The sequence below is a fragment of the Lissotriton helveticus genome, chromosome 12, assembly GCF_964261635.1.
Source record: "Lissotriton helveticus chromosome 12, aLisHel1.1, whole genome shotgun sequence".
Lineage (NCBI taxonomy): Eukaryota > Metazoa > Chordata > Amphibia > Caudata > Salamandridae > Lissotriton > Lissotriton helveticus.
In genome coordinates this window covers 792,919,298-792,991,386 of record NC_136073.1, presented here as the reverse complement: position 1 = coordinate 792,991,386, position 72,089 = coordinate 792,919,298, and the positions used below count along the sequence as shown (strand labels likewise).

The following is a 72,089-nucleotide window of genomic DNA, read 5'->3' as shown; positions in this document are numbered from 1 at the left end:
ATATATATATATATGTATATATATATATATATATATATATATATATATATATATATATATATATATATATATATATATATATATATATATATCCTTATACGTTTCCCACCAGTTCCTCCGAACTCACAACTGGTGCCTCCAATTAGCGGGGGTGTGACCCATTTAATTCAACAACCAAAAAAGCAACTGGAACACTGCCGGGGCTTTCAACATAACTTTATTGGCCACATACGCGTTTCAGCAATCAGCCTTCATCAGTGTGGCAAAAGTAAATGTTCGACATAGGCAGAACATGAGAATGTAAGCAATTTAATGTCACAATTGACTATTTTCTATCCAATCGGGAGACAGTAGTTGAGCCAGTAGGCAGATGGTGAACCGACATCTCCGTTTGTTATTTTAACGACTGTGTGACTTGTATGCCCAATGGAAAATTTGAGATGTCATCAGTGATGTCACTGAGCATGTCATGAGTGATGTAATATGTGACGTCATCAGCAGTGCATTGCATGGGCACGAGTTAAAGTTAGGTCTACTGACTATTTCTATGGTTTTGTACGAGTGAAATCTCCAACTAACTATAACGTCCCTGAAACCTATGTTTTTTTCAGTGTGGGGTCCAACTAGCCCACTTGGTACATCCAGTAAGTGCCACAGTGGAGCTTGCCTCTGATTGGCTGCCAACACTTGTAACCAGGAAGTGTTGACAGCCATCTTGTCACTTGGTATGAGGAGAAAGAAAAACTATTAAAAAAGAAGAAAAGATGGCAGGGTAAAAGCACCCTGAGCGCATAGGCCTGATCAGAGGGTCCCACAGGGCCAAAAGAGAATTTTTTGGGGGGGCTGAATTTTCACACCCAGCGTGACTCCGGCCGAAAATATTTTAAAAAATGAAACGCGGGAGCCTCATGTATGTGGCGCTCCAGAAGGTGGCAGACCGAAGGGTCCATTAAGGGAATGTAAAGGAGAGGAGATAAAGGGCAGCCTTACCTAGTCCCCCTCAATATAGGAAACAAATCCATGAGGGAGCCATTGACTCCCATGCGTGCCACAGGATTAGGATATAAGAGCATGACCAAGGAGATGAGCGCGGTGGGGATTCCCAGTTTGATCAGAGCTTCTTTCAAGAAGGGCCACTCCAAGGGGTCAAACATCTTTTCGGCATCCAATAGGGTAACTACAGCAGGTGTTTGGCAGGAGATCCTGTTGACCACTGCAAAGAGATGTGGGTGACTTGTTGTTTGAAAGCTTTATAGAAAGCTCTCATAAGGACATCAAGGCCAGGGCAATTGGACCTGTCTAAAGAGTCGATCACCTGCGTGACCTCCTCGCAAAAAATCATCTTGCTAAAAAATTGTCATTGGCCATCAGTGGGCCAGACCTATGGCGATCTCCACCAAGTATGATGGGATCTCTGGTGCATTGTCAGGCATGCAGGATGTATAAAGGAGTTCATAATAGCATTGGGACTCTGCCAGAACATCTTCGCCAACAAAAACAGAGGACTCAGAGACGGTGCGCAATTCATCGACATAACTACCTAGGCAATTAGGGTGGATTATCCGCACAAGAGTGCGGTCGGGTGCGCCCCCTCACCATAGCACGGAGCCCTAGTGTGTTTCCCTAGATATGCGATTTCCCTATCAGCCAGATCGCGAAATTCAGTCAACAATACTAAACGTCAATAGAGTTGGAGGCCGCCGCCTTAGGAGGCACTTAAGTCTATACCTTGGAGGTTTAAAAGCATTGCGGTTGGGAGTGGATATCTCATAGGATACTCAGATGCTTGGATATGCACACCCCATGGATATATGCTTTAAAGGCCTTCCAGAGGGTTGCCTGTGTGGAGACCATGCCCGAGTTCATTGCGAAGTAGTGGACGATGGAATGAAGGAGTTCGCTACAGAAGACAGGATCATGTAGAGCCTAGTGATGGATACTCAAGGTGCGCTCTGACCTACATCCATAGGGGACCTGTAGGGTTAAGAGAACAGGGCTATGATCTGTTAGAGTTTGTGGTAGAAGTTTTACCTTTGTAGTCCAGAGTGAAACATTAGCAGACAAGAACCAATAATTTAGCCATGTCAAAATATCATGTGGGGCAGAGTAAAAGGTATAACCAGGTGTGGATGGCTGTTGAGCACATCAGATATCCTGTAGAGCATAAGCGTCTTCAATATAAGGCGGAGTGCTTCCCATGATTGGGATAACCACTCAGCTGGGTACTAGAGTCAATGCTAGAGTATGTACCATGTTGAAATCCCCACCAAGAAGAGCAAAGTTGGCATCTGCATGTCCCATATGGGCATAAAACTCCTGAAAGAATTGTGGATACTCAGTGTTCGGGCGTATATGTTGACTAATAGAACTCATTTGTCAGTGAGGCTGCCTTGTAGGATTAAATAGCATCCGTTTGGGTCCGAGTGACATTTATGGAGGGAATAGGGGCTGCTTTTATGCATGAGGGGGCAAAATCCACAGGAATAGGAGCCGTGACAGGAGAAATAGCGGGTGGGGCCCAAGTAGTCACATATGATTGGGTGCCATTGGTTAGGAGACGTGTTTCCTGAAGGAAGGCTATGTCGCGACAGATATGAGAGGACTTGTTTGCCTTTACGTGGATTATTGATGCCACTTATCTTTCATGTAAGGGAAGTAATGTCTATCACCTCTCCAGGCCCTTTCTGAGATGGCATAGAGTAAACAGGTGTGAAAAGAACAGCGCCATGTCATAAGCTGGCATATAGTGTACCTGTTGTGCAAAGGGTAACAAACAAATACAAAACTGAAGAGAAAGCAGAAAGGGCCCACACCTATCCCCCCCCACCCCCACTATATAGGAAAACATCCAATAAAGCCCCGAAAAAGAGAAACAAAGAACTAAACAATCCCAATGAGGCTTCTCCATGGGGGAGAGTTGACGTGTTTGCTTGGTGTGGCCCGTTCCTAGAGGAATAGCTGAAACAGAAAGGAAGAATCAACCACATATAAACAGCATTTGTATGGAAAAAGTAATAAGAAGGCAATGATGAGCAAAGCATACTGTCTGAGGCAGTCCACAGGTGTTATGCAGAAGTAGTCCCTATTTTGAGGGAGAATCCAAATACTGCAGGCCATATCAGCTCTAAGGGGACTAAGGAGCAGGAGTCGCTGATCCAGTACTTTGTAGCGTGTTCTGTCTAGAAGAGGAAGACTTGAAAGCAAAGTGTTTGCAAAAGTCATTTGCCTCTGCTGGGTTGTCAAAGGAGCGAGGCTTCCCATTGACCTCAACTCATAGACAGGCAGGGTAGAGCATATCATATTTAAAGCCCAACTTGCAGAGAGAGTTTTTAACATCGCTGAATTTCCACCAGTTTCAAAACCTTCAAGGTGGGGAGTCATACCTAACCCTGGGCGTCCGAATCGGCTACGCCCACGGAGTAGGCGTAGTGTTGCCTTCTACGCATTTTGCGTAGACAGCGTAGCCGGCAACACTACGCCCACTCCGTGTGCGTAGCCGAGTCGGCCGCCACCCGCCTCCCTCCCGCCCTCCCCTAGATACATTATTTAAGCAATTACCCTGAATAAAACAACTTTAAAGCACTTACCTTGTCCGGGGCTCGTCCGGGGCTCGTCCGGGGCTCCCTCTTTGAATAGCGTCCTTTCCTGGATACCAATGCGCATGCGCGGTCGCCCGCGCATGCGCATTTCTCGGGAGAAATGCGCATGCGCGGCCGCCCGCGCATGCGCATTGGTATCCAGGAAAGGACGCTATTCAAAGAGGGAGCCCCGGACGAGCCCCGGACAAGGTAAGTGCTTTAAAGTTGTTTTATTCAGGGTAATTGCTTAAATAATGCATGTAGGGGAGAGCGGGAGGGAGGTGCGTAGTGGGGCTACGCGGAGTGCGGGAGTGGGCGTAGCTTCTCGCCCTCTCCGCGTAGCTCCGCGGAGCCCCACTACGCCCACTACGCCCACCCTTAGTCATACCCTGGGTAAGGTCCCAGCTTTCTCTTACCTGCTGGTGCTATTTGATGCTAATATGAGTTTTAAACCCCTAGTTGAGGGTAAGACTTGTGATTTGGTCAAGACCACGGGGACTTTAGCTAGCGTTGCACAGAGGTTGGGCTCATGGTGACTGGACCCTCTAGTTAAGTATTTTAAGTCCAAGTGCATCTCCAAGGAGCTATATGACAGTGATGTATGGGGTTACATGACGGTCGATAAAATTGAACTCACAGAAAATACATTTTAAGGTGTATTCTGCGGGTCCACAAAGTACTCAAGCTTTTTTTGTTCGTCAGGAACTTTGTTTTAGATACATTGGTGACCTTGTTGCTCTCAGACCCTTGCTATGCTGGATCAAGATATAGACTGGGGAGGGATGCCAAATAAATAGACTGATTTTGTCTGATTGTCTGACCCTTGACAACATGCATCAAATCCCTTGGATTGCTTATATGAAGGCAGCTTTTACCAGCATGGGTTGGGTGAACATACACTGCAATTATTATTCCCCGTACCCCCTGGAACTCAAAAGAGGGAGAGACGTGTTTCTCAAAAGTCCCTTATTACAACATGAACACATAGAGCTTGTGAAACCCATTGTATAGGGGCATTTATTTTTAAAAACTGTTCAGGGCATGGAGCTTTCCTTTCTCTCCTATCTAATGAAAGGGATAGATTTCTGTTGATACGATTCAAGGTTAACGTGCTACATCATCTTTTGGCCACATCTAGTGGTTAGTCTCTTTCAGGCACTTAGGGCCCTGTGGATGCAACAATATATCTCCACAGGCTACCCTACATTTTGTCTTGCATATATTTGAGCTTGCCTAGGTAGCAGTTCCTTTTCCCGTTACTGAAAGTTCTGAACTTCTCACAAGGATACCTGGCACTTATGTATCTGCAGCTCCTGATGATCAAGCATGATCCTTTTGCTGTTTCATGCTTTCTACATGCTGCTTTGAGATCAAGACAATCTAGACCTGATTAACCTTGATGTGATGCATGAGATCATATAATGTATTGTTACTGTTGACACGTTCGTATTTCTTTAAAAAATGTTAAGCCTACTAGTTTTTACTATTTTATAAACATATGATTTTATGTTCTTGTACGGTTGTGATTATAGCCGAATAAATATTTGTATGCTGACAATATGTATATATAGATGTATGCCATGTTACCTACTGGCGGACGCCAGTAGGTAGTTATAGTTTGGACAATTGGACCATGTTTCCATAGGAAAAGGGTTTTGTAACTTGTTTATATCTTTGGCGTAGTTTGATAAATCTTCACTATAAGTGGGTGTGTGAGTGGCTTTATTGATGAGTAAGTGGTTGTGTGAGTACTTGTATGGGTCTGTGAGTGATTGTGTGGTTGTGTGAGTGGGTGCATGAGAGGCTATATAGGAGTGTGAGATGGTGTGTGAGTAGTTCTGTGGATAATGTCATTAGTGATGTCCTCAGTAATGTCACTGACCATGTCATGAGTGATGTAATATGTGAGGTAATAAACAGTGCATTGCGGGCCCGCAAGTTATAGTTAGATCAGATTTTGTATAAGTGGAATCTGAGCCTAACTATAACGTTCCTGTACCCTTTGTTTTTATAGCGAATAATAGATCTATCTATAGATCTATCCACTCTCCATATTCACTTGAGCAACACAAAATGGTCAGAGACACTGCACGGCTTGAAATCTGAAGAGACAACCATTGCAAGAAGGACTGAGAGTATAGGGATCCTTTGTTTGTTTATTTACATATATTTTTAAATCACCTACTGGCAGTTGCCATTAGGTAGGAGGACCATAAACAACTTTTCCTTGTGTAATTTCCCATAGGAATTTTGAACGTGACTATAGCCCGAACTGCAGAATGGAATTATACCAAATTTGGCAGAAAGCATGCTCTCGTAATTTGGTTTAAATCTGTTCAGTAGTTTTTAAGTAAAACAAATATATATGTATCTATAGAGATGCAGAGGGTCTGCAGATCCGACAGTTCTCATAGTGAGCTCTGATTGGCTGCCAACAGTTCTACTAGAAAGTAGTGGTAGACATCTTGGGGCTCAGGACTTGGCCCGACACAAAAAAAACGGGAAGAAAATGCAATGGGGCGGGGTAGGAATACTCTGCCCCCTAGGACTGGTTGCGGGGGGCCCCAGGTAACCGTGTCTGGGCAAAAATGTTTAGATTTAAATTTTTCTCTGATTATCCAGAGGATCTGTGGCCAAATCAAAAAAAAAATAAACAAGTACAGTCTCCTGTGCTTGTTTTCTTTAATTCCCTGGGCGGGTAAGGTCCCATGTTTTCTTTTTTTTTTTACAGAGTTTTATATAGCGCGAACTTGACCCGAATCGGGTATCAAAGCTCTTTACATAGCACCAGTTGTATTACTTGAGGACACATTAATTTTTGTATATGCATATAGGTCAGGGGCGTATGTGGCCCACTTCCCAAGGACGAGCCAACCCTGATGTCCCCATTTCCCGGGGCCCAACTTTATAAAATATTGAGAGGGCAGCACATAGGCCCCCTACCATTTTCAGCCTCGGACCCCATCTACTGGGGTACAGATATAGGTAAGAAGGGTGAGGGCGGCACGCAGACCCCCTCCCCGGGCTGATTTAAGCCCTGGGGACCCCATTCCCTATGGTCCGGCCCTGTTACTAATGGGGAGTAACTATACCTTGTGCCCTAAGGCAACTTTAACTTGCAAGGTCACCATGCACCTCACATTTTACTTCACTTGTGACATCTTCTGTGACATTATTGATAATAGCAGTGCAACTTTTGCTGTCAAATTGTTGATGAGATAACAGTTCATGGCGGGGTTGAGTTATAATTACCTTAGGCACAAGTTATAGTTACTTGAGATAACTCTAGCTATAACTGCTGAATTTCCATGGTTTTGAGTGTGGAAAATCTGAACCTAACTGTAACCTCCCTATAACCTTTGTTTTTTAATGAATATATATACCCAATCTACCTTTCCCTAAAGCTCTCCCATTTAGTAATAACTATCCCCTGTTTTCCAGCCACTCACTCCCATCCCTCCCACGGGTAGTACAAAATTATATAGTTGTATGTGTGGGGCAAAGACCTCGTAGTAAAGATAAGAGAGGTGGAGGCAGAGGTCTTCAGACAAAGGTTTTGGGATAAGCATTTTGCAGTATGTTGCAGTTTGTGAATAAGTTCCTGATTGACTCTGTTAATCACATGTATGAAATGTACTTTTTCTTCCAGTTAACACTGATGCAGGAACTAGCCATTGTACATTCTATGCATACTACCATCACTCAAAGGGAGGTGACAATGAGCAACATGTTGGTGACTGCTGACACTCTGGATAGCATCTTGACGGACTCGGTAAGTAACAGGTTCTCACCGACAGATGGTGATCGTTCACTCAGTCTTTGAAAACCTCAGAACCTTCAGGGCAAAGCAGAATTACTTCTGATCATTCAGTCAGAACTTTGGTATTCCAGATAGTTCCATCATGGTCTGCAGCCGGTATGGAAACTAGCAGTGTTGCGATTGAATGGTTAACAGGGTTATACAGATGGCTCTCTCGGAGTATCTGAAAAAATTTGCACAGGATGATTAACTTGTCGCCACAATGGATGTGAGTAGAGAGCCTGGCAGAAGTAGTGCATGGGAGACGCAACGGGACACAAAAAAAACCAAGATATTACTGACATGTAAAAGTCTAATCAGTTACCAAAAGCAAGTAGAAGGGATTTTGTTGGATTGGGGATATAATTGGAGCTACAAGAAATATAGCAGCTCTTATAACGAGAACTCTGTCTTAGTTTTACAGTGGGTGGGAATGTAGAAATCAACAGAACTATATATCAGAATATGACATATAGAATATCATTTGACAGAGGCAAGATGGCGGCCGCCAGCTCAGTCATGTGAGCTGGTAGCTCCTGACCTCCTACACCCGTGAGGAAGATGTGCTGTGGATAGTGAGAGGACGAGAGGGTGAAAGTGGGTCTGAGCACTTACCGAGGTGTGCGAAGCTTAATCCTGGTACCATTGGCATGTTCAGGTTTGCTGCGACAGCTATTTTTCATTATCTCAGCAAAATCCGATTTGGATACATTGTAGCCACAAGGGGCCGAGCGTAGACGCCGAGCCGAGAAGCAGCAGCTGTTGCAGGCAAAACTACTGGAGAGTCGAGAACAGGATATCGCAGAACACCGATAATGCCGCCTAAAGGAGCTGGAGGGAAAGCCCAGGCCCTGGCTGATGGTGCTACCGCTGCTGCTACAGTGGCAGCCATTGGTACTGTCTTCGGAACGGTAGGAAAAAATGCGGAGCCGCTGAGCGGTAAAAAGCCTCTAATCTCAATGGTAAAACAAATAAGGGCCAGAGCTGTGCCCGTGGTAACTCTACGGGCATGGTCAGTCCTGCGAAATGCACTATCCCGCAAATGTTCTCACAAGGCAAAGGTGGGAAGAGTGGGAAAATGGGGATCCAGGGTATTCCGAATCCCCAAACAGACAAGCTCCTAGGAACATTGGGTGTTGAAGCTGTTGTTGTTCTCCCCGGTCATCATGAAGGAGTGTTCAGGTGCTCAGCAGATTTCTCTGTATGACGCTGTTGCCGTGGCCAATTTAATATCTGGCAGCAATATGGATCTGGCTAACGGTGCTGGTAAAAAGGATGGGCGCAATCCTGCAGGAGTGAACAACAGTGAGGTGAACCCCTGGAACTGGGTTGCCAAGATACTGAACCAGTTGTACCACAGAAGCTGTGTAATGATAATAACATTGTGGTTAGAAGCGAAAATGTCTCGGTTGGCTTGGCTGGGGCTCTTAATGAGACAGAGTCACTCAGTCTAGATTCACTAATGAAGGAGGCGGAGTTGGTGGATCTTGTGTCATTATCAGATCATTCGGATATATCCAGTGAGGAGATGATGAGAAATGGGAAAACGCCTATGGCTCAACATTGGGATGAGCTGAGTGAGCATAGTACTACACCCCCTGAGGATACGGGAAGGGATTCATCAGAGGGAAGCCCCCAGATAATGCGGAAGAAAAGGGCTATGACAGAGGAGTCTTGCTACTTTGCCAATTCCTCTTTAACGGTGCAAAAGTCAATGGTTAGAACCCCGGATCAATCTGACCCCTCTGTGGTGCGAAGAACACTAGAGCCATCAGAAGAGGTATCCTTGAGTCTTATATATCAAACAGTAATGACTCACAGGGAGGAAATGCGATTAGAAAGCCAAAGGACACAGAATGTCTGTCGTAAATTCCAAAATTCAGTACGGCGCATCGCCAAGACTTGCTCAGAGTTTACTGCAAGAATTACAGAGGCAGAAGCCTGTATTTCGTATTTGGAGGATAAACTAGCTTCACAAAAGACGATGAATGAGACTTTACGTGCAGTGAAGGATGATATGCTATGGAAACTTATTGATTTGGAGAACAGAGCTCGGCGGAACAATCTGCAAGTCTTTCAAATTCCTGAGGGGGTTGAAGGACAGGACCCTCGTAAATGTATTATTGAATTGTTTACTGAGGCGTTTCCAGAATGAACTCAATGGGACTGGCAGACAGAGGATTCAGAGGGCTCACCGTTTTCCCTTTTCTGTCCGGGCCCGGCCAGGTCAGTCGGCAGAAGTGGCTAAACCAAGGGCCATACTGATTTCATTTAACAACTTTTTGGCACAAGAAGCAGTTTCTGATCTGGCCGGCCCCGACAGGAAAAGAGTTGGCAAGGGGGTTAAATTTTTTGTTAGGCCATATTACGGCCATCAGACGGTAGAGAAACGCTGGCAATTACCTCAGCTTATTCTACCATTTCAAACTAAGGGGGCCCAAGCTTTCTTACTACAACCAGCCAAACTTAAAATCATCCATAAAGGGAATACTAGGTTTTGCACCTCTGAAATTTTGGCGAAAGAGTTTCTGCAAACCCTCAAAGTAGGATAAGGAGGGATTAGGCTTATAGAATTATTATCAAATTTGCCGCTTCCTTTTGTGCTCTTATGCTTAATTATTTGAATAACTCTTGTTTATGAAGTTGTATACCCCCCAGCTGTTGCAACAGGTTATGTCATGGGGGAAGAGAATGAGTATGCGTACTGTCTGTGGCCTATTGATCTGTAGGTTAATGTTTTTTTTTGTTAGGTTCAATTGTTGGGGGACCTCACGTGTGTGGGAGGCACTTTTGGGTGGAGGGAGCATGTCACCGCTAGGACTAACAGACTTAAAGCCTCGAGGTAGTGGGCCTGTGGGGTGTGCTATTGGGTTGGTGTTGGGGGGAGGGTGGTGGAGAGGGGAAGGAGGAGGGTGGGGGGTAAAAGTAAAAAAAAAAGGAAGATTCATAGCAGCAAAGAAAAGTACAGAGGATAAAAAAGATTCGCGTATAGGCCTGTAGGAATGGCAACCTTGAATTCATGGAAAATGTAGGCCTTCGAATATGCACACTGAATGTGTACGGGTTAAATAATCATAATAAAAGGCAGAGGGTCTCTAGAGAGCTTCGGGTGATTCAGCCCGATGTGGTGTATCTGCAAGAGACGCATATTCCATGGGTAAGACATAAGGTTTTAGCAGAAATAGGCTACACAGTATTAGTAACCTCAAGGCGGTCAAGCATGATAAGAGGGGTGGTGATTTTAGCAAGACCTTTTATTCAAGCTACTGGTCATATTTTGGCAGATATGTTTGGACGTTGGGCCATTGTGGAATGTAGGACAGGGGGGGTTATATTTACCCTCTGTACAATATACGGCTCTAACCTTGATGAAGCCCCAATATTGGAATATTTGAATGGGGAGCTTACTACATGGCCCATTCTGTTATTCTTGTGTGGGGATCTTAATATAAATTTGACCTCTGAAGATTTTCAAAATTGGGGGCGAAACTATAAAGATAGGAAACCCCGGGTCAGCCAGGCTCTATTTCAATTACTAACTGATCATGGGCTATTGGATGTGTGGAACAGCTTGCATAGGCAAGACCCAGGATATACATTTTATTCACAGCACCACAACAGGCTTGTACGTCTTGATTATTGTTTTGTACCTACATCAGTGTTTACTGGGCTGAAAATCTGTGTATACCCAAGGGTGACCTTAGACCATGCACTTGTGGTAGTTGAAATCCCGGCACTTGCTCGGTGTGTAGCCCCGAGAACGTTTACATTTGACAGGAAGCATTTGATGGATGAAAAATTTATTGAGCACATGAAGGTGTGGATAAAGGATTTTTTGCAAATTAATAGACACTCTGCGTCCTGAGGGACTGTATGGAATACATCCCAAGCTGGATTTAGAGGGGAACACAGAGCCTTGGGTATTTAAAATGTAAATTAGCGAAACACGCATTGCAGGTTTTATATGATTAGCTTAAGATTGTCGAAGAGGAATTAGTTAGGGGTTAGCTGCAGGATATAACACCTCACCACTTCAGAATAATCTAGCGAGTTGTAAGTCCAAAATTCATCTTGAATGGAGCAAGGAGAGCGCCATAAAATATCAAACATATAAAAAAGAGTGTCATGAGTATGGTGAGGCCAGGGGCCGATATTTAGCATAGAAATTGCAAATATAAGAGGAAGAACAAAGAACGGCTGAGGTTATTGTGTCTGATCCCTAGGAAATTATTAAAGTGTTTCATGATTTTTATACAGAATTATATACAGAGAACGATACTGGGGGCCTTTCTCTGACGGATATGGGACTTCCAGCCACTTTATGGGGCAAATTGGCTCAAACGGACGTTGGACCTATTAGGTTGGGGGAATTAGAGCAGGCCATTAATTCTCTTGCAGTAGGGAAAGCTGCGGGACCAGACAGCCCCCCCTTGGAAGTATTTAAGATCTTTTTTCAGGAGATGAAAAATGATATGCTTAAAGTTTATCAAACTTCACAAAAAGGGGAGATTCCACGAACCTGGTCCGAGGCCAATATTTGTGTGTTGAAGAAAAATGGGAAACCATCTGAATTACCGGGGTCTTATCGTCCAATCTCTCTTGTTAATGCCGACGGTAAAATCTATGCAAAAAGTTTGGCCACACGGTTGGCAAAAATTATACCATCAATAGTCTTGTTAAAACAGCACAGCTTTATACCTGGGAGAGGGACCGTAGACCATGTCCGTAGAGTAATTACTCTCCTCGATATCACACAGGTAGAATCTCAAGAACTTGGCCTGATTTTACTCAATGCCGAAAAGGCGTTCAACCGGGTTTCGTGGCATTTCCTCTGATGGGGACTGCAACAAATGGGTTTCGGGCAGGGCTATATACGTGTTTTAAACGCCCTTTATCATCTCCCCTCAGTGAAAATTTGCTCAATGGGATATCACTCAGAGACCATCGCGATTTCTTGAGGCACCCAACGAGGCTGTCCTTGTTCACCACTTTTAATTGCGCTGTATATTATCCCTTTTATTCTTATGCTAGATTTAAGTAGAAAGATTTTGCCTTGTATAGTACAACAAGAACAGTATCCCTGGCGCAGACTTTTGGGGCAGTTTCTGGGTATAAACTTCATACTGCTAAAACCCAAATTTTATGTCCAAGTCAAGCAATGGATGGGGATGCTAGGTGTGTTAAGGAAGCTACCTATCTGTGTATTATGATCCGTACCTCTGTTAAAGAGATCGTTGAGGTTAATTGGGGCGATATTGTTTGGGGAGTAAAACGCTCACTTAAATGGTAGGAGAATCTCAATCTGTCATTAGTGGCAGAGCTAACGTTCTGAAAATGAATGTCTTACCGCGAGTTATGTATTTTTTTAGGGCTGTGCCCCTAGAGGTATCCTATAAACAAATTCAATATTTACATATTTACAATCTCTCTGTACTAAGTTTATGTGGGCCCGTTGGAAACCTCGTAGGGCTGTTTGATATATGACTCCTTCTCGAGAAAGAGGAGGATGGTCTATCCCTGACTTTGCTTTGTATTACTATTCCTGTATTTTGGTTAATGCACGTATTTTACGTACTGGAGAAGAGATTAGTAATCTGGCCAAAGCCCCCTCAATTTATCAGATGATTCTAGGGTCAAAGGTCAAGCATTGCCTAATCAAAAGAGTGGACAGCAGTTATTTTAAAAGAACGCACTTCAAGGTATTAAATACTGTGTTTAAAGTCTGGAAGACTGTACGGAAAAGCTTCGAGATTCCAGTACTTTCCATGTATAGCCCCACTAATGCCACAGGAGTGCTGCCCCTGATCTTCTGGGACCAGGTGGCCTTAGGCTTGAGAAGGAAGGGGATTACCTGACTTGGCGACTTATATCATGATGATGGGTGATTACACTTATTTGCGGAGTTGGCAGATAAATTCCATCTACCCACAACTCAATTTTTAAATACTTACAAGTAAGGGACTTTAGACAGCAGGGAAACATCGAGCTAATTTATAAAACACTGTTAGAGGGCAGAACGGATGATCTAGAAAAATATAATATGAAATGGAGAACTTGGTTAGGGAACCCCGAAAACTCATTGGAAAAATCCATTGATTTGGCAGGGAGGATCTTTCCTGCAGCCAGCCTTAAAAGTCAACATTATAAAATGTTATTCAATTTGTATCATACCCCTCTTAAAATGATGAAGTGGGGGGTCAGCATGGTGGGAAGTGTTGCCGCTGTGGAAAGGATAGTGCAGACATTGTGCACGTGTTTTTTGCATGTGCGGTATTGGACTCTCTGATAGAATCTATAGAGAGGTTTTTGTCAGAAATAACCGGGGACTGTGTTAACATTTCTCAGTCTATGATGTTGCTTGGTATTGGGGAAGATTTCCACCAGGTGCAGCTACTATATGAACACCGTTATCCTATTTTTATGGCCACGGTGGTTGCTCAGTTGGCAATTGCCTCACTTTGGCTACAGCAAGAGGCTCCGCCCTTTAAGATGTGGCGGGCCAAGTTTCTCAATGAGTACCACATGGAATACAGTTTATATGCTGTTAAAGGATATAGAAAAGGGAGATTAGGTTTAATGATTTGGGGGGTGATGAGGGAGTATATGGCGGGGTAATTAAGTCTATTATGTATCATATAGTTTGTACCTCATGTTAACTTTATGTCGAAGGCATTGGTTAGGATTGGGGCTTAAAATGGGCAATGATGGATGTCTTGATGTATGTGTTCAGTTATGTATTATTTATTTTGCTGCTATGGAATTCTAATAAAATTAAAAAATAGTCGATCATTTGACATAAATATCATGTCCTAAATGTGGCAATAACGTTTATGAACCATGTTTAGTAGAGAGTATTATTTCAGTCAATATTCTGACCATGCTATTCAGGTACAACACCTTCAATAGAATTTGACAAAAGATCACAGATTTAATAAAATAAGGGCTGTTAGCAGGAAAATCAGTAGCGCTCAGACAGGCTGATGTACCGTATGAAAATCCAGTATGTATGGTCACATGTTGACCTTGCACTTGGGGCCGTTCATTGAAGGCAGAGCAGAAAAACTCTATGTACAGTACTGCATTGACACCAGCTGCAACTGTGCCATAACATTATGTCAGATGGACCTATATGATAGATTAGGTGCTAGTTCAGCTGTGTCTGCATCAAGAAGTTATATTTGATTTCACAGAGTTTGAAATTCAGCCATAGTATTTCTATTTCAATTAAACTGCAAACACTTAACGTAACAATGTATCCATACATTTTTTGCTTACAATGGCCTTATTAACTAAGTTAGCTCAAGTATGTCAGTTTTATTTGTAAAGTGCATAGTTAATTAAAACCATTGCACAGATAAAAAAGTAGTTAACTATAAAATATGGCACGTTCCAAACAGTTTTGTTATGTACACACCGGTTTCTCATGTATTTCCATTAAGAATTCTTTAGGAAGGAGTAAAATGCAATGTGCTGATCATTTTAACTACCATCTCTGATACTATTGTGGGTGCAATAATTAATTATTCCCTTTTAAAAGTTTTAGTAAGGAGTTCCTCTGCTGTTGGCACTCAAAAGACAACAGTTAATTTTTTGTTATCTAGTGTTTGAATGTTATGTTTTTTATCATTCCAGGTCCTTTAGTTTGGTGTAGTGATACTTTAGAGTTGATAGTGATGAATTATTATATTGATATTAATGAGTGCCCTGAGGAAGAAAGAAATAGTGTGCCTTAAATGGTCTGCCTGTAGAAAATGAGTGTACTGACTTTGGAAAAGGGGGGTGGTGATGGACAGAGTTTCTGAATGATGCAGAATACTCTTACCAAGTCAAGAGATCATGGTTTTAATCCATCACCGTTTTTAGCTCACTGCACCATCCCAGCTCAGAACCTGGCTATATGCAAATTAGTCTGTTCCTGCCCCAGTGCATGATGGGAACAGGGCAAACCAAACTACCAAGCCAATACTTATACTGGGAAGGAAACAAGCTTCCGGGGACCGGTTTCTGGCATCACAGCCTTCTTCGGCCCGGCTTGCTTGAATCCTGATGGTGCAATGAGCAAGGGACTCACGTCTGAGTATACCCTCCCACACATAGTGTGGATAAAACTGACTTTGGAAAAGGGGGGTGGTGATGGACAGAGTTTCTGAATGATGCAGAATACTCTTACCAAGTCAAGAGATCATGGTTTTAATCCATCACCGTTTTTTAGCTCACTGCACCATCCCAGCTCAGAACCTGGCTATATGCAAATTAGTCTGTTCCTGTCCCAGTGCATGATGGGAACAGGGCAAACCAAACTACCAAGCCAATTCTTATACTGGGAAGGAAACAAGCTTCCGGGGACCGGTTTCTGGCATCACAGCCTTCTTCGGCCCGGCTTGCTTGAATCCTGATGGTGCAATGAGCAAGGGACTCACGTCTGAGTATACCCTCCCACACATAGTGTGGGTAAAACTGACTTTGGAAAAGGGGAGTGGTGATGGACAGAGTTTCTGAATGATGCAGAATACTCTTACCAACTCAAGAGATCATGGTTTTAATCCATCACCGTTTTTTAGCTCACTGCACCATCCCAGCTCGGAACGTGGCTATATGCAAATTAGTCTGTTCCTGTCCCAGTGCATGATGGGAACAGGGCAAACCAAACTACCAAGCCAATTCTTATACTGGGAAGGAAACAAGCTTCCGGGGACCGGTTTCTGGCATCACAGCCTTCTTCGGCCCGGCTTGCTTGAATCCTGATGGTGCAATGAGCAAGGGACTCACGTCTGAGTATACCCTCCCACACATAGTGTGGATAAAACTGACTTTGGAAAAGGGGGGTGGTGATGGACAGAGTTTCTGAATGATGCAGAATACTCTTACCAAGTCAAGAGATCATGGTTTTTATCCATCACCGTTTTTTAGCTCACTGCACCATCCCAGCTCAGAACCTGGCTATATGCAAATTAGTCTGTTCCTGTCCCAGTGCATGATGGGAACAGGGCAAACCAAACTACCAAGCCAATTCTTATACTGGGAAGGAAACAAGCTTCCGGGGACCGGTTTCTGGCATCACAGCCTTCTTCGGCCCGGCTTGCTTGAATCATGATGGTGCAATGAGCAAGGGACTCACGTCTGATTATACCCTCCCACACATTGTGTGGATAAAACTGACTTTGGAAAAGGGGGGTGGTGATGGACAGAGTTTCTGAATGATGCAGAATACTCTTACCAAGTCAAGAGATCATGGTTTTAATCCATCACCGTTTTTTTAGCTCACTGCACCATCCCAGCTCAGAACCTGGCTATATGCAAATTAGTCTGTTCCTGTCCCAGTGCATGATGGGAACAGGGCAAACCAAACTACCAAGCCAATTCTTATACTGGGAAGGAAACAAGCTTCCGGGGACCGGTTTCTGGCAGCACAGCCTGCTTCGGCCCGGCTTGCTTGAATCCTGATGGTGCAATGGGCAAGGGACTCACGTCTGAGTATACCCTCCCACACATAGTGTGGATAAAACTGACTTTGGAAAAGGGGGGTGGTGATGGACAGAGTTTCTGAATGATGCAGAATACTCTTACCAAGTCAAGAGATCATGGTTTTAATCCATCACCGTTTTTTAGCTCACTGCACCATCCCAGCTCAGAACCTGGCTATATGCAAATTAGTCTGTTCGTGTCCCAGTGCATGATGGGAACAGGGCAAACCAAACTACCAAGCCAATTCTTATACTGGGAAGAAAACAAGCTTCCGGGGACCGGTTTCTGGCATCACAGCCTTCTTCGGCCCGGCTTGCTTGAATCCTGATGGTGCAATGAGCAAGGGACTCACGTCTGAGTATACCCTCCCACACATAGTGTGGATAAAACTGACTTTGGAAAAGGGGGGTGGTGATGGACAGAGTTTCTGAATGATGCAGAATACTCTTACCAAGTCAAGAGATCATGGTTTTAATCCATCACCGTTTTTTAGCTCACTGCACCATCCCAGCTCAGAACCTGGCTATATGCAAATTAGTCTGTTCCTGTCCCAGTGCATGATGGGAACAGGGCAAACCAAACTACCAAGCCAATTCTTATACTGGGAAGGAAACAAGCTTCCGGGGACCGGTTTCTGGCATCACAGCCTTCTACGGCCCGGCTTGCTTAAATCCTGATGGTGCAATGAGCAAGGGACTCACGTCTGAGTATACCCTCCCACACATAGTGTGGATAAAACTGACTTTGGAAAAGGGGGGTGGTGATGGACAGAGTTTCTGAATGATGCAGAATACTCTTACCAAGTCAAGAGATCATGGTTTTAATCCATCACCGTTTTTTAGCTCACTGCACCATCCCAGCTCAGAACCTGGCTATATGCAAATTAGTCTGTTCCTGTCCCAGTGCATGATGGGAACAGGGCAAACCAAACTACCAAGCCAATTCTTATACTGGGAAGGAAACAAGCTTCCGGGGACCGGTTTCTGGCATCACAGCCTTCTTCGGCCCGGCTTGCTTGAATCCTGATGGTGCAATGAGCAAGGGACTCACGTCTGAGTATACCCTCCCACACATAGTGTGGACAAAACTGACTTTGGAAAAGGGTGGTGGTGATGGACAGAGTTTCTGAATGATGCAGAATACTCTTACCAAGTCAAGAGATCATGGTTTTAATCCATCACCGTTTTTTAGCTCACTGCACCATCCCAGCTCAGAACCTGGCTATATGCAAATTAGTCTGTTCCTGTCCCAGTGCATGATGGGAACAGGGCAAACCAAACTACCAAGCCAATTCTTATACTGGGAAGGAAACAAGCTTCCGGGGACCGGTTTCTGGCATCACAGCCTTCTTCGGCCCGGCTTGCTTGAATCCTGATGGTGCAATGAGCAAGGGACTCACGTCTGAGTATACCCTCCCACACATAGTGTGAATAAAACTGACTTTGGAAAAGGGGGGTGGTGATGGATAGAGTTTCTGAATGATGCAGAATACTCTTACCAAGTCAAGAGATCATGGTTTTAATCCATCACCGTTTTTTAGCTCACTGCACCATCCCAGCTCAGAACCTGGCTATATGCAAATTAGTCTGTTCCTGTCCCAGTGCATGATGGGAACAGGGCAAACCAAACCACCAAGCCAATTCTTATACTGGGAAGGAAACAAGCTTCCGGGGACCGGTTTCTGGCATCACAGCCTTCTTCGGCCCGGCTTGCTTGAATCCTGATGGTGCAATGAGCAAGGGACTCACGTCTGAATATACCCTCCCACACATATTGTGGATAAAACTGACTTTGGAAAAGGGGGGTGGTGAACATCATTATGCAATGCACATTAGGGTAAGCATAACACTCTCATACTTTTGTAGGGATATCTGACACCACGAGCTAAACTATAACCTGCATCTACACTGCACTTCCATGCCACACCTTCACTACCTACATCGTACATGAAACCTACATCCCAATGTTTGCTGTTCTTCACTCCTGCATCACAAAATACATCAATTACAACTAGCTAGCATATACTTCCTTCCCCATCACATGCAGCCTAGAGTTCAATTAGCACTCTTTAAATCCGGAGTCTCAAACCTTTACTGAGCTACTGTCCAATATCGGAATTTGATAAATGCACACAGAGGCCAAATAACTTAAACACTGCCCCTAGAGTACCCTTAAGTTCTTCATTCCAGATACAGGGAGCATAAAGTATTAATAGAACAGGAGCTGTAACGCAAAGGTTTACAATTGGGGTTACTGAGGATCAGTGTTGTCCCTTTGCTCTTGAAACATCTAAAGAGAGAGAAAGAGAGACGAGCAAAAGAGAGGAAGATAAATAAAACAAAAAGAAAGAATGACAGAATAAAGAAAGAAATCAGGAAAGAAAAACAGAAAGAAAGGAAGAAAGAAAGAAAGAAAGAAAGAAAGAAAGAAAGAAAGAAAGAGGTAGAGAAATATAGGAAAATAAATAACAAAATAAAGGAAAAAAAACAACGAGGACAAAATACCCAGAGAAAAGAGTCAAATGCAAGAAATGAAGGAAGAAAGCAATTAAGAAGACATGAAAGACGAAGAAACAAACTACGAAAGGAATGAATGAAAAGACAGGGAGAAAGAAGGCATGGTAAAAAAGAAGTAGGCGAAAGAATGAAGAGCACAAAAGAGAAAGAATAGAGGAAGAAGGTGAGAGAAAGAAAAAGACAACGAGAAAACATTGGAAGGAAAGAAAGAAAAAAAATTAAGAGAAAGAAAGTAGAAGAAAAAAGAAGGGAGTCGATCAGGTCAGAGGTGGAATTAAGAAAAGATCCTTGTGGATGAAGAAAGGAGAAAAAGAAAGAAAACAAACAAAAAGTAATAACACCAAAAGGAGAAATACAGAAAAAAATAACAGAGGAGGGAAGATGAAGGCAGAGAAAACAGATAAGACTGAACAAAAGAAGTGAGAGAAGGAAACAATCAGAGAAAACAGCAGAGAAAGAAAGACATTGAGAAAGATCGAGATAGGACAAAAGAAAAGAAGGAGAGAAGGAGGGAAATTAAGTAAGAGTAGAAGAAAGAATAATAAACGAAGAAAAGAGAAAAGCAGAAATTGGAGAAAAAAGAAAAAATGAAAGAACAAAGGAAAGAATTACTGAGAGACACAAGATTGAAAAAGAGAAGACAGAAATAGTAAGAAAAAAACAAAGAACCGGAAAATGGAGGAAAAATTAAAAAAAGAGGTTGAAATGTGAAGAAAGAAAGAAAATTATCAAGAAGAATATTAATCCAATAAGAAAAAAAGAAAGAGAACTGAAAAAGAATGCACAACAACGGAGGGAAGGAAAGAGATAGTGTAAACAAATAGGGGGAAGCGAGAAAGAGGGAAAAATAAAGAAAGAGGACAGCAAGAAAGAGAGAATAAAATACATTGAGAAATGAACGAGAGACATAAAAGCAAGGAAAACAGAAAGACATGTAAAAAGAGGCTAGAAAGAAGTAGAAAAAGAAGAAATTATTTTTAGAAAAGGGTAGTCTGCATCCTCAAGCACTGTCAGCGTTTGAGTAAATCAAAGGAACGGGAACTGTGTTTTAAATAGCTGTGTTATCAGGTGGGCACCTGTATATTCTCAAGCTTGTTGACAGGCAATTATCATATGCGAGCTACTCAATGGCAGTCTGCGAGCTACTAGTAACATGTGATTGATTAGTTGGAGACCATTGCTTTTAATCCACCAATAGGAAACACGCCACTGCTTACTCTTTAAGTCTCTTACTTCTGAACCTACATTCCCCCTCCTTCGGTGCCCTACATTAACATCTGAACCAGACATCCTATAATTTATACCTACATACTGACCAACAACTCCTGCACCACCACTGTCACTATCAATACCCGCCAAATCATAAGTCTCACAAACTTTAATCTATACAGCTAATCTCAAACATAAACACAACATCCCACACCGATACCCATACAAAATGCAACAATAAAACTGGTCTGCTTCATTTCTGATTCTATTGCAAAATAATGGTATACTTGGTTGTGATTTTTGTAACTATTAAATACATTTTTTGCATATTGTGTTCAGAGGATTTGAATTATGAATACATCTAACACACCTTATACATTAGAAAAACATTAATCTGGTCAAACGGAAAAAAGTCATAAAATCTCAAATGTTATCCACTCTATTTTTTCTGCACATTGACAGTAAAAGAAAGAGAGGTTTATTTCACAACTAACGGCAAAAGAAAACTGTAAATACATAGATTAATTAAAAAGTAAATGAGCATTCCTCAAAGTAAATATTTCTCTGTAACAATATGATGCTTAATATATATCTAGGAGAGAAACTGTTGGATTTCAACGCAGGTCTATGATTGTTTCACCTCTTTATATATTTTGCAGAGCCTTTAATAAGACTATAACAAACATTAAGCCCCTGATTTAGAGGTTGGCGTACAGGTTATACCGTTGCAAATATGACGGAGTACCCTGCCCTCCAAGCTTTTGTCTACCTGCCTTATTTACAGGTGGGTTGACTACAACTTTTAAATCAGTGGATTTCTTGATGGCTCAGTCGACCAAAGCCTAGAATGATTTTCTTTTGTCCATCACTGCAAAAAAACTTGCCTGTGAGGGTCAGGAAAAAACAATAATGATCTCCACACCTTGGGAGAAAACTCCCAGAGTGTGGAGGTCATGAATCTTTTGGTTTTCAGAAACTGCCGCTTCAGGGGTTTCTGAAAAAAGTTAAATAGTTGGTGAACGGCTGTCAAACCGAGGATGGCCATCCACCAAACCTTTTGTACCTTGATGGAAACCGCTGTGACAGTGGTTCCTTTCTTTTTTTTTTTTTTTTTTTTAAACTGTTTTTTATTGAAGTTGTGCACAGAGCATACAATCACAAATCACAGTCCCACCAATTCGTATCCCATATGGTTATGACACTTCTAATACCCAAACGCTACCTTCCCGATCCTAACAATCCCACCACCCTCTCTACCCCCACCCCCCCCTTGTCAGTGTGCCTCCGCGTTCCTGGGTCAACTTGGCAATTCCAACCATGTACCAGTAGACGATACTCCTCTTCTGCTCATGTGCCTGGTGAAGTCCGGGAGAATTACCCATTGCAACAGAAACCCTCCACTCCTGGACAAAGTTCCAGACACCTACGCGATCAATACCTATCATGCATCTGGGCTCCCCCTCTAACCCTCCCCTCCCGCTGCGTCGGCCCTCACCTCCCCCTGCCCCGCATCCCCCTCCCGATTCGCCATCCCTCCAGTCGCTTCACTATCATCTCCCTCCAAGAGTGATTGCAAATCTGTTACTAGCGCGTTCCACGCCCTGGCAGTATCTAGCGCCTTATCGTTAGCCATACGCCTAGCTAGCTGCAGCCGGAGAGATCCTTCGCAAGCAGCCCATTGCGCAAAGCACCTCCGCCACCTTTGGATGTTAGGGCCCCCTCTTGCTTTCCAATGTAGAGTAAGTTCCCTCTTGGCCATAATGAACCCCAAGTCATAAAACTTACTAGTGATTTTAGTGGCAGGAGTATGGGGAAACCAAAGTAGCAAGCAAGCACCTGCGTCTACATCCACCTGGCGACCCGTAACTGTGTTCAGGCAAGCGAAAACCTCAGGCCAATAGGTGCCAAGTCCCGGGCACGCCCAGAACATATGCGCAAAGTGAGCGTCCTCCGCGGCGCAGCGCGGACATAACGACTGCGTACCGCCGAAGATCCGACGAATTGTGGCAGGTGTCCAGTACGCCCTATGAAGTGTGTAATATTGAACCATCTGGAATCGAACGTTACGGGTGCCTTTCCAGGCCCTGCGTACAAGCTGAGGCCAGGTTGTCTCCGGTATTTGTCGACCAAGGTCGACCTCCCAGCACTCCCGCAGCCTATCCAGGGGGGGAGGATCAGCCAGCGCCAGCCTCCGGTACAGACATGTAACGGCCTTATATGTGCCAGCCGCCATACTGGCAGCCGAGCGATGTGGGGGGTTCCACCAATCCCATCTTCCAGCGCTTCCGGATCCCCGCTACTAAAGCCGCGTGTAACAAAAAGTCGTCCCGCGGCAGACCGAAGGCCTCCTGCAGATCGCCGAACGACATCAAGGTGCCGTCCCGGTATAGATCCCCCAACATGTGAACACCGAGGTCCTCCCAGCCGGCGAGCGCCGACCAATCTCCGCCATGCGGGAGGGCAGTACACATGCCCAAAGGAATCTCCGGCGCATACGGGACGCGACATCCCACCCGCCGGTGGCTACGCAGCCAGCACCTTCGTAGGGTGCGCTCCTCAAGAGTCAGCCGCTCCAAGCGAAGCTCCTGTTGGAGCACAATAAAGGATAAGACATGGCGCTGTACAATCCGCCCCTGCGGTCCATCTGGTCCTCTAAACTCCCGCGCCACCGCCTGCGTGAGCCATTGTAGCTGGGCAGCCAAGTAATACCATTCGAAGTCTGGCACTGCCAGGCCACCCTCCTCCCGGGATCGAAGCAAAGTGTTCAAAGCTATGCGTCGCCTACCAGTGCCCCATATAAAGCCTATCACCTCAGACCTCAAAGTTCGGAAAAAAGAGGGCGGAATCCACACCGGCAACGTGCAGAAAAAATATAGGAGGCGCGGCAGGACCACCATTTTCAACAACGCAATTCGCCCCGCCACTGACAGAGGGAGGACGCGCCAAAACCGCATGCTACCTCTAATGCCCCTCATGGCCTTACCCACATTCCCCTCATAAAGGAGCGAATGGGTGTGGTATACGTGCACTCCAAGATACTGCAGGCAGTCCGGTTCCCATCGCAGGCCGTCCAGCACCACCGGTGGGGCACAACGGGAATTCAAGGGGAAGAGGCAAGTCTTAGACCAATTAACCCGGAGGCCCGACAAGGTCCCAAATTCCTGGAGCAAGGCTCGTGCTCCCGTCAACGACGCGTCGACATCGGCCAGGTATAACAAAAGGTCGTCAGCGTACAAGGAGATATGATGTAAGTCACCGCCCGACGGCACCCCCTCAAAGTACCTTCCCTGCCGAGCCCGCGCCGCCAGTGGCTCAATCGCCAAGGCGAACAAGAGCGGGGACAACGAGCAACCCTGTCTGGTGCCCCGTCCCACCGAGCAGGCCGCGGATACAGTGCGCCCCGTCCGGACCCTAACAGTAGCCGACTCATACAGCAGCCTCGTCCAACGGACGAAGCCCTCCCCCAACCCTAACCGAAGGAGCACGCAAAACGAATAAGGCCACTCCACACTGTCAAACGCCTTCTCAATGTCCACCGATAGCACGGCCGCCCCCGCAGAGCCCTCCCCTTCAACATCCATGACCCTTATCAGGCGTCGTATGCATGTCGAGGTGTTCCTAGTAGGAATAAAACCCGACTGGTCCGGGTGCACCAAAGAGCACATATGGGCAGTCAGCCGCGTCGCCAGGATCCTGCTGAGCACCTTGTAGTCCACCGTTAGCATTGACAGCGGGCGATAGGCAGTCCTAGCCGTGGGAAGGCCACCCCTTTTCAACAGGGGGACTACAATTGCCTCTCGCGCCGACGCCGGCAACCTACCCTCCTCCCAAGCCTCCCCATAGACCTGGTGCAATCGAGGGGCCAGGAGATCTACATACGCAGCATAAAACTCCACCGGGAGGCCATCCCCACCTGGGGTTTTCTTCTTAGCCATATGCTTAATAGCCGCCCTGATCTCCCCCATCGTAATGGCGGACCCTAACGCGGCTCCCAGCTCCGGATCCAGTCGTTGCAACTGTCTTCAAGAAAGGCATCCAGCATCGCCGGGCAAGTAGTCATCCTGCTCCGATACAGGTCTGCATAATAATCCCGGAATTGAGTGTTTATCTCCTGCTGCGAATGGACCAGGCCCCCTGTCAGGGTGGTCAGCGATAAAATCGGCGTACCCCTGGTATCAGGGGCGGCCAACCACGCCAGGAGCGAGCCGGCCCGATCCCGTTCCGCATGTGCCCGGACCATATATTCCCGGTAGTCATGGCAGCGGAGCCTCTCCACCTGAGCTGCTACCCTCTCGCGAGCCGCCAGCACCGCTTCCCTATTACCGCCCGCCCCGTGTTCATGTCTCTCCGCCTGACGCAGCGCGGTCTCCTCCCGCGCAACATCAGCCAGCAGTGTCCGGCGAACCCCCGACGAGGACGAGAGGCATGCACCGCGCACCACCACCTTGAAGGCGTCCCACTCCATCGCTCGGGAGGACGCTGTGCCCGAGTTCTCAAGAAAATAACTTTCAATGCAGTCCCGCACTTCAGCGTGGAAGACCGGGTCCTCCAACGCTAGCGGATTCAGCCGCCAAGTAGGAACCGGCTGTCGCTGCCTGGTCCAGTGGACTGTGAGCAGACAAGGGTTATGGTCCGAAATGGTCCGCGCGAGGTACTCGCAGTCGCTCGCGAGCTCCTGGGCCCCGCCCGAGCAGAGAAAGGTGTCGAGGCGCACGTGCAAATCATGCGGTGCCGAATAAAACGAATAATCCCTATCCGTAGGGTGGCACGTCCGCCACGCATCCTGGAGTCCCCACCGATCCTGCCAATCCCTCCGAGCCTTGGCCACTCTGCGCACCACCGACTGGGCGAGCGGAGGATGGGAACGATCCATTTCAACATCGGCTACAGAATTAAAATCCCCTCCCATATATATCGTGCCCACCAGCATATCCGACAACCGATTGGATAACACAGAGAAGAACGCAGCCTGATCGAAGTTAGGGGCGTAAACACAGCAGAGCGCAACATCTCGGCCATCCAGCCTCCCCAGCACTGCCACAAACCTCCCCTCCAGATCCACCCTAGTGCTCAATGCCTGAAAGGGGACACCCGCCCGTATCCAAAGTAGCACCCCCCTGGCATGCGCAGAGTACGTGGTATAGAAGAGTTGCCCCCTCCAACGCCGCTGCAGCGCCTGCCCTTCCGCTAATGTTAAATGCGTCTTCTGCAGAAAGGCCACCTGGACCCCCCTCCGGACCAAATACGCATGCACTTTGTATCTTTTCCTCATAGAGTTGAGCCCCCGCACATTCCAGGTGATGCACTTCAAGTCTAACCTAGCCGCCATCATCTAACATATAGTAAAGGCCAATCCCCCACAGTCCCTCCGGCACACTGACAATTCCCAGGAAATCAGAACCCCCAAAACAACCCCCACCAACTACCACCCCACCCACCCCCAGAACAGGCATCAAACAGCTGTCACCCATCCAAACTCTACCCCCGAGTACGGGGGAAACTCTGGGAATACCAGAGACTCACAAGTTATGTGAGATCGAGGGGGTGACTCCTCGCCAGCCGGTCGGTGAGCCCAAACCCGTCACACCAGATGAGGTCGATCCCGAGTAAGAGTAGACCCCCACCGCCCCTCTCCCAGCAGCACCGCCACCCAACAAGAAGGTCAGAAACCAGGCACTACCCACACTGACCAGAATGCAGCCGCGGCCCCCTCCGTTCAAAAAACAAGTCCCAATCCGCCCACCATAAGCCCCCCCACAGGTCCAGCACACCCCCTTACTGTCCAGAACGCAGCTGCCCGCAGTCACTCATCCAGCAGGCCATCAGCTGTTTGCGGGGTGATCGGAGGCAAATCCCTAGTTTCCTTGTCCGAAGCCTCATCCGATCCACCCGGCTCCGCCTCATCCGAACCCAACCTGGAGCCCGAGTCCGCCATCTGAGTCTCGGGCACTGCTCCGGAGATGTCCGACACCGCTTGTAGGGCAGCCCTCCTCTCCTGGTCCGTCTGTGAAGCCGAGGGCGACCTCCTGTTCTGCCCTCTCCTCCTATTACGCCTGCTCCTACGCGGCTGCGGTCGGGTCTCCGCATTCCCAGTCCAATCTCCGGTGCCATCCTTGCCCGCTCGGTACCGCTCCAGCCACTGCCAGGCATCCTCCGGGGAGTCACAGAAGGTCGCCACTCCGTCCACCAGCACTTTCAAGCGAGCCGGGAACAGCAAAGAATACTGCACCCCCTCATCACGGAGAGCTCTTTTTACTGCAATGAAGGAGAAACGGCTGCGTTGGACCTCCTGGGAGTAATCAGGGAATATCGATACAGAGGCATTATCCACCTTGTAGGGGCCAGCCAGCCGGGCCTGCCGTAAGATAATATCCCGGTCCCTGAAGTGGAGCAGCCGAGCAATCACAGGTCGAGGAGGACGTCCCGGGGCAAGGGGACGAGCCGGCACCCTATGAGCTCTTTTCAGGGTGTAGAAGCGTGATAAGCCCTCCGGGACCACCGCAGCTCGTAACCAGGTCTCCAAATACGCGACCATGTCGTCTCCCTCAATATTTTCGGGCAAACCCACCACGCGGATATTGTTGCGCCGGTTGCGCCCTTCCGCATCCGCCGCTCTCCTCTCCAACTGCTGCACCCTACGGGTTAAGTCCTCCAACGTGGCATCTGACGCCTTCTGGGCCGGTTCCAACGTGCCAATTACCAGCTCCGCCGCCTTGACACGATCAGCCAACTTGTGATGGTCCGCTTTCAAAAGGCCAAGGCCTGTGGAGACCTGGGCGATGTCTTGACGCAGTGCCTCTCTTGTGTCCCCTATGGCCTTAAGAATTTGGTCCAGTTGTTGTTGTTGCAGCCCAGTCGCCCGGTCGCCCGTCTGGTGCAGATCCTGAGCGTCGAGAGAATCCTCCGCCTGGTCCGGCGGCGCCGCGCCCGCCCCCTTCCGTGGCTTCCCCATGGAGGCCAGCCGTTGATTGCGCCGACGCCAATCCCAGTAGGGCAGATCTAACGTGTCCAGCAAAGAAGGCCACAGCCGTTACCAACAGGTCCGGCGAGAAGGCGGGGCCACACTCGGTGAAAAAGAGGGAGGGGGGAGGAGGGGGGAGGAAGCCAGCAGGCCTCGCCGGACCGCGGCCCCCGGCACCCCAACAAGGCTATATCAGGCCAGTGTTCCAGTAGAAATCAGCTCGAACCACCAGCAACTCCAGATAGTGCAACAGGCCGCCCTCGGCAGGGCCCAAGGCAAAGGTCCAAAGAGCAGCAGAGAGGGCCCAAATCCCCACCGAGGTCCAGAAGGGGGGGCCAGCAGCGCCGTCAGTACTCCGCGGCTCACACTCCGCGAGTGGCCTCGAGATCACCGGTGCCAAAGTCAACTGTAGACCTAAGCGGGCTCCCCAGCGAGTCTCGGGCCCCCACAAGCACCGCAGGCCCCAGGCTGCCCGATCTACCTCCACCGCTCAGTCAATCCGTGGTTGTGCCAGCACCCCGGGGACCAGGTGGACGTTCGCCCCCGAGGACGTCACAGGAGCCGAGCGCCGGTGATCCGCCGCGCCTCTCACCGCCGATGGTTGCCACCGCTCCCGGGCTCCCCGTCAAACCGCTCCGTGGCAGCAGCGGTCCTGAACTCTCCTGTCCGGCGTCCGGCCCACAGCAGTCCGTCCGCCAGGCGCCCTGTGGGGGATCTCCCGTAGTCGGGGCCGGGGCGCTCTCTAGCTCCGTGGCCCGGGCGCCTGCAGCGGCACTGCCCCTGGCGTCCTCGCAGAAATCGAGGCCGGGGATCAGCCGCGAGACCCAGGCCCAATCATGATGGCCGGCGGTTGGCACCGCAGCGTCCCCCAAAGATCACAGGCGTCCGCGATCGCGGGACCCAGCGCACTCCAGAACAGCGCCGAGGCGTCCCGCGACGGTCAGGAAGCAATCCCGGGTGGCGGCGCCGCCAGGGAGGCCAGTTATCAGGATAAGCGCCGAAACCGACCCGGAGCTCTAGGCTCAGGCGTCCATACTCGGCGGCTTCGTAGCCACGCCTTACAGTGGTTCCTTTCAAAGTACAGAGATGATCGCTGGGCAAGAGGTCAGCTTGAAACATAACAACTCAAATACCATTGGGGTGGCGGACGCAATGTCCTCTGACACCCTGGAGGACACTGCTTTGTCTGTCAAATACAAAATTAGGCCCCAAATTCCATATTTCTTCTGAAATATCTTAACAAAGGTAGCAATATTGAAACACAGAGAATCAGATTCTTCTTTATATTCCACATGTAGGTAAGGGCAAGGGCTGACAACACAAAATAGAGTCAATCTGTATATAACAAACTAATTGATTCAAAGGTAAAGCTCTCTCATAAATCTTGATTTGTATTTTGTAGAATGAGTTGCCTATTTTAGTACCTGATTTGCACACAGAAATGTGTGTGCATGTCTGTACTGGTTTGTGTGTGTAGTTGTTTATGTGTGTGATAAACTGAGAGAAGAGAGAGTAAGAAAGGGGATGAGAGTTCGGGGCTGACTCATTTAAATTCATGGACTAGATTGGCAAAGACCACAGGAGGTAGGTGGTGTTTGTTTTGCAGCAGATTCTGCAAAGGCATGTGCTGGGCCTTTTGTAACAAGCATTGTACTTGCACCCATTTCACCCCCACATTGTGTCAAGATGCATTACACCATTTGCTAGGAGGCTAGAGCCCATACAAATGAGGGAACACTTTTGTCCAGGTGTTTCTGTCAGATTACTAAGCACTGGCAAAGGCAAACTGGATCGCAGAAGATGTCTAAGGGAAGCGGTGCAAAGGTAGCACACCTACAGAGGCACACTTTGGGAGGTGCTACGGAGAGTCTCAGAAACCCAGTCATCCCCATGAAGATGAAGTTGAGTAATATACCCACCTCCAAATGTGTTCCGATATGCTGGAAGTACAAAACAGAACAGCAGCTTGGAAGTGCCACACATCTTTCACTGTTGCACCCTCTATGGCCTCTGAGACTTCAGGACTTCACTAGCAAGGTCATGTTTTTATCAAGATATACAAGGAGACGAAACAACTGTAGACCTATTTCGTAACACACCACATTTTTATTAGCATGTAGTTCATGTATTATACCATTACAGTACTGTTGATTTATTGACATTGTGCTTTATCATGTATTTCCATGTATTTTTATCTAAGACAGTCCATCCTAATTAGAGTGTTTAAAATACATTTGTGTTAGACTTAAAATAGGTAAAATATTTGTAAATATAATCATTCAGTGTTTTTAAAGCCAGTTTACCTTTTGTTCCCCTCAAAAAGATATTGCAGTCTCTAAGGCCAGTATTGTGTTGAAAAGCGGTTAAATATTTCACAAACTCATACCCCTAGTACAGATATTTTATAAGTATAAAACACTAAGGTAATCCAGGTCTAGAGAATAGCCAAATAGAATTAATTATTTCGGATGATATATGCCCCATGCCAATACAGAAAGCGACTAGGTCGAATAGCTCGCACCTCTCAGCCTGTACCAAGCAATACATTTGGTGCACATCCTAAATGGTATCAGTCACTTTTGGATACCTCTGCAGTGCAGAAAGACATTCATTTATAAAAAAAGAAAAGCCTTTTTGATGTGAAATTAAGAAAAGACAAGAATGTCTGATATTTTGATGGACTTATTTATTCATTCATTGGGGGGCACCAATATATTTAAAATTTTATTATGACCCTTTTTTATCCTGTAAACTTTCTTGCTGCTAGGGGTCAAGAAATCTCAGACTACAGCCTTATTTTCAATCTGTTTTGGCAACTGCTGGTTCTACTTGGTCTATTTCAAGGAGTGATTACATTGTTGTTATTTGCTCCGCTTCTATCTTATTGATAATTGAGTCTTAGGGCCTGATTAGGAGTTTGGAGGACAGGTTTACTCCATAACAAACGTGAGGGATATCCCGACCTCCGCATTACAATTCCATTATATCCTATAGTTGGAACATGTAATATGGCGGACGGGATATCCGTCAAGTTTGTGACGGCGTATCCCATCCGCAAAACTCATAATCAAGCCGTTATTGATTTGTTCAAGCATCTCCTGTTTCACAATATTCCCTCTATACCTGATCCATGGTACTTAATACTTGTTTTGGATTTGTTTTTCTCCTCTTGTTTGTCACTAAGGTTTCAAATTACCAATATTTCCTATTTCTGCATTTTTAGGAGAATTCGCCTGAAGTTGAAAGGATGGCTTTAATGTGTCAAATTTCTCTTACCAAGTGGATACCAGAGTCAATATCTTCTAAGATTGTAAATCTGTTTACGGTGCCTTCTATTCCAGAGGAGATTGTTTTTTGGGCCATTCATCAAATGACAATTCAATACGGTAATTTGAAAAAATGCTATGTTGTTGTCAAACACTGTGCTCTGTGGCAGTCTACCGGATTCTACATTCATTTTAGGTCTGTCTGCAAATAGTTTTATCTGTCTATGGCTCATGTCATCACAACACTCAAATACACAGAGTGGGCTCTGAAGCATGTGGCAACATGTTCTTTCAGTTCCCTTACTCCATTGTTCTTTCAGTTCCCTTACTACATTGCTTGTTTAAAGTATTTCTACATTTTGTACAAAACCCATAGCAGTATGGTGAATTTATGCATTTTACAGTGGTGATTGAGAATGGATCAATCACTAGCATTGCATATACAATGCAAATTGAAAGTGGAAAGAAGCCACAGGGTATATTTAAGTTATTTTCGACATATATTTCAAACTGATTGTGGCATTCAGAATAGAGTCCCATGCCCATGCCTTTGCCATTTCAGCCCGCATAGTTAAAACAATTAATTTTTTAAGGAAGTGACAATTAATTGGAAGGAAATACAACAGCACCACTATGTGTTGCAACCCCATGTCATAATGGTAATTCAAATAAGCTCCAAAACGATTACTTTCTGTACAGTGCTAATTAAAGAAACAAGCATCTCCGTGCTTATGCCATCAGAAGGCTTCAAAATATGGAACTCCAGCAAGAGGCCTTAGAAGTGAATGGTTGCATTTTAAATACAGGTCCACTGACAGCCACTTTTGAAAGATGCAAATGTATTGCTGCTATTTTGGTTATTATGTTCAAATGATACATATTGTTTTAGATTTGTTGAAATTTAGTAATTTCACATTTTAGATTCACATTTTAGCACCACATACCAGTACCAGATGTCCCTTACAGGTTTTGTTTCATTATGTCTCTTGAGGAAAAACTGTTAAAAACTGAAACAGCTCTACACCAACCAGCTACTTAACTATTAAGCCTTTATTTGTACAAGGATTTAGAATTTCTGTAAATGCAGCAACTCTGCTATAATGCCGAACTCCTTCATCACCGTCATAAAAAGGTGCAAATGAATCCTGGGAAAAGACAATTTGAAACGTTCTTTTCCGCTTATTGCATTACGTTTTATGTTCTGCTGGGTGGAAAATATACAAAGCCATGCATCAAGATTTTTTTACAATATGTTTCATGACCAACACCACCTTTGCAGCACACTCATCATCTTAAGTTGGTATTAGTGTTTAGTTTAATTAATATTGTTTATCCTATTTTCTCTTACAGGACCGAAAATGGAACCATATCTAGATCTGATTCTCAGAACGCTCTTTCCTGTAATGAAGACTGCTTCTACAATCAACCAGAAATATTGGTTTAGTCTTGGTGTGCACCTGCGCTGGTGGAGCGGTCGGGTTCGGTTTGATGGTTGGGAGAGTGTTGGGAGAGGACACCTTTATTAAGTTCACTTTTGTAACATTTCCTGAGAGCACCCTTCATGCAAAGAGATGCAATTTCTTATGTCTGATTGGTGCAGAGAATAACAGTCTCTATTCATCCCATTGTTTTCAACAACTGATTACTTATCTGCACTAAACTTTCATTTGTGGCACAAATCAGAACTCAACTGCAACAATGGTCTGCATAATGTGTAACTCCACTACTTTCTAGTACATTTGCCAATTGAACTGGCATGCTGAGCTGCTGTGTCAAGTTTGCCATGTAATGACTGGAACACATCTCTAGTCTGTATAGTGCACCTCCGGGAAAAACCCTATTCTTTTCAGTAATAAAAAACGAAGGGCTTGATTTAGAGTTTGGTGGACAAGTTGTATCCTATTGTATGTGTAATAAGAGGGACGGGCTATCCCATCACGTTTGTGATGGGATACCCATCTGCCACAGCCTGAATCAGGCCTTATGTTGTGAACTTACCTCCCTAGGAAGTGAAGCATTAAAACCTGTAGAAATTGTACATCATTTCCCAGAGGTAATTGTTCACTTCAATGGCACAGACATCTTGTTGCAACCTAGAGCTCGCACAATTGCAAACTAGTCACCGTGTTAAGTAAAGATTTAGACTGGTGCAAATCATGGAGTAAACATATTTTTACCATTTTTGCCTCTTGAAAAATAAAGAATGCAGGAAGAAAGATTTGCTCCCAACTAAACATTTTCAATATTAGGACAGAAAAAGGGGCAATGTGATTTCACACGTTTTGCTATGCTTAATATAGGAAATTGAATGAATCACTGTTTATTTAGATGTGAGATTAAACCCAGTGTAGTGTCTTCCTGCCTGATTAGCAGAAGAGTGCAAAATCATTACACCACTTTTTTACTCTGGTGATATCTGAACCAGCACTTCTTTGTTAACCACATAAAATGATTTACAAATTACTGATAAGGAATGCTCTGATGCATCATCATTTAGATTTTTACATATTTTTTTTTATTTTGCCAAGAGGGCAAATATCTTCATACAGTAATAACTTGTGCAAAATCTGATTTCTCCACTCTTATTTCATAAACAACAAAACTGTACAAACTAAATTGCTTTGTTGCTAATTGAATGTAAAAATTACTCTGGTGACACATATTCTGCCTTTCCTTCATTTTAGTTCTATACAATGAGTTGCAGTAATGTGGAATTATTACGATATATAGTCTAGAATGCTTCAAAAGTACAATAGGATGCATGATCGAAATGGATACCATTACAGTATCTATGAGAGTCAGAGAATTCCTATGTGAATTGAGTCTAATACCTGCTAAAAATCATTTCCTATCAGCAGACGCATTGCACTGTTTTTGCTCAGTATGTCCAATGCACTACCAGACAAGGTGGTACATGTGTAGATTAATGCAACACTTAAGCCTTTGAACTTAACTGTAATTATTTTATTTTTGTGCAGTCATTGAGATGTTATCAGGCCAGTTTGCTTCCAGTGTAGACACTCCTCTAGTCACACTTTTCTTTGAAGCCTACTCAACCTGTAAGGTATTTCTTCTTGAAACCATCCCCAGTCTCCAGGAGGTGAGTTGGTAAAGTGGGAAAAGAACAGAGTGCAGTGGATGAAGGTTTAGAGCTGTTACGTTTTGTGAGATAACTGATGCATACACATTGACTGCCCCTTCCTGTGCCTTTGCATATATACTTTATTTGATGAAATACAAAAAAATATGAAATTCATTCTCTTGACCCAGACTTGTGATCTCTATTTATGTAGCTGAATAAAATGTGTAAAAACCTTTATTGTACCCGACCAATTATCAAATTCCTATCAGGTCAGATATATGAAAAAAAATCAAAGCTAAACCATGCTATAATACTTAAGTATTAGGGAACAGTAAGTGTAATAAGTATTTTTGGAAAAGAAAGTGACAGAATTAGATTCTAGGGCAATTTAATAAAATCGCAGCTGCAGTAGTGTATTTTCTATGTCTACCACAACCTGTCCATGAATAGGAGGCAGGGGAAATATATTTTTTAAAAAGAGCTTGGGAGAGGGAGAAAATAGAGAGAGTGGGTGGGGAACCCTCATCCAAATAAGACAAGAGCGAAACAAATTCATGGATAACATTTCTATTTTAGAGAATCAGTTTTGTCTATTGGAATATTCTGCCAGTGAAACAAACCACTGCCTTTGCATGACAGAATCACTTCCTAGTGAACAGATGTCAAGTGCAGCTGCCTCTCCAGGGAACCCTCTACTTCCACATGTGGCTCATCTTTTCCTAGTAGTTAATGTCTAGTGTGTGGAACTGAAAACCTGGTGTAATTTATCTTAACAGGTCTGGGGGCAAGTCATCACAACCCTGGGACATTTGGCCTCCGTTCTGCCAGAGGAGCAACTAGATAAGGAGCTTCCTTGGTTGGTCAATGAAGTTGAAAGGCTCCAGCCCCAGCTGCCTGCTGATATGGTATTTCGTTTGCTCACGGTGAGTGTGACCTTTATTTGCTGTCCATGCTTGCCTCTTCAACCAATCCCAAATGATCCACTCATAATGAACACTGTATCCCATAATGAGAGATTAGCTGCAATGAAACACTACATTATTGAGAAATGAGGGGTGAATACAGAACTACAGGATTCCATTGGTGAGTTAGTTACACCACAGTGGAGTTGTGAGATGGTTCAGGCCTCCATCATGTGTACATTGGGCCAACATATTGGCATTCCGCTCCCAACAGTACCAATGTTGTGGGTATCAGAAATGTTGGGATGTAGGAAAAATGTATGATTCCAAGTTTGCCCCTTAGGTACCCCTGAGAAAGAGAACCACCACACCAATTTGGACAGTAATTCCCCACTATTTGACACATTCACGCCTGGTAATTATTTCAGTTTTGAGCTGGTGTATTGTTTTGGGAGATGAAGGGATTACAGGGAATATAGTTTTCCAACATTAATTCCAAATACTGAACCAGCTCAATTGTGATTAGTACACAATCCATGAAGGCAGCCAGAGAAGCAAAATGCACATTTGTATTTGTTACATATGAAATCGGGATTAATAAAGGAGAAATGTGTACCGAAGCAATTGTGCTAGAATTTAAATAAACATCAACAGTGCTGAAATTTGCTTCACCTGTTGTTGTGATACTGGGTAAGTAAAATTGGTTATAGAAGTGAAATTGAGCATACTGATGCTCCATCTTGATGCGTTAATCATAGCAAAACAGCAGATCTTCAGTCACTAGAGCCCTGACATAGGTCCCAAGCAGTAATTGGGCTTACTAAAGCCCTGGTGACCTCTTATAACAAACAGTGTGCCATTGCATTTTCTCTAGTCTGAGAGGCTGCTTACAACCTGTGAAATACAAGTAAATTTACAAATGACCTTCACTTAGGAGCCCCATGACTTTGCATTGCACTCCTGGTGACCGAACATACAGGTAAAACAGTGAAGTCTTAAGAGGAGCACTGGAAATGTATCATGTTGGCAATCAATAATGTGTTGGAATTATAGAATACTACTTTTAGTTGCTATAAAAACAAATATTAGCAAAGGAAAGAGTCCGTAGTTAGAGACGTGCGAACTATATTAGCTGAAAAAGCAAGAGTGACGTAGACCTTGGTGGACACACTATTAGAATCATTACGTCTCCAATCTGCCAATTTTCATTTCCACAGAACTATTGTTTTTGAGGCTTGAGAATTGTAGATTAATGTTGAGGATCTAAGTGGAACAGTTTCTGCTAGGTCTGAGCTCTTACAGTTAAAAGGACAGGATGTTCAAATTTCCTTACAAGTCCTTCTTTTGACAGTCTCCACTTGTAATAAAAATTTGAATACCAGCTACAAACATAAAAACCTGACAGAATTTTGTTGAATGGCATATTGACCATATACATGGCGGCCTTTGACACCGTCCCCCATCGCGGTCTACTCTCCAGACTCAATGAGATCGGCCTGCGGGGGAGGTGTTCAGCTGGTTTTAGTCCTTTCTAGCGGACCGCCGTCAAACGATCTGGGCAACCCATTCTCCGCCGCGGTGCCGCCATTGGAGGTAGGAGTTCCTCAAGGCTCAATTTTGAGCCCTACTCTTTTTAACATCTATATGGCCCCTTTGGCGGCACTGGCGGAGTCTCACGGTGCCCAGATTGTCTCGTATGCTGACGACACCCAGCTCCTCTTCTCATGCGAGAAGGGCTCAGACTTCAATGGTGAGAGTATTAGAGGTTGCCTTGGGGCTGTGTTTGAATGGTTCCAGCGGAACAGCCTTAAGTGCAACTCGAACAAATCAGAGGTTTTGGCTGTCCTTCTGAACCCAGGTGGCAGTCTTGGTGGCCTGCGGCTATGTTTCCTCCCTCCGCTGCTTCGGACACGGCCAAGAATTTGGGAGTGAAGTTCGCCACAGCCTTACTTTGAAGCCCCAGATTCTAGGCCTAGTTGGTAAATGCTTCGGCCTCCTCAAAATGTTAAGAACATTTCTTCCTCTGCTTTCTCAGGCCCAGAGGAAAGTCACTGTGCAGGCATTTATTGGCTCTCGTCTGGACTATGCCAACGTGCTCTATCTCGGACTCCCTGAGTATCTTCTATCACGTTTGCAAATAGTCCAAAATTCGGCCGCGCGAGCCATTTTTGGCTTTCATCGGAGAGCCAGTGCAAGAGCCCTTTTGAGAACTCTTCACTGGCTTCCAATTCGAAAACGTATTGTTTTCAAGGCGCTCACCTTGGCCTTTAAGGCTCTCCATGACACTGGCGCCAAATATATCAGACGGCTGGCTTTCTACCAGCCATCGAGATCGCTCAGGTCAGCTTCGCAGGTCTTGGCTTCTGTTCCTGGTATAAGGCGCACCCGCATTGGAGGCCGCTCTTTTAGACGCTTGGCGCCTCAGTTGTGGAATGCTTTACCGGTCTCTCTGAGAAAGATTGTCAACCTGTTAGCCTTTAGAAAAGATCTCAAGTCCTGGCTTTTTGTTCAGTAGTGTGTGGCATCTTTAGCAGTGCTTAATTTGTAAAATATGAAGTGCAGGTGCTGAAATTTTTGTCAGAAGCCACACCTACATTTCTCTGACTCCACCCACTTCCTCAACTGGCTCCACCCACATCCTCAACTGGCACTGCGAAAAGTCCGATGAATTTCAGCAACGGTCAGAATGATGACACTTTGAAAAGGCTACTGACATAGAAAAGGGACGTTAAAATAACTATAACGCTCAAGAACTGTTACAAACATTTCGTGGTCTTTGGTATTTAGTCTATTACCATCCAGGCGGCTGGGGGACAGGAATCATAACGTTTAAATCAGTTTTAAATCACACATCCCTCCCACTCACTCAAAAATGTCAACTTTGGGGGATTCTAGAAAACAGCGCAAACTCTGGCTGTGGGACGAGGGACACAATTGAGGAAGGGAAGTGACAGGCTCTGCCCTGAACACACAGGAGGCACACAGAGGCCCATGGCAGAGAGAGGGCACATATGAGCTTTGTGTGAGTGAGGACATGTAAGGAGAGCCGAATTCATCAGACACCCTGTCTCGTCAGCGCCAAGACCTTCGCAGAAAAATGGGTCAGATTGTGGAATCCATTCAGAAAGGAAATTATAGAGTTTGCATTTTACAATCTAGCTTAAACACCCAGTTGAACCTGATCCGGTCAGGACAAGCGTCACTTTGTGAATGCTGACAGATAGTGAGCACAACTGGTCGACAGAGCGCATCACAACTATAAATATTGCACACTATGCACAGTTTAAGAATATACAGATAAATTACTCAAGGGCTACAGAAGAAAAAAAAAAGATAACACCGACACCCGTAGCGGCCACACAAGTTCTGAACTCAACGCATTCATTAAACGACTAGCTTCCAGTGGGTAGAAGCATAACTGCTTCTTTTCTTTTACATTACACTGGGTGCATGGTTCCTTTCATTAAAGGGTTAAAACTAGAAACGTGCTACTGTTAAAGAGAGTACGGTTTATTAAATCAGTGAGGCGCACATTACAAAGATACAACCGGATAAGCTAGCTCTGCGTGCAGATACAGCAGTTCCGGGCTCGCTATGAGGCACTGTAGCGCGTAGAGCTGTTTAGACAACGTACGAATCGGTCAATGGTTTATCCGGGAGTTATTCGCAGTTTCTCCAAGTCCCATTTGCTCCAGGTAAAGGAAAACATTATTTGTGATTCAGACCAGTGGTCTCTTCCTATCTGAGCATTGAAACCTACGTCTTTATACCGGAGTTAAATATTCTGTAACGTTCCTCATCATGGTAAATGAAATTGTGACACATGTAAACCTGATTTAAATGTCTTGTAAGTGCTAAATGCTAATCAAACGGACTACGTGGAAGAAATGACACAGCAAATCAATTGAACTGATTTTTCACTGACACAGTCATCTACGTAGAAAAATGTTTAATCAATTAATTTCTTTGCAGCATGCATCTAGTTTAGCCGAAATGGTTATTCACAAAAGTTATGGAACACTTCTACTACACAAATTATTCCTAATTCAAGAGCTATTACTCTGCCCATCAGAGTAACGTAATGGTGCTTCTGCTGTCTGCCTACCCTCAACCCTCAATGTAGGCGGGCTGATGATAGCTCGTAGGGTGCGAGAGTGCCGGGCGAGCAATCGGAAAACAATCTGCGCGCGGCCTGCCGCACAGCCCCTAAAACTTCCTGCTTACTGGCATGCCAGTGGCATTTAACAACTTACTTAACCCAGGGGGGCGCCGGGGGCTGGCCTCAACCGAAGCACACACGGACTCGGGAGACTCACCAAGGCCAGACCAACACTCCGCGCCGGCTATACTGTTAAGCAGTAAACTGTTTAGGGGGGGTCGATGAGACTAAGTTTAAAGGCAGGGGCAGGGCCTTTATCTTTTAACACCGGCAGTCCTTCTATCGTCGTGATAATGTGTTTGGTACTACGGCATCGGCGGCCGCTACTATGCCAGGCCAACCAGGGAACAGTGCATGCATCTTCTTTTTGTGAGGATACTTCAAGGGTTAGGGCCTTCTAACAACTTAACCCCGACCGGCGGCGGCCTACATGAATGCGTGCATTGGCGTGGGCCCGCCTGGCCCGGGCTATGTGTGTGCACGGCCGGCCGGCGGCCGCTACTAGGCCAAGCCAGCCGAGCCCAAGCAGCAGCAGCATGAATCATCTTAGCTAACCCATCCTATTGTGATGTAATGATGGATTGACTACATGTGTACCGTGGGCCGGGTCAGGGCCAGGAACAGTGGAGTGCGTTGCCGTCATCAAATCTTGTGAATGGAACCCCGGTGCAGCCTGACACGCCACCACTGGGCATGTCGTAGTATGATGTCTCTGCTGCTACTTAAGGTAGTACTTACGGTTACACTCGTCATGGTTGGCCGGGGCTGTGGGGCACTGTTTTATGAACTGATAGGCCACATGGTGGGGCTGCCCGCCCTCGACGTGGTCGGGTTCCTCTAACTCGTGGGGAAAAATCAGCGTGCAGCGCGCACACAGTCAAATTCACCGTACCCCATCAATGTCTGACTCCCGCCCAGTACTGCTCCCGAGTACCGCCCACCCCACCACACCAGCAACAGTCCACTCAACTAAGGGCCGCGCCTGCCTGCCTGACGCCGCCATGATGACGCCATCACATGAAATGATCGTTATGATTAATGATGATGCAGTAATCACTTTGCTGTTGCTCCGGCTAAAGCACACTGGACTCAGGCGAGGAGACCCAGAACAACACTCTACGCCAGTGGGCCCACTCCGAGTCAGTATTGGTAATGTCTTATAACAACATTTGTGACAACGTGCAGCCAGTTGTTCAGACGCATGTAGACCCGGCCCTGAAAAGTAAGTGCCGGTGCTAAGCGCCGGAAAGCACCGGCACAAATTAAGCACTGATCTTTAGCCTGCTCTTGGTCTGCACTGGGTTTGAAGCGCCGGGACACTCCCCGGAGTAGCTGAGCGCTATATAAAACACGTTATAACATAACATAACATAACATAACATACATAATTTGAGGTTGTTCCCCCAATGAGTCTTATAAGCCTTCATTGCAGGTGATCATTCTCCTTATTAGCATCTGTGTAGCTAAATGTGTTCCTAAAACTGCTTTTAGTGGTCACCCATCTTCTGTGTTGCAGCTCCTGCCTCCAAGTTGCCTTTGATTCTCAAAAGCAAACATTATCCTTTTAGGCTCCTCTGTACTCCCATGGTTCACAGTGTGCAGGGGTGCAAGAGGGACATTGAGCAATCCTGGTCCACAACTGTTAATAGTGAAACAGATGTAGCGGTGCATACATGGATCCAGGTTTTAGAGGAGCACCCCAATTTTGTCTGTATTTTACTATCTAACAGGAAAAAAAGGGAAAATGTATTTCCAATAGTGTTCATTCACCCATGCTACATCTAAGTGTGCCCTTTGGCTTGAGGGTGTATTTTGCTGACTTTGGATGAGACTACATTAGTGGAGTGTGGATCACTTGGAGAAGCAGGCAGATAACTAGAGGACCTGTAGGATGAACAGGGAGAAACAGGAGGGTGAAAGGGAGGTCAAACAGAGGAGGAGGACAAGGGAACAAGACTCTCCAAAAAGTTCAGTACAACTGAATGGAGGAGGAGGAGGAGGAGGACCAAGATCACTAGCAGGATTAGGAACACACGGAACTGGATTTCCAAGATAATGAAGAGAAAGCAATAGCAGGAGGACCATGGGAAAAACCTGGAGGATCCTCAGTCGACCAGGATGACTGAGACCCCAAGGACATAAGGCCCAGCATGCCCAAGACAAGGAGGAGGATCAGTAAAACCAGGAGAATAAGTAGAATGAAGTAGACCAGAAGGACCAGAACCAGGAGGCCAAAGAGGAGAAGAAGTACAAGTAGCCACTTTATTAAGCGCCATAGAAGCCAGAAACTAACTGACTCCAAACCCTTTCGGTGGTATAACAATGAATGTATGCAAGCAAGAATTGCCCTTGGCAATGCTATCAGGGTTGGGGAAATGGGTACTGTCCGTACTGCAAGATATGAATACAAAAAAGCTATCCATAAAGCCAAGTGCCTATGGGATGAGCTTAGATGGCAGGACCTAAAAGAAGCTAGTTTGCAGAATAATACCAAATTATTCTGGAATATCATTAAGTGAGGCAGAGGGGGTCAACCTGATCAGCCCCTAAGTCATGTCTCTCATGAAGGATGGGTTAATTACTTTAGGCCCCAATATGCGCGTAACCCTTTAGATGATCAAATGGAAGAAGTTAGTTATGTTTTTTATACTGATGAGGCTTTTGATGACAAAGAAGTTTTAGCAGCTCTTAGTGCAGTTGCTGGAGGTAGAGCGCCAGGGCCCGATGGTGTCCCTGCGGATGTGTTCCTCTATGACAAAATACGATGGGGTAGATACATCTTGTTGATGGCAAATGCAACAGCCCAGGGTGCCCGATCCCGGTTTCCTGGAAAGGGGCCGTGATAATTCCAGTATATCAAAAAGGAGATAAAACTCAGCTGGGGAATTACAGACCTATCAGCTTGATAGATACAATTCAGAATGTAGTTGGGAGGTTGATCCTGAACAATATCTTAGACTGGATTGAAGAGAATAGTATATTGTCCCCTTTCCAAGAGGGTTTGCGTGAATACACTAGCACCATTGATCAAGTCATTCATTTTATTCTTTTATAGTGGAAGACTGTGACATTGGGCAACGGCAGCCTTTATGCTGCCTTTGTTGATCTATGTTCAGCTTTTGACCTTGTCCCCCATACCCGGTTATGGGTGACGTTGAGGAAATTAGGCCTTTCGGACGACATCCTAACCTTCGTAATGAGGTTACACGAGGGCAATCATGCTAGAATACGCTGGGGAGGGCAGGGTAGGGCCACCACCCAGTTTCCGGTTGAATGAGGGGTACGGCAAGGCTGAGCCCTGGCACCAATGTTATTCTCTTTGTATATTAATGGAATAGTGGCCCGTTTGTTGCCAGTGAATACAGATGCCCCTTCTCTAGCAGGTGTAAAAATTCAGATTTTAATGTTTACAGATGACACATTAATTATTTCCAAGACTCCTAATGGCCTCCAGCGAGCTCTATCAATTTTTGAAGATTTTTGTGCTGCTCGAGGCCTGGAAGTTAATGTGTCAAAAATGAAATTAATGGCTTTTAATCTGCATCGAAGTTTTAAGGGGAGGGTTTTTATGAATAAACAACCACTTGAACTGGTCAGGGCTTTTACCTATTTGGGTATACAGTTAGAGAAGAACCTTAAGTGGGACTGCCATATAGATTTAGCAGCCCTGAAACATCGACAAGTTACGGGAGCTTTAAGTCTGGAGCATAAAAGGTCTCTAAGAAAACCAATTAGACCAGTCCTCCAAGTTTATGAATCTAAAGCTGTTAGCTCCGCACTTTATGGTGCCGAATTATGGGGGTTTGAGAAAGCAGCACCTTTAAATCTTTCTGAAAATAAGTTCCTCTGTAGCATTACCAATCTCTCAAAAAGCAGCCCTCTTAAGCCACTTAGATATGATTTGGGTAGAAAAGCTATTATTGATGTCGCCAAGTTGCGTCCGATTTTATATTGGCGCAGGTTGTGAACGACACCTGAACACTCATCATATGCCTCAGGTTTTCTGGATGTAATAAAATCTGATGCCTTCCATAACATCGGTTGGTTAAGAGGTGTTAGGAATAGTCTGATTGGCCTGGGAATGAGAATGCGATGCGAGAACCCATTAGAGGCTTCTTTTCCCTCTGACAACATCCTAAAAGAGAAGTATTGGGAGTGGGCTGCTTTTAATGCTTGGAGTAACTCTGACTCATCTTCTATGGTGGGAATCTTCTTAGAAACAAAACTCACACCCAGATTAGAATCCTATTGGGATAATATCACCAGGCCGAGAGATAGGAAGCTTTACTTCCAACTCAAGGCAGGCTCCTTACCTTTAAAGTCCCTTATGTCCAGGTGTACTCCCACAAGTGATAACATCTGCCCTGCCTGTGGGAGTCATAGCGAAACAGTTGCCCACCTGCTTTTTGCCTGTCCCGCCTATGCACTCCCTAGGCAAGTTTGGCTGGCTCCAGTGTGCAAACTACTACTTTGCACATTTAGGAGCGCCGAAGCGGAACGGCTTATGCGCACCAGCACTTTACCATTTATCACAATAGAGGTAGCCAAATACCTAGGATGGGCGTGGGCTATAAGGCTGAAACCTAAATCTGGGTAATTCTTTGGTGAGCATTAATTTGAACTTCCCTAGCCTGGCCACTGAATGTGATTGATTATTTTAACTGGGTGTAACTTTTATCTCGTCCATTTGCTCTGAGATCTAAGTTTTATCAAACATTTTTTACTATCCAGCCAAGGCATTTTTAACTGTTTCTAAATGTTGTTTGTTTTGTGCTTTTATGAGTATACTTCAAATAAAGCTACTTTGGAATGGAATGAAATGGAGAAGAAGGATGTGCAAGTGGAAAGGGAGGGTCATCAGGAGGACCAGTACCACCAGAACAAGAAGGAAGAAGATGGGCAGGACAACATGGTGAACCTACACCACTGTGAAGACCCTACACAGAATGAGGAGGAGGAAGATGGCCATGGGGATGAGTAGAAGGGGAGGTGAGGGTCCAGGACAGCCAAGAAGTTTAGAAACTCCAGGACCACCAGAAGGATTTGGAAAACTTGAACCAACAGGGGACCAATACCATGTCCGAGAACTAGGAAAACCAAGAGGATCAAGACCAGGAAGAATAGGAAAAGGATTTCTAAGAGGACTAGGAAAATAAGGAGGAAAACCAGGAGGAGGGAGACCAGTAAGAGGAAGAAGACCATGAAGAGAAAGCGGAGGCTAGGAGGTCCAGAACAGCAGCCACCACCATGACCACCATGAAAAACCTGAAGGCCAACACCAGGATTGCTAGGAGTAACAGCACCAGAGGATCCAGAGGACCAGGAAGAGGATGACCAAGATTAGCTGGACCATGAACATAAGGACAATGAAGATCATGAGGACCAGCAGGACTGGGACCAGAAGAATGAAAAGATTGAAGAACACCAGGGCAAGAGCACCAGAAGAACAACTAGGAGGGACACAGCAATAAGCACCATGGTAAAGATAATCCTTTTAACAGGAGTAGGATCTCAGGAGGATAAGGGCTACTTATGGCCAATGACCAATACCTAGAAGACCAGGACCAAGAATATGTTGATGAAGACCAGGAGGATGATTTTGAGGAAAATATGAGTTGACCGAAGGGAAAGAAGAATAAGAGGATGATCAGGAGGAAGAGACCTAGAAAAAGGAGAACATGAAAATCAATACGAAGATTAGGAGAACTATGAAAAGGAAGACCTGGTAAACCAGGAGCATGAAGAGGAAAACCTATAGGTGGAAGACCAGGAAGAGGAGAATGACCAAGAGGAGTAGAGGGACTAGGGCAACCAGGAAGTCCAGGAGCACTAGGATTACCAGGTCTACCAAGAGGACACAACCATCAAGGGAATCACAACGGGGCACGCATCAGGTGAACTAGGGACAGGAAAAGCAAAGGGAGAATGATGATTTGAAAAGGAAAGAGAGATCAACAAAACTGATGAGTACCATTAAGACCAAGACCAGCAGGAAGACCAGGAGCAGGAAGACCAAGGCCAGGAAGGAAGGGACTAAGATGGCCAAGAGGATCTAGACAGTGCCATAAGAAGAAGGCGTATCAGACAACCAAGTGAACTAGAACCACCAAGAGAACTGGGACAACCAAGTCAAGGGCCATCATCAACAGTGGCTAAGAATACAGGGCCTACGATGACAAGTGAGTCTAGGCTACATGTGTTAGGGCATGCCCCTGTTAAATGCTGAACATGTTCTCTTCTGGTTCCTTGATGGACTAAAATCCAACATCTGACTCCAACAGATAACCTCTACAGAAATCACTACGTGGATCTGAGAGATCTTAAGGCACTGTGAGTCAAGAAAACAGAGCAACCAGGAAAGAAAAAATTAGACATAAGCATGGTCATCTGTCAAAATCTACTTGTGGTCATATGTATTTAGAATTAGTACACAAGAGAGCTCATTCGCACACCAACCCACTCTTGCATTCAGACAGAATTTACACTTTGAAGTTTGTAATTCACCACTGACCATCATCATTTGCACAAACTGCCCTTTGGCCTCATCTCAATTTTCTTATCTCCTTGCAGACCCTTGAGTTATGCATCAAGGCAGCTGTTACTAAGAGTTGCAGAGCGCTGAATGGAACTGTGCCAACCGTGCTTGCCGTCCTACATCACCTGGTAAGTATATACATGAGGACAAACAAAGTATTTCAGTGGGAGGCGACAGACATTTCCTGTGTAACATATTGTAACAAATAAAGTTTCTCCTTAATCCAATTTATAGTAGGAGTGTTTTTAAAGGGCAACATTTGGGAACTCTCTTGCATACAATATTAAATTATAATCCATAAAAATCCTATATGAACCAATTTGCTTCTAGGATGCTAAGAAAGAAGACAATGGATATAAATCTGCCAGTGTTGAGAGCTCCTCTGCAAGAACCACCCATAAGTCTGCCTCCCAGCAGCTCTGGCTCTGATAATAGGTAACAGAGGAACCGAGTGACAGGGAAAGGGAAGGGACCCAGGGGTAACACCAAGGATGGAGACCTGAAAGAAAAAAGCTGTACCCAATAACAATGGTTTACAACAGATACATAATACTAACAAAGCTTACCTCGGAGGTTCAATTGTCCAGTTAGACTTTACTATATAACATATACTGGACTCTTCATGACATTCCCAACAACAGTACACCCAATCTTAAACTATATATTTAATAATAATAAGGCTATATCATATACATTTGGTTAATGCCATCAATCAAGGAAATTCAGTATTTATCCCACTAAGGTTCCTAAAGTCAATATGTGCAGAAACGACCCCACAATTTAGTTCAAATAATCCAAATACACAACATTTCTGGAATATCCTTACATTCCAAACTTGAAGCATTCAAGACCCCAGTCCACATATAAGAAGGCCCTCTGAAAACAGGTGCACAACTTGACGGCCATAAGCATGAAATTCCAAATAGCAATGCTGGCACGTGGAATCTGGAATGAATGGGAAACAAAAGACAAGCATCTCTGATGAGGACCAAAGTGCGAGAACTGAATGCCGGTAAAGAAAAAAAATGAAGTGGTACAGCAGAAACAGCAAGTGGCGGCGAGAACAGAAAAAGGCCCTAATGAAGCCACTGACAGAAACACTCGCTCCCCACTCTGCTGACTAGAGACCTGGTATGCAAAATGGGCAAAAAGTGAAGCAAAAAAGGCCTGCTCTGAAAAGCATGCCACCTACTATGCTGGCCAGACACCGTAGGACAGAAAAGGGGAACAGCTTTACCGTCCCCAGAGATAAACCAAGATGAAGTGTAACAACAGCCTTCGTCTTGATTACGTTGAATAGCCGCCACTAGTGCCAGGTTTGTTAAAAGCATTAAGTACCACTACCTTCTGCAATCTCGCCAGACTTCTGAGTCTACAAACTATCCTAAAACCATAGGAAACTAAGGCATCCATCTTAGAGTGGTATCTGAGAATTTGAACTTCCACCAATATCGGGCACCCTGAATATGCTGTATTCCACACAATTAATTTTACTGTAGCGTGGTATGGATCATGGCCCCACAAGTCCTGACAAACTCCTATGCTATCATTCCCCCACTGGAAGTTATTTGCTGTCTGGATGTATGGGATTGGCTTTCAGATAGCCTAGCTTCCATTATTATTTATTATGGCTTTGTTATTGGCAGATCTGCACACCCTCAAGTGGGGTTTCCGATGAAACAGAAGAGCCACTCAAGTTGTCCACGGCTATTATCCTATCACTGGGTGAGTTGGTCATAAATGTATGTATGTATTTGTGATACTGCAAGTATATATTGGCCTTTACTAGGGATCAGGTCCTCTGTAACATTAATTTCTGTACACTGCCCTGCACGTAACTTGATTGTCTTAAAAGCTACTATTGCTTCAGTATTTATCTCCCCACCCAGTACATTGGTTGGCTTGCTACTGGAATATGGTGCCCAGTTTACTATATACAGCTATAGTAGTCACATGAGTCACATGAGTACCATGTGCTCGTAAGATCATAATTAAATGTTGCAGACCATTAATAACATACCTCCTGGACATGCGTTGAAGAATGGCCTTGATGGGCTGCTTCCCGGCGTTGAGTTCCTTCTTGCATAATTTTATGTTGTGTTATTTTTCAATTATGTCTATTTTTTCTTTTCACTTTACTCTTGCAGCCCATTCTCACTCTAGTGAGGTCCATAAATATTTCGAAAGTAGCTTGATGCAGATAGGTGCAGAGTCCCGTGCCACAACATTACAGCTGCTCTGCAAGCTCCTTTCGGAAACTGGTAAGACTGTCAGTGGGTGGGTGGCAGTGTGTGATTTAGGCAGGGAAAATAGTTAAAGGGATAAAATGCTTGTCCCAACTTACTCCCTTACTTGTCCAACATGGTGCAGCTATAAGCAAAATACTTCAATTTTATATTCTTCAGCTACATTAACTGCCAACTTTTCCTGGTAGAGGACTGCAATTTACGAATAAAGTCTTGCTTACATCAACTTCAATTATGTGAATCATGGTGAAGAAACAAAGGAGTGCCACTGTTTTCTTTTCGGTTAATTGTTCCCATTGTGAGCCATTAATGGGACAGGGACACTGTGAAAACCGATCCTGACATAGACACTGGACAGGAACAAAAAGGGAAATAAAATATGGAGCAGGTCGACACAGACACGCTCAGTGGTACATGATGACACAGACATGCACGGCGAAACAGTAAGGCATTGATAGCCCCATGGGGCTCACAGTCACAGACTCACAAACCAAAACTGAAAGACAGGACCCTCAGGGTGGTGATCACAGTTGATAGTGGAAACTTCACTACTTATGTATTATTCTTGATCTTAATAGACAAAGTCAATATCTATGTGTTATAACATTTGGTGTATGGCTTTATTTGATAGATTCAGAAGGTGCCTTTTATCTGGATGCTGTCCGTCACGTGCTTGAGGATGACAATCGCAAGGTACCATCAAGCTATTATACGTGTGTTAAAGCACTTTCATAATTAGCAACTCAATCTAATTAAGTTATGCCGTTTTTGCATAGTGCAGTGTCCTACTTACATGGACTCAGAGCTGTGGTTTGCACACCACAATCTGTTGACTTTCTCCAAGGCAAGTCTTCAGTGGAGGTGTTGGGTCATGCAACCTCCAGCCATTTCTGTCAGTTCAGTGTGTTTTGTGTTCCTTTGTCTCCCTGTCCAAGTGGACATATCCCAGTTTTCCTGCCCTAGTCTGTGTCAATGCATTATTTTCAGACCCAATCCCAGAGGTTGCTGATCCCTAATTGTTTAATAAATGTGTGTTAAAAGAAAGTTTGTGTATGCTGTTAACATATTTGGTCTGTATTTCACATTGAGTTGATCTGTAATACCCCTTACTGAGGAGGAGAATGTTGATGATCAAATAAGGGGTTTTGAAGTTCAGAATATTAATATCTCCTCAAATCTTTCACAACCGTGGTGTAAGGTATTTCACATGTCTCTACCAAGAATAATATTTGGGTATGTCTCAGCGAAATCTCACCAAACGTGGATCGATAATACAGGATAATATTCAATGTGCACGTTTGAAAAGTCTGATTGTGATATAAAAGATGAATTTTATGTAGAAATTGGAATATATGTGACTTTCTTGAAGCCATGTATGTCCACAATGTGCCTGACTTCAGTGCCATGGAGAAAGCAAGTAACTCAGCATCAGAATCACCATGTTCAGCATGTTAGCAAGCACAGGACATAGGCACAAAGGAAAATCAACAAAGCTGTTTTCTTTTGATAACGAACAAAAGGCTGTATTGCCATAACTTTGTCTCTATTGGATTCTCTTTGAGAGGTGTATTGGGTTTGTCATTTTTAACCTCAGGGCACGATATAAACCAAGTTATCCTTAGATATTTTTCAGATTAAACCAGGAACATGAGAGACAGGACTCTGCTAGGAATGTTAGAATCACAGAAATCAAGCATGGATGTATTCTTTGGCAGTTGAAGCCATTGTGGCCAGATTGTGCAAATATACAGCGTACAGAACCATGTTAGGGATGTGAATTTTAACTCAATACTGGATACAGGAGACTGTGACTATTTACGGTCTTGAGCCAAAACTAATTCTTGAAAGTGATATGGATCAAACAAACAACAAGGTGTGGGACAATGAACTCTAAGTACTGCAACCCATTTGTTATCTGCTGTCCGTGTTGGGATGTCTGCTCAATCTTACAGGTGGAGTTAGACAGCGGCCATCATTCTTCCCACAGACGACTCTAGTTTTTTTTAAATTCCCTCAGCAGTGGAATCCACAGCCTATTGAATTCTCATTTGCATTTTTGTAATCAATATCAGGTCCTGAGAGCTTTTTTGTTGGTTTTAACCTACCTAGGCATATTTTGCAATGTTTTTTTAAAATCTTTTATCAAATCTCAGGCACCTATAGAAGGTGTAGCCCACCTGGAATATTTGAATATTCCCTCTTTCACACTTCAGTCAGACACTCTATAAGAACAGTTTAATTAAATTGACTCTAGTTTCATTCTCAGAGTGTCATAATAGCCCTTTTTGCAACATACTTTAAAAGGTTGTATCCAGGTACTGGCTTTCCACACATAAAAATGTATATCTGTCTACTCTGTGGACAACAGGAAGGAGAGAATGCATGGTTTTCTCACACTCCCTTGCTACTTTCTCACTGGATTGTGTGATTTTCTCCTATTCATACACCAAAAGGGTTTCTCACTAACCATGCTTACCTTTTTTTTCTCAATTACAGGTTATTCTTGCCACTTTAAGTTTAATGTCCAGTTTAACAGCCAAAGGTTTTTATGACGTGAACGGAAGAGCTGTGATGGATTATGTGCTTAAAAAAACCAGCCTCCTTATCAAAGAGCAGGTAAGTGGCAGATGTACGTATTTGGGTAGGTGAATGTGTTAGGGAACAGCAACAGTAGTCAGCGCACAAGAAATAAGTGGACCTTTTAGCCCCCTTGTGCCCCAAATGTAGTTACTTTGCCGTATAATATACATCAGCAGTGTCACATATTTGCCCCTAGTGGTGGAATATAAACCTCATGTCCCTCTCGCTAGTTTCCATAGTCTCACCTTGACATTCTATGTTCTTCATTTGAGTTTGATGTTCCCTACTCCACTCCAGTGCGTCTTTCTCCCTCCGTCACTTTTATGGGTGTCCCTTATCCATTTGTCTGCTTACATTTGCACCTGAAATTCAGCAGCTGCCCATCAGTGCCAACACTGTACATGCCTTTTCTTCATGTCTTATTATTCCAGGGTGCCCATTATGTGAACCAAACCACTCAAGTAAATTTACTTATAGCTTTCACTTCAAGAGTCATTCTTCCAGTATACCAAATCTATGTTTTTTCCATTATTGTGAAAAGTTTACCTAGTGTACCCTTACTATTGTGGGGTCTGAGTTAGTGATGTCAAATGCAAGTGGAGTCGTTGTCCCGAAGTTCAACTATTTGAGCTGGTTTGATTCGTACTGTGGCACTTCTGGCAATTTTATAACTTTTATCCTGCTCTGATGTTGTGCAAAATCGTCCACTGTTGTGAACAACGAGTTTCAGAAAGTGGTCTGATAATATCCTTTAGTCATTCTCTTTCTCCTTCATTGCCCTCCTCTTCCACAGGCCTCATGTATGATTTTGTATTGGGCACTTCTTCTGGTTCTTCTCTTTTCTTGGACCATCTCAAGTCCTTTGGGCACTTACACTTTGATCCTATCTCTAGTAGCTGGAGGAAACACCTGTCATCTGACTAGGGGCCAGGAATGGGTGTTGGATCAGTGCTCTTCACTGGTGCTTGTGGGGCTGCAGGTGATATGTGGCAGCATGGGCAATGGCAGGTGGCATGGTGTCTGAAAACTGCAGTATTCTTGGCTTTGTCAGTGTCTCTGGGAGAGTAGGCCACAGTGGTTTATGGTCTCACCAATTCCTCCATAACAGCAGAGGTGCCATGACCTTCTTGATCACTGTGAACCAGGTAGGACTACCTCAAGCTTGGCCAATGCATCCATGTTACAGAGTAGTTGTACCAAGATGCACAACTCAAGTCCATGCTCAGTAATATGTGTGGGGATTGGGCACCACTGATGACGTCTGGTATCCATCTCCTTGGGGCCTGACCATAATCCAGAGTGTCTGCAGTCCATGCTTAGTCTTACTCTTGGGTTCCCATTAAGCTCAACTAACAGATGAGCCAGACATTGTCCATAGTTTTCTTTTACCACAGGCCAGAGGCATCATGCCAGGAACAATTCAGATGGCTGTCCTTATGTTGCATCGCATTGTAACAATGGTGCTTGAATACCTAGATCCCATTTTAGTAACCAGATGCACATGTTGACTGGCATGAGTGCAAAGAAATAAGATGCTCAGACACTGTGAGAACTGGACTCGCTCCATACACGTCTCAACAGCAGTGCTCCCATGCAGTATATAGGCCTACCACACAATCCAGCCTATGTGAGACAACTGGCCCTTAGACTTTGCCGGGGCTAACTGGGAAATTTCTTGGGTGATTGGGCAAGGCACATGGGCATTTAGCGAATGCACTGATAAGCTGTGTTTTTCACTGATAATACATTAACTAGTGGGCTCCTTTCTGTTACATACCCCGCTTTATCGTTGAAATGCCTAACAGGGCAAACTACCAAATCCTACACAAAGTAGCACAAACATACTTCAAATCAGTATTTCATATCAACACTGCCTCCCAAAAATGCAGTTCCCGGTTTTGTCTTACTGAGTGTAAGAAGTACCATAATGTAGCACATACTTCCCCATCAAGCAGCAAGGGGAGGGCTCATGGGGCATCACAATCTTTGTAGTGAGCAAGAGAGACTACCTTGTGGTGCCAGAGGTGCAATGTGTCAGATGTAGTGCCCAGTGCATCAGAACCTTCAATATTATAAGTGAGTCCACCGGTATTTTGACTGTATATGAATGCTATACACTTCTCTGCCAAATGACCATATACTTTTATTCTCTGTAGAGCGGAGCATTAGTGCATAACCTCATTTATACATTTTTATTTACATGTTTGCGGCTGGTGGTTTTAATTTCACATTTGAATTTAAGCCAAGAGGTTCTCTCTGTGCTTACAACCTTGATTTGAAAATTGTGATGTTTTCACTCTCAAATCTCTTGAACCTCCATGAGGAGAGAAAACACAGTGAAAATGATGTGAAAATATATGTTACTTTACTTCTCTTGCTTTTCCACATTTTCACAGGGCACTAGTCACATGGATCGTGAATCTGATGTTGAAGAAGAGACCATCCACAGCCAAATCTCTCTGCTCCTCAATAAAATTGCATTACGCCATAAAAATACTGACGAGGTAAGTGAGAAGGATGTGAAATAAGGTGGGTCAATAAACTAGAAGTGTACAAAATATCAATTGTAGAATGTCCAAAGACTCCCCAATTCCCAGGTTATCTTCATTATCCTCTAACTCACATGATAGCATGTTTTAGTAAAGCTCTCTCTGCTGCAGGTTTGTATGTGGGAAATATGCACATAGTGATCTGAACCATGAATGCATGTTTAAAATGCATTCCTTTTCCACCCAAGTCGTTACCATGATTTGCCTTCGGGAAAGCACTGGACTTTGGAATAGTATATACTATTCCAACTCCAGTCTGTGCAACTGTAGGGAAAGAGTTGGACTTAAAGTACAACATTAGTCCAACAACGCTTTCCTTCAGGGAAGTGGTTGCATTGGCTTGCTTGATAAAGGAATGCATTGAAAAGACACATAAGGGCACGTACAACAATTACGAGTCTTGCAGGGCAATGTGTTGGGATCTTAAATACCTTAAAAACATCTTGTCTTCCTGCCAGAAGCTGCCAGAAAGACAGTGGTCCAGTCTTTAATCATGTTGAAACTGTATTACTGCATTGTTCTGTATCTCGGAGTGTCACAGACATGATGAAGAAGACGACAGTGGGTGCAGAATATGGCAGCTTGGCTGCTATTTCATCTGCCTAGACACTCACCATCAGCCCCAGCTCTACCAATGCTGCCCTGGCTTCCGTTAAGGCATTGGGTATATTTCAAAGCCATGAGCTATTGTCACAAGATTCTCAATCATAAATGCCCTAAATATCTTCACCTCTGATCACACCTTATCTTCCTAAAATAAATCTGAGATCAGCTGATGCCTCTCTTGCATCTATCCCCAGAATCAAAAGTGCTCACATTGGAGGCCATTCCTTCAACTACTTGGCAGGCAAGATGTGGAACTCCCTACCACTTTGGCTTAGGCAAGAAAAATCTGAAATACAATAACTCAAGAATTTAAAAACATGTTTTTTCACGCTAACTTAGATTAGGGGAATTCATATTCTTACTCTGTATAATAGGACTGATACCCCAGTGTTTGGACACGCAGCTGACGCAGCTACGTGCTTTATAAATCTCATTATTATTATTATTATTAGTGGTTTGGACCAAGTTGTTAAGGCACAGCGCGATTTGAGACGCGATGTAAAGTCTGTTTCCTCTGCTGAAGGGATAGAGGTCTGCTGTCCATGCAGTCCTCATTCCCAGCATTTCCGGCATTCATAGAAGATTGTCGAATCCTACCTCATTTTTTTGAATGAGGCAGGAGGTTTTCCAAATTATTCTAAATAGCCACTTTGAAACGAGATTGAATGGCACATCAGTCACATTGCAAAACATAGCTACTCAATCTGCATCTCCTATTTGCTACTTGCCCGATGATACATCAAGCACCAATATTTCATATCAACAGGGTCGTTCATTCCCAGCCATAGCTTTGCACACTCTGGCACATTTATAAAGATAGTTCTGTTTTGTGATTGTTATGAGGATAACAGCAGATAATGAGAAATTTACAAAGCAGCTCACTCACAGGGTTTTTGGAGAATAAATGTTGCACTCATTCTCTGCAAATAATTGCTCGGATATAGAATCACGGATTGTAGCATTGAACAGGGTTGGTGCTACACCAGTGTAATACCAGCAATCTGTCTTGGACCTCATCATCAAGGAATGGTATCAGGAAGGGGATAATTCAAATGTAGCCCCATCTCCAGAAGACCCACCAGAAACCCTCCCACCGGCTATGATTGTTTATCTGTGGGAATGCAGCCTTATTAAATGCTAATGATAATAATAACACATTCGCTGCTCTTTCTTGCAGGAATTTTGGAAAGAGATTTTGAGCTACATGCTGGATGATGACTATACTTCATCTGTGCCAGCACTGTGCCAGATGCTACTTGTTGTAGATAAGAAAGCAAGCATCAACTTTCATGAATGTGGTGAGTCTTAAGCATCCTACTCATTGACACAGTGGGATCTACCATTGAAGGTGGTTAATGCTTCCTCCTCCACTCCCCACATCCCCTCTTACTTTGTCATGATCAGGCATGAGTTGAAGAACCAGTCCATTAGCTCAGGATGTTATGCTTGAGTTACTACAGAATGTGGGTGTCAATATTTCATATAACATTTATTGCTCTCCTTTTAGAGATATATGTGTCTGTGCTGATGTTGCTGCTCGCTGTGAGCCTTATTCACAAGGCATCAACTAATTGCTGTGCCTCAAGCCATTTGGCTGTGCCACGCTGCGTTAATTCCGAAGCACCGGGATGCTTCATATCTACAATGATATAATGGATCCCTTTGCTCTCCCAGTGCTGGTGCATAATTAGCTGCCATGCACCTATGAAGGCACCCTTGTACCATGGTGCAAGGGTGGCTGCGTCACAGGGATGATTGTTTTTGTGCAGTAAGGCATATATTTGTTTTTATGCAGTTAGGCATACCTTTGTGCACAAAAACAAACACAATAGGTAATTTCCTCTTCCTAAATGTGCTGCAGTATGCAGTACGCTTAGAAAGAGGTAAACAACGAGGAGAAATAAAAATATTTGTACTTGGTGCACCTCCCTATACCTCCCCCTGGGGAGGTGAAGCATTCTGACACATTTCCAGGTGTACTATTTCTTGTAAATCTGGAAATGCAGCAGAAGCCTTGGATGTTGCGCAGGAAATCTCACAGCAAAACCCATGGCACAACTGTTCCACAGAAAGTGTTGCGTGTAAAGGGGCCATATTTACAAGGGCATTAAAATCCACGCAGGGTGGCTTTACCTGTCCTTGTAAATATGGAGCAGCAGGTTGCACTGCTGGTGTGTCTCAAAAAGTGATGCACAGGTGGCACAAGGGGCTTGTAAATAATTCCTACATACTTTTTGTAGTTTGCCAGACATAAAGTGACTTTGCTGTTTGTTTCAGCTATTAGTCTGGTTAATGCTCCTACCCCCTAAATGCAATGTACTAACTGTCCCAGGTTTCCACACACCATGAGGCTACTCAGGGCTCTAATGCTCCTCTTCAATCCTTGGAGTATTCTTGCTCTCCATGATGTTACTTCTGTCTAGTATGTTGATCATGCCCTGCTGGGTATGGTACCTATTTATGTGTTGTTACTTTTGCCGACCGCAACAGGGATGTATTTTATTTCTCCATGGAGTTACTTTTAGTTATGATATTTGTCTCTGCAATGTTTCTGGTTCAACATTTTGGACTTCAGCTCCATACTAAAATGCTAGTTATTGGCCCTCACTTGTAAGCAGGGATGCATGCTCAATGATGGTAAGTGAAAATAAATATTTTGACTGACTCCAAGGTTACGAAGGAGATTCGCATCTGGTGGTGAATATCTGTAATTGCTATGATTCCAGGGTTCCAATTAGCTCTCCCCGCTCAACTTTCCAGTGGATGTGTTGATAAAGTGCAAGTGACCTGGGCAGATGGTATCATAGTCTATTTATTTGTCACTCATGTTAGGAGTCCTGATTAGAATCAAACAGGCAAAATATGTGCTCGTTCTTGCTTGCCCCAGGTCGTTAACCTTATTAGAAAATAGATATGCAAGAACATGCTCTGGAGTCCTCTTTTTTTCTGGGGTATCCGCTGTCAGAAAATGGCTCCCATTTTTCCATGGTCCTTCAGGATGTAAAGCACGTCCACGGCTCATGACGCATCCTCTCTTATCCCACTGGAGTCTTCTATCCCTTATTGAAAGCTGTAGCAGGAACCTATGCATGGCAGCTTAGGTAGCTCCTCCTCCAGCTTTCATTCCTTGACAACAACCACTAAGGGAGGGAGGAAGAGAATTGCAGCATAGGCTGTCAAGGTACTGTACACTCCTGGGCACTCCTTAGTGGTAAGGGTGCCTGTGCCAGTATTTGCAGGAATTTCAAAGCATCCTCATGACCGCTAGAGGCTAATTGAAATGCCACCCATCACCCATCATCTTCTTTACAGGTACTACTGGGTGTCTTAAGTGTGTGTGTCAGCCATGTGTCTTCCTTTGGCAAGTATTGCTCAGTAATTTATGGATTGAGTATGACATATCTTCGTTCTTTTGTACCTAAACAGCTAAAGAAATTCCAATACACAGACTCTTCATAAGATTGCTGGTGAGTGAGTATCACATTCCACCCCTATCATATTCCACCAGATCCCTCTTCCCAATTTGTTTGCTGCCATTCCTCTGCAACCTGCTAATAGAGATCTTAAATTCAACTCAGCTTTTTTCCTTTTGAATTTGATGGTTTTATTTCCAGTAAATTGGTTATCAGTACGACATGCTACTTACATTGTACAGAAACAGCCAAAATGTGGTTGGTACTAAGTACTGCGTAGAGAACAATGTAGCATTTCCAGAAGTTTCAGGCTAGAGAATAGGAACTCATGACAGAATCACTTTCTGAATTCTTTGTTGTGGGTTTTCAGGTAATTTCTTCATATCCTCGCTGGGATGTCGAAAGGGGAACTTCAGTCTTGGCTCTTCTCGCGCGGCTGATTCCTGCAAATTACCCATTTCTAGCAAAACTCCTCAGAAAGAAGATCCCCCCGCTGATAACATATGTAGAAGGTGAGACCCCAAAGCATGAACCAGTGAGCACACAATTTAAACAAGTATTAATGGCATTTCAAACAACCATTGACCAATGACAAAGCCATTAAGTCTGGTGTTGGCTGCTAGCTTTTAGACCTTGTCCACTCATGTTTCTTTCACGGTTTTTATAAACTTGTATTGTGGTGGGAGGTGATGCCAGGTTCATACCAAGATAAAAAATACTGTTTTGGTCTCAAAAGGTCACATTCTTATTAAATGAAAATAATTTGTGTGTGGATGTGCTCCTTGTGAAAAAGCAGAACGCCATTGTTCACAGTGAAGTTAGCCAAAGTCAGAATTGGCCCATGATGTATGCTGTGGAGGACAGAAGAGAATGTGAATGATAGGACATGTTAGACCAGCAGATGAGGAGGTCTGGCTGAGGGCTTGTATAAGTAAGCAAAAAAAGAAATAGTCATAGTCTTTCTTTCTAGCTGGCCGATGCCATACTCCAAACCGTATGAGGCAATAACAGAAACGGAGTCAGGTATCTTCTTGCAAGTTGTGGGTTACTTCCGCATATAACAGAAAGGCAGTTGACACATTGGTTTGCCGAAAAAATCAGTTTAATACAAAGCTTCTGCCATGAAGCGCTTCATCTGTCAGACGCAGCCTTGATCACATAAGAATGCGGCATCTTGATTCAGTGTTTTAAAGTACATATGTGCCAAAACATTTCATAAACATAGACAAAAATATTTCTTCAGTATATCCAAGGTCAACATTATTTTAGAGTACTACCTGTTTTGGCACCTTTTCTTTTATTTCAATTGTGACTTGTTGTAACAACTCAGTAGCACCAACTGTTCTAATGACTAAACTTGAAACAAAAACTCCTGGTGGCCTCAATACAGAAGAGATTTTGCACACACATTTATAAACATCAAACGCTCTCTCTGCGTTTGTATTAGAAGTAGGTATTAGTCAGGGTACATGGTAGGTTAGATTAGTCTACTCGGGCATAACATTGTTTGTGTGATGACTAAGGATGAACAGGGTATTTCACAGCAATTAATATGAAAGAAAATGTTAGAACTCTGGTACAACCATATGTTGCAGTTAAAAGTAATGTTTTAAATGTTGCATAATTGAATCCTACTATGTGAGAAGTTCACATGGAGGAACATTTAGAATAGTTGGTGATATTATGTTGTTAATAAATTGATTGATACATATTTCTGTGAGGTTAGTCACCCTTGTTTTCTTAAAAACAAGATTTATATTTCAGCCTGTGTAGCAGATATCATGCAGAAGTGTTTTATTGTGTTTTTAAGGTAGAATTAATTGCAAATTATAATGTCGCTTAAGTGAATTAGTCGGGTAGTTCCTACAAATCTATAAAGGATCTTCACGTTTTAGACAACATAAACTAAGGGATTGGTGTCCAGACTGATTCCAGACACCCCAAAGGATATGTTAGTATGTAGACCAGCTAGCTCACTGTGCCACTATAAGCCCCACAACCTTACCAACCAAGGAGAGAATAGTTTCTGGCAACTATCGAACATGAGAACCCTGACCCCTTAGGGATCATGGAAACAGTACAATACTTTTTGCTTGGTCACTTGTGCTCACTTTATCTCAGCGAGATACACAGACTAAATGATGGGGGTGTTTTCAATAAGTATTTATTGAACCAGAGTCATTCTAGCATAAAATACATGTGCTGCAACAACCACGAGACAGAAACAGATATAGACGATTACAAGCACCAATAGAGTAAATAAAAAGTAAAATTCTACCATGGTGCTAAAATAGTGAATATATGCAGACATATAAATACATGAAGTTAATAGTGCGTACTCTTACGATGCAAACCCTAACTAGATGTACCTAAGTGTACCTAGCATGTATGTTGGAGTATAGCCAAGAACCTCAAAGGAAAGAGCAAACCCCAATACCTGATGTGAGAAAGCAAAGGACCCCATCTTGGTCTCGAGTGGACAACCCACAAGTAATGTCAGACGACTGCTAACTGGAGTGTCTGCATGCAGGGACTTCAGCGTCTCGTGTCAGCATGTCAGCATAGAATCTTTTTCTCCTCCGGCTTGCCCAGCAAAGATGTGGTACTTATATACCTGAAAGGTACCATCAGGGGTTCTACCTAGATGTGCCATGGTACTGTGGGCATGTAAGCCAAGGATGACGATAGTGGTGACCCTTATACAGAGTTATTATGCACAAGATTGTAATCCTGCTGTGATACTAAGAATCCTCGTGCATAATAAATTAGGCTAGTTTTTTGAGAAAACTACACAACATTTATGCAGCACCTAACTAGGTAAAAGGTCAGGGCCAGAACTGTTATGTAGAGCAAGGTAGGACAAATGTCGGTAAAAGCTTGTGCGACTACCTAGGACTATATTGGAGTACGTTGGGTATTATAGCAAATTAAGAAGTGTTACAAAATATTTTGGTCTTTGATATAATAAAGGAGTATTTTTCTATGTGTATGTAATTTTAGAGCACATATGCACTTTTTTACTCTGAACCACAACGGCGATCCCCTATGTGATCAAGGCTTAATCTGACAGCTGAAATGCTTATTGGCAATAGCTCTGTAATAAACTGATTTTCTGCAAACAAGTGGTGTGGTGACCTTTCTGTTATATAAGAAAGGAAACCAGAATATATAAACCTAAAATTACAACCAGATATAAGGAGCTAAGAGTGACATCAAGGGCACATGAACAACTAATGACCTTGAACTCAATTCCCAGGACAGGCTGAGCCAACAAACACATTTTGCACACTTTGAATTGTGTGAATCTACTTCTGCTAGTGCTTGGTATGTAAGCACATTGCCTTTGAAATGTTGCTAGCTATTCACTTTTACTTACATATATTTCTTTTTTACCAACTACTATTTCAGCTTCCACGGAAAGAAACTTTGACTTGGCAAAGTGGAAATGCACGCTTGTTTCAGTAAGGATGAATTGCTAATGAATGTCACACATGACGCTTGTCTCTTTGTTTTCCAAAGCCACTCATTCAGCGTGAATATATGCAGATATTAAATTCACCCCATCATAGTGCTGTTCTGCTATGAGATTGCAATATTCTCACCATATCCCTATTATTTCTATGGATTATGATCGTTACTATGATGTTGATTATGATTGGGCACAGAGGGGGAGCAGCTGTACCCGGTACATAACATTTCCCTAATATGTAATGTTTACCAGAGGCATTAAAAACCTTATTGGCCCAAGTTGACATTCATAAAACTGGAAATTGCATGCTTACGACACCTAGTCCTACATGTATCAGAGTTTATCTGCATGTTTTACCCAGGTAAATTACAAGCTCCACTGTGATCATTGCATTACTCATAAATCTGACTGTTGTTGCACAGGGCTAAAAATGTAGCCCCTTACTGGTAATTGTTTCCTCCGACTCTTTTTTATCCCCCAGGATAGTCACACTAGCACAACGTTCTTCTTTCCCTGGATTGTCACACTATCACTCTTCCCACTGCATTCCACATTATCAGTAAATTCATATTCTGCAATCGGATAGGCACATGATCCATGCTCCCTATCTTCATTTGAATTGTCACTCTGTCACTGTATGTTTTGCCAGGCAATCACACTCCACTGAGCTTCTGTTGTGCTCCTGAGATGAAATTTTATGTTCCTTGTGTTAAGTCTTCACCCTTGTTAACACTAAATTTACATTCTGCTCCCTTGCTGGATACCCAAAATGTTTTTGCATTCTGCTTCTAAGTATGTGATATTGTTGCATAGTCCCAATGTGTTTTCAGTCTGCATGGCTGCACTGTTGCTCTTTTGTAAATGTAAATGTAAATGTACAGGAATTTATATAGCGCAAATCACCGAGCGGTTTCTAAGCGCTTGCTTAGGGAACCCGTCCTGGTATTCCCCTGTGAGATAACCCCGGCAGGGTATACGCAAGGTGAAAGCCAGGCCTCTCGCCGCGAGGGGCCGTTGTGGAGATTAAGCAAGCTATTGCCCAGAGTCGCAGAGTGTGAACCCGTGAATCGAGTAGGCATCGGAGCGAGAATTGTCGAGTCCGTGGACATTTTAGGACTCAAGACCCCGCCGAGCCGGGAATTGAACCCTGGTCCCGGGCTGACCTCTGCTTCCAGGTCTGCCTCCTCTAACCAGTGAGCCACACTTCTCCACACTTCTCTTTTCACAATAATTTGTGGGCAGCATGGTTTTGTTGCATGTGTTTCTGTGTAAATCACGGCCACTGTCAAGGCCTCCTGTTTCTTCTGAGCACTGATATCACATCACACTATTTAAGCATTGCTGTATGTGTTCTCTGGTTCTTATGTCCAAATATAATTTCATTACAGAGGTTGTTAGCTGAAGTTTGTTTACCCTTATCTTCTCAAAATCACTGCAGACGTCAGCCGTGGATACTGCATTTACGTTTCTATTACTGCATTAAAGTCTCTCACTGTTTTTCTTGCAGTTCCTGGGGACTATCCTAAAACAAGCCCCATACAGAGAATGGCATGTCTCTTTTATGGAAGAACTCACCGAACAGATTGACAGTTTTGCCCATCATGTGAATGAGGAGGTTAGTGCTCTCAAGGGTCAGTATTGAACCATTGGAGGAGTCAATTTAACACAAAGGGTGGAACTGTGTATTCCATTAGTAAAGGTAATTTTTATAATATGGGTACACAGCATTGGGCTTAGCCTGTTGGGAAAATCAGGTATGGTTCTCCCACTCCCTGGAAGGACTGACCTACTAAGAAGCAGATGGAGATGAACTCCCTGAGGTAATCCTCTCCACTTGAATCAATAAAAGCCACAACATTTCAGGGCTATACTAATTTCCCTAATGGATCTCCTTTAGCCAATAGGTAGTCTTCATGTTAGAGCCAATCCCCATTCATGGGATGTGAGGCCATATTCTTGCAAAAAGCAGTGGAGGTATTGTTCCTATCAAAAAGCAAAGAAGAAAGGAAGGCGGGCAAAGAAGGGGGAATCTTAAGGATTATTTCTTGGTGCCCTCACACATCACTGAGGATGTAATGCTTCATAGTGGGCTTGCTTCTCATAGGTCCAGCGCTATAATGCCCTACGGGCCCCAAGAAGGGTCACTTTAGGGGAGATCTTTTTATTTTTGATGTCTGATGAGAAGTGCTTGTGTAAGGGCATTTTGTATGTGTGGGGTGATGTAAATGTGGGTACACAGTCAAAATTTCGACCTACCAAAATGTCGTGTTTAAAATTTCGAAGGTACAGAATATCGATGTGAAGAATATCGTAGGACAGAATATCGACCCTGAGGTAAGTAATATCGAATTCATTTATATCGATGTAAGTAATATCGAAGTTAGTAATATCGATAGCATATATATCGATGTAACTAATTTCGATGTTATTAATATCGATATGTGTATTTATTTTTTATTTTTATTATGTATGTGTTATATGTTTTTGTTAAGTATTTAAATTAATTTTTATTATATGTGTATTATTTTTATATATTAATACATTTATTTTTAAGTAAATTATATGTTTTAGTACCGGAGCGGGTTGTAGGTTTATAGGGGAATAGGGTGGGAAGTAATTTAATTGTAATTATTAATTGGCAATTAATTATTTTAATTGATACATTAATTATTTAATTGGTAATTAATGTTAATTATTATTAAATGTTATGTTTTAGTACCAGAGCGGGTTGTGGGTTTATAGGGGAATAGGGTGGGAAGTAATTTAATTGTAAATAATAAATTTTGTATGTAATTATTAATTGGCAATTAATTATTTTAATTGATAAAATATTTATTTAATTGGTAATTAATGTTAATTATTATTAAATGTTATGTTTTAGTACCAGAGTGGGTTGTGGGTTTATAGGGGAATAGGGTGGGAAGTAATTTAATTGTAATTAACAATTAAATTACTTCCCACCCTATTTTTTTATGTGTAATATATTTTGTAAATATGTATTAATTGGCATTCCCTACTGTTGCACCCTTTGGAGTTGGAATAGTAATTTTTCTCCCTACGCTATCCAACGCTTTCCCTACTGTTGCACTCTCTGGAATGGGAATAGTAATATTTCCCCCAACGCTATCCAAAGTTGTCCGTACTGTTGCAACCTCTGGAGTTGGAATAGTAATTTTCCCACCTACGCTATCCAACGCTTTCAATACTGTTGCACCCTTTGGAGTTGGAATATTAATTTTTACCCATACGCTATCCAACGCTTTCCCTACTGTTCCACTCACTGAAGTTGGAATAGTAATTTTTACCTTTACGCTATCCAACACTTTCCCTAATGTTGCACTCATTGGAGTGGGAATAGTAATTTTTCTCCCTACGCTATCCAACACTTTTCCTACTGTTGCACTCTCTGGAGTGGGAATAGTAATTTTTCCCCCTACGCTATCCAACGTTTTCCCTACTGTTGCACCTCACTGTGAGGGAATAGTAATTTTTAACCACCCGTTATCCAATGTTTTCCCTACTGTTGCACTCTCTGGAGTGGGTATAGTAATTTTTACTCTTACGCTATCCAACGTTTTCCCTAATGTTGCACTCATTGGAGTGGGAATAGTCATTTTTACATACCCGTTATCCAACGCTTTCCCTACTGTTCCACTCACTGGAGTTGGAATAGTAATTTTTACCCACCCGCTATCCAACGTTTTCCCTACTGTTGCACTCTCTGGAGTGGGAATAGTAGTTTTTACTTTTACGCTATCCAACGCTTTCCCTAATGTTGCACTCTCTGGAGTGGGAATAGTAATTTTTCCCCCTACGCTATCCAACGTTTTCCCTACTGTTGCACCCTCTGGAGTTGGAATAGTAATTTGCCAATCTACGCTATCCAACGCTTTCCATACGGTTGCACTCTTTGGAGTTGGAATATTAAATATTATTTTTACGCTATCCAACGCTTTTCTTACTGTTGCACCCTTTGGAGTTAGCATAGTAATTTTTACCCATACGCTATCCAACGCTTTCCCTACTGTTCCACTCACTGGAGTGGGAATAGTAATTTTTACCCACCCGTTATCCAACGTTTTCCCTACTGTTGCACTCTCTGGAGTGGGAATAGTAATTTTTACTCTTACGCTATCCAACGCTTTCCCTAATGTTGCACTCATTGGAGTGGGAATAGTCATTTTTACATACCCGCTATCCAACACTTTCCCTATTGTTCCACTCACTGGAGTTGGAATAGTAATTTTTACCCACCCGCTATCCAACGTTTTCCCTACTGTTGCACTCTCTGGAGTGGGAATGGTAATTTTTACTCTTACGCTATCCAACGCTTTCCCTAATGTTGCACTCATTGGAGTGGGAATAGTCATTTTTACATATCCGCTATCCAATGCTTTCCCTACTGTTCCACTCACTGGAGTTGGACTAGTAATTTTTACCCACTTGCTATCCAATGCTTTCCCTACTGTTGCACTCACTGGAGCTGGAATAGTAATTTTTACCCTTACGCTATCCAACGCTTTATCTAATGTTGCACCCTCTGGAGTTTGAATAGTAATTTTTACCCTTATTCTATTCAATATTATTTATATTTATTTATGTATTTAAGATGTTACATAATGTTGTATTTAATTAATTTTAAAAATATTGAAAGTATATTTAATTGTTGGTATTTATTAAATATAATTATTTATTATTATTTATGTTATTATTTTATGAGTGTTGATGTATTTTTAAATTGTAGTATTTGTTAATATTTTATAATTATTAAAAAAATTATGTATATATTATAATTAATTAAGTATATATTATATATTTTATTATTAATTTTAATTAAATGTTTAATAGTAAATATGTATTATTTATTCATTTTAAACATTATAACACATTTTAACATAAGTTTAAAATATATATAAGTACTATTTACTTAATTTTATCTTTTTTTTAAAAAAACGATATTTTTAATTACGATATTTTTACCATCGATATTTTTGTTTCGATATTTTTGTACTTACCATGTTGTAGATAGGGTGTCGATATACTTGCCTTCGATATTCCAGCGTCGATATTTTGTCTGTCGATATTTTCAGCCTCGATATTCTGTCAGAGATTCGTAAATGTGTACAGTGAAGTAAAGGGAGACTAAAACTATCTAAGAGATACCGAACTGAACTGTAATGTGATGGTTCCCTTGGTAGGATTAAAAAAATATAATTTGGTTGGGGCTAAGACAGGGGTGTGATGTACCCAAGTAGACTAAATCTGTGAGTGTGGTCATGTTTCGATGGCCTAAAAAGGTTCCACAATGATTCGTCAGGACCAAAAATATGGGGGATAGTCCGACCCCACACCTAAGACATGATATGCTGCTATGGTATTCCTTTAGAAGAAAATACCTGGTTCAAAATGTTTAGAATTGATCATCTAACCTAGAAAATAAATGAAAAAATAAAGAAAACACTCAGTAAACAAATGTTTTGTATGTTTGGTTCAATGTGTCACCAGAATCGATTTTCCAACTCACTGTATCATAGTGTCTCTAAAGGTAGACATGTTCATGCTGTTTTTGGCGCTGACCAGTCACCACAAAGTGAAAGAAGTGAAAAACACACAAGTACATATAATATAACAAAATAAGCAAGTGAACATACATGGAACAGACAAAATAAACCAATCTGTGTTCGTGTTACTCAGCGTATCATAAGTGATTGGTTGTCCTCCATTGTGAGTGACGGGTCTTACCCTTTGGATCAATTAATTATGCCCTATAGGTCAAAAGCAGAGGGTAGTGCTCAGCTGCTGACAGTGGAAAGAGCTATGATGGTCAGTAAAAAGAAACAGTAAATCAAGTGGACCCAAATGACTTAGTGTTAAAAGAAAAAGAAAACGTTTTCAAGAGAAGCAACCATACTCACATGGTTTCTGCACGGAGAGCACAAGAGACCTACCCTCCTCTGCTCGCCTGGCTCGAGACTGAGCAGAGGAGAAGACCTGTCATTGAAGGTACGGGCAATTGGAGCGATTGTCCTCAGGTGTGGTGTGGGCAGCAGCTGGAAGGAGTGATGACCTAGTGGACAATGAGGAGAGGAGGGGAGGGGCGAGTTTGAGCCAAAAGGAGTGAGCTTCTCACGTGCTGATGTCACAGAGGTATCATACCTCAGTGGCGCCTATCTCAGAGTGTGCAGAGGTTAAAAGCTGGGCATCCCAAAGTCATCCATGGTTTTTGTAAGGTGGCCTCTAAGTAGTAAACTAAGACAGTTGAATGTTTTGTTAATCAAGGGTAATGGTCAGAGAAAAGTATAGTAAACCTAAGTACTCTTGCATATACAGTGATGGAGAGCAAATCAGGTGCACATAACTCCTAGCGATCCCTCATGGTGGAATCAAGGCATATTGCCATCTGTGTTCATGTTGGAAATCTAGGCCACCTCATGTAATAAGTAACACGAGGCGGCCAAGTGGTCTATTCCCAATGGATTAGGATGCTTGGTGAGCACTATTGGGAATTGTCAAATGAGGAGAAGAGGAAAGAGAAGAGGTAGGCTGGAGCCAATAGGAGCAAGCCCCTCATGTGCTTGTGTAGCAAAAGTATCATCCCTCTGTGGTGGACCTCTTGGAGTGTGTAGCTGTCAAATGCAGGCCGACCAAAGTTGTCAATGGTATTAGTAAGGCGGCTTCTGATGGATACAACTGCCAGTGGATTCCTCACCTTGTGAATATCCCCCTGCGTCAGCAACGTTCGGAAAATTCTTTGTAGCTTGCCGGCGTGGACGACGTTACAGGAACGCACGACATCGCGCGCGGCTCCGCTGACATCACCGACTCCATAATATGCCTATGCCGGCGTGATGACATCAGTTCCCTTTTTTCCACGTCGTCGACGCTAACGGTTTCGGAGAACATCTGTAGCTGTTAGTAACTTTGTTACTGTTTTTCTCTGTTTGGTGTCTTCTTGCTTCTTTGTTTCTCGCTGAAGATGTCGTCTAAGAAGACCGGGTTCAAGCCATGTGGGGAGTGCGGCAAGATGATGTCGATTATGGACCCGCGCGAGGATTGTATCTGGTGCCTGAGTTCGGACCACGATGTCAAAGGCTGTTCTTTGTGTAAGAAGTTGAACCCGAAGGCTCTTTGAGAGAGGGAAGCAAAACTTCTGGGGGTGAAGTTGAAAGGTAGAAAGGAGAAGAAGACTTCGAGATCGCGTTCGAGTAGGGCGAGGTCGAAGTTGAGGTCGAGGTCGAGGTCCCGCAACGCGTCGCCTTCGAGGTCGTCATCTGGTCATGCTTCGAGGTCAACGAAGAAGATGCATAAGAAGCGAAGGCATGGATCTCGACATCACTCCGGTAAGGACTCAGAGTCGAGACCGAAGTTGCCTAAGAGGAGGCATAGAAAAGATGAGGTGTCTCCTTCACCTGGTGTTCCAGAAGGTGAGGCTTCGCCCTTGAAGTTGCCAGTGCGTTCTCCGGCTCCGGTATCGGATACCTCTCCACGCCGTCCCCGGCTCGAGAGGAAGAAGAGGCTCCATTACCTGAGGGCTCGATGACTCCAGTCCATCCGCCTGTGGAAGAGGAGGCGAATCTGGAACCTCCGAGAGAGCATCCTGTGGGTCCTTACCCGCCCTTCCCAGCTCCAGGTCAAGACCCTACTTCGTTTTTAAACGCAATGTATGGAGTCTACTCGAGAGCTTTGTACCCCTCTGGTGCACCTTCGGGTCCCATGGGTCCATTGGCATATAATTTAGTAGTTCCCCATTCCTATGCTCCAGCTCCTTTTATGCCATTTATGCCGGCGCCGGCTCCGCCTTGGCATTTCTCGGCGCCTCCGAGGTCATCGACGCCGATTCCATCGTTGCCGGCTCCGACTCGACCTCATGAGCAGCGACCTGGGCTTCCAGATCCGATCTCGACGCCGGCACCGGCTCCATCGGAGTCGGTCACGGATCCGATGGCGCGACTCTTGAAGGAGAGATCGAGGCGAGAAGCTCAGCGCCTTATAGAGGAGCAAAGATTTAGAGAGGCTGAGGCTGAGGTGGAAGAAGGTGAGCTTCAGGAGGACTATTTTGATGATTTGAGGGATGCTAGTGGTTTGGAGCTTTCCCCTGAATGGGAGCTGTCCTCTGTATCTGATGCCCCTTCAAAGGACGTTGCACCATACCATGTGGTCATCAAAAAAGCTGCGGATCTTTTACATTTGACTTTGCCTACAGCTGAATACAAGTCTAATCTTTTGACTTAGGTCCTCCATTCCCCATCTTCAGTTGTGGAACCATTGCTTCCTTTTAATGAGGCTTTGACTGAGCCTATATTGGAGGTTTGGAACAGGCCTCTTACATCTCCTGCAGTGGCTAAGGGTGTTGCAAGGAGGTATAGGGTAGCACCTGGTGATCCTGAGTTTCTATCCTCACATCCTTTGCCTGGAAGTCTGGTTATACAGGCAGCCTGTTTGAAGAATACTGTTGGTGCTTTCCCTCAAGTGCCTGGGATAAGGAGTCCAAGAAACAGGATCAGACTGCGAAGAAGATTTTCTCTTTGGCAAGTATGGCTCTAAAATCGACCAATGCCACATGTCTCTTGGGGAGATATATACATGCCCTGATGGACTCTGTACGGCAGTTGGCTCCTAAAATTCCTGAGGACAGCAGGAAGGATTTTAATGAGGTGTTGGCCGATACACAGGCGGCTGCACGTCAAGTGATTCAAAGTGGTCTTGACACCGCTAATTCAGTTGCTCGCATTATGGGAACTTCTGTTGCCTCTAGAAGGGCTGCCTGGCTGAAGTCATCTGACTTTTCTGTGGACGTTCAGGCAGCCTTGTTGGATTTCCCATTTGATGGTGCTGGACTATTTGGCAAAAAATCTGATGCAGCTTTGGAAAGATTTAAGGACAGTAGGGCTACTGCCAGATCTTTGGGGCTGCAGTCCAGAGGCTCTGCGACTAAGAGGTATAGAGGTTTTGGATGTTCGTCCTTTCGTCCCTACCGTCAAACTCAACAGCAGCAGCAAAAGCAAAATCCACTATATAAATCCTACAGAGGCAAACAAAGAGCTTGTCCTCGACAGCCCTAGATCCGCCATTCCGGATCATGCGGGTCCTGTAGGGGGTCGGCTTACCCATTTTCTATGGGATTGGGAATCGGTTACATCAGATCTTTGGGTTCTCAATCTTGAAGAGAATGGGTATGCTCTTCCCTTTCTGGAATTTCCTCCAGATTACCCTCCTTGCCAAGGATTTTGCTCAGAGGACCGCCTACTTCTCCTGCAGGAGGAAATCCCGTCACTGTTACGAAAGGGTGCGATAGAGGTGGTTCCGGAGCAGGAAAGGGGTCAGGGATGCTACTCCCCGTATTTCCTGATTCCCAAGAAGGGTGGCAGACTTCGTCCAATCTTGGATTTTAGGATCTTGAACCTTTATCTGAAACAGGAGAAGTTCAAGATGCTCACCCTGGCTCAGGTTCTTCAGGTGCTGCTGGAAGAGGACTGAATGGTGTCGATCGACTTGCAGGATGCTTATTTCCATATTCCTATCCTGAAGTCGCACAGAAAGTATCTCCGTTTCACGGTGGGATCGCAACATTACCAGTTTGCGGTCCTTCCGTTTGGTCTTACTACTGCACCTCGAGTTTTCACCAAGGTGATGGCTGTGGTGGCAGCACATCTCAGAAGGTCGGGGATACCTGTATTCCCGTATCTGGGCGATTGGTTGATGTAAATGTAAATGTAAATGTAGTATACTTGTAAAGCGCACAGCTGCCCCAGCAACAGGGCGTCCCGGCGCTGTATAACTCTGGGGAACCCGTCCTGGCTTTCCCTGTGGGATGGTCCCTTGCTGGGAGTCCCCAAGGTGGAGCCAGGCATCCCCGGAATTGGTGGGGCCGTTGTGGAGATTAAGCAAGCTAATGCCCAGAGTTGCCGAGTGGAACCCCTGATTAGAGTAAGCACCGAAGCGAGAATTATCGAGTCCGCTGACCAAGGTCCACGACCCTGCCGCGTCGGGAATTGAACCCTGGTCCCAGGCTGACTTCTGCTCTCAGGCCTGCCGCCTCTAACCAGTGAGCCACACTACTCCACTGATCAAAGCAGAATCTTCAGAGACAGTGCTCCATCATCTGCAAGTCACAACTCAGTTGTTGTACAGGTTGTGTTTTTCAATAAATGTACCCAAATCTCACCTGGTGCCCTCCCAGCGCAACCTGTTCATAGGTGCGGTACTGGACACAACTGTATGTCGAGCATTCCCTCCACCTCAAAGGATTCTCAACATACAGGGAATGATTCCTTTATTTCACAATGGAGCGGTCGTTCCAGTCCTGAAGGTCCTTCGCCTGCTCGGTCTGATGCCTTCCTGCATTCTGTTGGTCAACCATGCACGCTGGCACATGAGGGCACTCCAGTGGTGTCTCCGCAGGCAGTGGTATCAACACAACAGGGATCTCAGGGAGTCTGTGAGGATTTCCAGAGAAGCTGCAGCGGATGTATCTTGGTGGAGCGTGGAAGGCAATCTGTCTCAAGGAAAGCCTTTCCATCTACCTCCATCGGTTGCCACGGTGATAACGGATGCATCCACTCTAGGGTGGGGTGCTCATCTGGGGGATCTGGAGATCAAGAGGAAAGGTTGCTTCACATCAACCTTCTAGAGTTGCGGGCGATACGTCTAGCACTCAAGGCCTTTCTCCCTTCCCTTCGCGGGTGGTCGGTTCAAGTCCTGACGGACAACACCACCGCGATGTGGTATGTCAACAAACAGGGAGGAGTGGGGTCGCAGTGTCTCTGCAGAGAGGCTCTGCGTCTCTGGTCCTGGGTTCTGGACCATCAGATTTGTCTGATGGCAAATCATCTGGCCGGGGTTCTGAACGTGCGTGCAGACAGTCTCAGTCGGCAGTTCTTGGCCGACCACGAGTGGAGGCTTCATCCAGAGGTAGTTTGTCACGTCTTTTGGACGTGGGGAACTCCTCAGGTGGACCTGTTCGCCACTCACGAGAATGCTCACTGCCCGTAATTCTGCAGTCTTCAGTATCCGATGCTGGGAGCTTTGGGGGACGCGTTTCAGTTGAGTTGGGGCTCACAACTCCTTTACGCGTTTCCTCCCATACCATTGATTCCTCGGGCTCTGAGAAAGATTCGCCAAGACCGGGCCCAAGTCATATTGATCGCCCCGGATTGGCCAAGAAGGGTGTGGTACACAGATCTTCTCCACCTCTCCTCGTGCCCGCCGCTCTGTCTCCCTCTCAGGGCAGATCTCCTCTCTCAGGTTCTACACCCCCACCTCCAGACCTTACACCTTCATGCCTGGAGATTGAAAGGGGCAACCTGAATTCCTTTTCTCTCCCACATGATGTGGTGGATGTCATTCTATCGGCCAGACGTGACTCCACCAAGTCTATCTATTCTTATAGGTGGTCTCGGTTTGTTTCCTGGTGTGGGGAGAAATCCATCGATCCTTTGAGGGCTCATTTATCAGCTATACTTCAATTTGCTCTTTCTTTAGCACAGCAAGGGCTTTGCTGTTCCTACAGTCAAAGGTTATCTTTTGGCTTTGTCGGCATTTCTCTGCCTGCCGGATCAGCCGTCCTTATTTGAGTCTCCTGTTGTTTTAAGATTTCTAAAGGGCCTTAGAATACATTTCCTCCTACTCCCTTTATTGTATCTCAATGGGACTTGAATCTGGTGCTTACTGGGTTCTCCTTTCGAACCTTTGCACAAGTGTCCCTTGAGACTCTTGTCTTTTAAGACGGTCTTCCTGGTTGCTATTACCTCAGCA

At 44.3% G+C, this 72,089-nt stretch overlaps 1 protein-coding gene and 1 long non-coding RNA gene across 2 annotated transcripts; both read left to right on the top strand.

Annotated features, from left to right (window-relative positions):
• Positions 1 to 30,775: 30,775 nt before the first annotated feature.
• LOC144798145 (maestro heat-like repeat-containing protein family member 1) lies at positions 30,776 to 52,826 on the top strand. The gene is made up of 10 exons (XM_078668898.1): positions 30,776 to 30,914; positions 32,145 to 32,243; positions 33,773 to 33,894; positions 34,653 to 34,799; positions 45,508 to 45,600; positions 47,119 to 47,197; positions 47,620 to 47,733; positions 48,350 to 48,411; positions 50,215 to 50,334; positions 52,695 to 52,826. The coding sequence occupies exons 1-10, from the start codon at positions 30,776 to 30,778 to the stop codon at positions 52,824 to 52,826; spliced, it is 1,107 nt and encodes a 368-aa protein (XP_078525024.1).
• Positions 52,827 to 54,628: 1,802 nt separating this feature from the next.
• Positions 54,629 to 57,360, top strand: LOC144798471 (uncharacterized). Its single transcript, XR_013603544.1, has 3 exons — positions 54,629 to 54,751; positions 56,880 to 56,920; positions 57,237 to 57,360. It is a non-coding gene; the product is annotated as an uncharacterized LOC144798471 (long non-coding RNA).
• The last annotated feature ends 14,729 nt before the right edge of the window (positions 57,361 to 72,089 follow it).

Bases quoted from the DNA above. Each gene is read 5' to 3' on its own strand.
- LOC144798145 (XM_078668898.1), top strand. From the start codon at position 30,776: ATGGCTTTAATGTGTCAAATTTCTCTTACCAAGTGGATACCAGAGTCA. The intron at 32,244-33,772 runs GTGTGCACCTGC...ATTTTTGTGCAG, and splicing joins GAAATATTGGTTTAGTCTTG to TCATTGAGATGTTATCAGGC. The intron at 47,734-48,349 runs GTAAGACTGTCA...TTTATTTGATAG, and splicing joins CAAGCTCCTTTCGGAAACTG to ATTCAGAAGGTGCCTTTTAT.